Source organism: Electrona antarctica, assembly GCF_951216825.1.
Source record: "Electrona antarctica genome assembly, chromosome: 19".
NCBI lineage: Eukaryota > Metazoa > Chordata > Actinopteri > Myctophiformes > Myctophidae > Electrona > Electrona antarctica.
In genome coordinates this window covers 27,156,280-27,227,806 of record NC_136800.1, presented here as the reverse complement: position 1 = coordinate 27,227,806, position 71,527 = coordinate 27,156,280, and the positions used below count along the sequence as shown (strand labels likewise).

The 71,527-nt window shown below is 42.1% G+C and overlaps 5 protein-coding genes across 9 annotated transcripts in view; 1 reads left to right on the top strand and 4 right to left on the bottom strand.

Moving 5' to 3' along the window:
• Nucleotides 1-11,421: 11,421 nt before the first annotated feature.
• LOC306912464 (uncharacterized protein) lies at nt 11,422-23,016 on the bottom strand. 3 transcript variants are annotated; one of them, XR_013788384.1, is made up of 7 exons: nt 22,536-23,013; nt 21,027-21,282; nt 19,894-19,994; nt 18,249-18,339; nt 16,068-16,409; nt 14,500-15,612; nt 11,422-14,041 (listed from the first exon to the last, which is right to left on the bottom strand). XR_013788384.1 is itself a non-coding variant. In XM_079488710.1 (6 exons), the coding sequence occupies exons 1-6, from the start codon at nt 22,581-22,583 to the stop codon at nt 15,035-15,037; spliced, it is 1,395 nt and encodes a 464-aa protein (XP_079344836.1). In that variant the 5' UTR covers nt 22,584-23,016; the 3' UTR covers nt 11,422-15,034. The 3 variants fall into 3 exon arrangements, 2 of the variants coding, with proteins under 2 accessions (XP_079344836.1, XP_079344835.1); XM_079488710.1 differs by having other exon boundaries at nt 11,422-15,612; nt 21,048-21,282; nt 22,536-23,016; XM_079488709.1 differs by having other exon boundaries at nt 11,422-15,612.
• Nucleotides 23,017-23,793: 777 nt separating this feature from the next.
• On the bottom strand, nt 23,794-43,462 carry LOC306912467 (uncharacterized protein). 2 transcript variants are annotated; one of them, XR_013788385.1, is made up of 8 exons: nt 43,044-43,462; nt 40,094-40,351; nt 38,326-38,389; nt 33,619-33,846; nt 27,663-27,803; nt 26,978-27,293; nt 26,162-26,633; nt 23,794-25,425 (listed from the first exon to the last, which is right to left on the bottom strand). XR_013788385.1 is itself a non-coding variant. In XM_079488716.1 (7 exons), the coding sequence occupies exons 1-7, from the start codon at nt 43,140-43,142 to the stop codon at nt 26,345-26,347; spliced, it is 1,395 nt and encodes a 464-aa protein (XP_079344842.1). In that variant the 5' UTR covers nt 43,143-43,462; the 3' UTR covers nt 23,794-26,344. The 2 variants fall into 2 exon arrangements, 1 of the variants encoding a protein (XP_079344842.1); XM_079488716.1 differs by having other exon boundaries at nt 23,794-26,633.
• Nucleotides 43,463-44,523: 1,061 nt separating this feature from the next.
• On the top strand, nt 44,524-52,581 carry LOC306912466 (uncharacterized protein). 2 transcript variants are annotated; one of them, XM_079488715.1, is made up of 5 exons: nt 44,524-45,175; nt 45,988-46,082; nt 48,247-48,364; nt 48,767-49,158; nt 49,460-52,581. In XM_079488715.1, exons 1-5 carry the CDS (start codon nt 44,845-44,847, stop codon nt 49,919-49,921), a joined length of 1,398 nt encoding a protein of 465 aa, XP_079344841.1. In that variant the 5' UTR covers nt 44,524-44,844; the 3' UTR covers nt 49,922-52,581. The 2 variants fall into 2 exon arrangements, with proteins under 2 accessions (XP_079344841.1, XP_079344840.1); XM_079488714.1 differs by having other exon boundaries at nt 48,761-49,158.
• Nucleotides 52,582-60,156: 7,575 nt separating this feature from the next.
• LOC306912459 (tripartite motif-containing protein 16-like) lies at nt 60,157-62,846 on the bottom strand. Its single transcript, XM_079488704.1, has one exon. The coding sequence runs from the start codon at nt 62,486-62,488 to the stop codon at nt 60,647-60,649; it is 1,842 nt and encodes a 613-aa protein (XP_079344830.1). The 5' UTR covers nt 62,489-62,846; the 3' UTR covers nt 60,157-60,646.
• A 7,871-nt stretch (nt 62,847-70,717) lies between these two features.
• LOC306912460 (uncharacterized protein) overlaps nt 70,718-71,527 on the bottom strand; it is a 2,618-nt gene continuing 1,808 nt past the window's right edge. The window contains exon 1 of the mRNA XM_079488705.1: nt 70,718-71,527. This exon is cut by the window's right edge and continues 1,808 nt beyond it. Coding sequence (XP_079344831.1) covers nt 71,138-71,527 — 390 coding nt within the window. The 3' untranslated portion in view covers nt 70,718-71,137.

Here is a 71,527-nt window from a genome sequence, read left to right as displayed (position 1 = left end):
TTGAAAAAAAGATGAAAATCACTCCGAGACCATGGGCTATAGTCCATGGTCTCGGGGTGATTTTCTTCTTTTTTTCAAATCCTCAAAAATTATGAAAAAAGGCATGCTATAGTATGCCATCCAAGGCCATGGGCTATAGGCCTATAACCTACTGTGGGCCTATAACCTTCTGTGGCGACTTTGGCTCAAGAGGTAGAGCAGGTTATCCAATGATCCATGGGCCGGTGGTTTGAATCCCGGCTCCTCCTGTCTACATGATGAAGTGTCCTTTTTTAACTTAAACGCCCAATGCATTCTCAATGGCAATAGCACAAACTTTGGCATGCTACTAGTCCTACATACTTACACCTAGAAACCCCATTCAAACCTATTTAGGTTCATCTTATGGTGGACATATTTGCCTGAAAAGGAATCTTTGAAATGTTTCATAGTTTTAGAAATATAGTGCTTTCAAATTTGAGAAATTTACAATGGGGCTCAATGGCAGATATTGGCACGTCAAAAAAGGACTTTCACCTAGAAACTCCATTCACACTTTTTATAATTCAGCTTACTGTGGGCACACATGCTGGAACTTTTTACTTTGAAATGTTTTGTAGTTTCTGAGTTATTTAACTTAAACGCCCAATGCATTCTCAATGGCAATAGCACAAACTTTGGCATGCTACTAGTCCTACATACTTACACCTAGAAACCCCATTCAAACCTATTTAGGTTCATCTTACGGTGGACATGTTTGCCTGAAAAGGAATCTTTGAAATGTTTCATAGTTTTAGAAATAGAAAAGCTAGAGTCCATGGTCTCGGGGTGATTTTCGTCTTTTTTTCAAATCCTCAAAAATTATGAAAAACGGAAACGGCATGCTATAGTATGCCGTCCGAGACCATGGTCTATAGCCCATGGTCAAAAAGGATGAAAAACAAGGATTTGAAAAAAATATGAAAATCACTCCGAGACCATGGGCTATAGTCCATGGTCTCGGGGTGATTTTCGTCTTTTTTTCAAATCCTCAAAAATTATGAAAAACGGAAACGGCATGCTATAGTATGCCGTCCGAGACCATGGGCTATAGCCCATGGGCTATAGCCCATGGTCAAAAAGGATGAAAAACGAGGATTTGAAAAAAAGATGAAAATCACTCCGAGACCATGGGCTATAGTCCATGGTCTCGGGGTGATTTTCGTCTTTTTTTCAAATCCTCAAAAATTATGAAAAATGGAAACGGCATGCTATAGTATGCCATCCGAGACCATGGGCTATAGCCCATGGTCAAAAAGGATGAAAAACGAGGATTTGAAACAAATATGAAAATCACTCCGAGACCATGGACTATAGCCCATGGTCTCGGAGTGATTTTCATATTTTTTTCAAATCCTCAAAGATTATGAAAAAAGGCATGCTATAGTATGCCATCCAAGGCCATGGGCTATGGGCCTATAACCTACTGTGGGCCTATAACCTTCTGTGGCGACTGTGGCTCAAGAGGTAGAGCAGGTTATCCAATGATCCATGGGCCGGCGGTTTGAATCCCGGCTCCTCCTGTCTACATGATGAAGTGTCCTTTTTTAACTTAAACGCCCAATGCATTCTCAATGGCAATAGCACAAACTTTGGCATGCTACTAGTCCTACATACTTACACCTAGAAACCCCATTCAAACCTATTTAGGTTCATCTTACGGTGGACATGTTTGCCTGAAAAGGAATCTTTGAAATGTTTCATAGTTTTTGAAATATAGTGCTTTCAAATTTGAGAAATTTACAATGCGGCTCAATGGCAGATATTGGCACGTCAAAAAAGCACTTTCACCTAGAAACTCCATTCACACTTTTTATAATTCAGCTTACTGTGGGCACACATGCTGGAACTTTTTACTTTGAAATGTTTTGTAGTTTCTGAGTTATTTAACTTAAACGCCCAATGCATTCTCAATGGCAATAGCACAAACTTTGGCATGCTACTATCCTACATACCTACACCTAGAAACCCCATTCAAACCTATTTAGGTTCATCTTACGGTGGACATGTTTGCCTGGAAAGGAATCTTTGAAATGTTTCATAGTTTTAGAAATAGAAAAGCTATAGTCCATGGTCTCGGGGTGATTTTCGTCTTTTTTCCAAATCCTCAAAAATGATGAAAAACTGAAACGGCATGCTATAGTATGCCGTCCGAGACCATGGGCTATAGCCTTTGGTCAAAAAGGATGAAAAACGAGGATTTGAAAAAAAGATGAAAATCACTCCGAGACCATGGGCTATAGTCAATGGTCTCGGGGTGATTTTCGTCTTTTTTTCAAATCCTCAAAATTGATGAAAAACGGAAACGGCATGCTATAGTATGCCGTCCGAGATGGTCAAAAAGGATGAAAAACGAGGATTTGAAAAAAAGATGAAAATCACTCCGAGACCATGGGCTATAGTCCATGGTCTCGGGGTGATTTTCGTCTTTTTTTCAAATCCTCAAAAATTATGAAAAATGGAAACGGCATGCTATAGTATGCCGTCCGAGACCATGGGCTATAGCCCATGGTCAAAAAGGATGAAAAACGAGGATTTGAAACAAATATGAAAATCACTCCGAGACCATGGGCTATAGTCCATGGTCTCAGGGTGATTTTCGTCTTTTTTTCAAATCCTCAAAAATGATGAAAAACAGAAACGGCATGCTATAGTATGCCGTCCGAGACCATGGGCTATAGCCCTTGGTCAAAAAGGATGAAAAACGAGGATTTGAAAAAAAGATGAAAATCACTCCGAGACCATGGGCTATAGTCCATGGTCTCGGGGTGATTTTCTTCTTTTTTTCAAATCCTCAAAAATTATGAAAAAAGGCATGCTATAGTATGCCATCCAAGGCCATGGGCTATGGGCCTATAACCTACTGTGGGCCTATAACCTTCTGTGGCGACTTTGGCTCAAGAGGTAGAGCAGGTTATCCAATGATCCATGGGCCGGTGGTTTGAATCCCGGCTCCTCCTGTCTACATGATGAAGTGTCCTTTTTTAACTTAAACGCCCAATGCATTCTCAATGGCAATAGCACAAACTTTGGCATGCTACTAGTCCTACATACTTACACCTAGAAACCCCATTCAAACCTATTTAGGTTCATCTTACGGTGGACATGTTTGCCTGAAAAGGAATCTTTGAAATGTTTCATAGTTTTAGAAATAGAAAAGCTAGAGTCCATGGTCTCGGGGTGATTTTCGTCTTTTTTTCAAATCCTCAAAAATTATGAAAAACGGAAACGGCATGCTATAGTATGCCGTCCGAGACCATGGTCTATAGCCCATGGTCAAAAAGGATGAAAAACAAGGATTTGAAAAAAATATGAAAGTCACTCCGAGACCATGGGCTATAGTCCATGGTCTCGGGGTGATTTTCGTCTTTTTTTCAAATCCTCAAAAATTATGAAAAACGGAAACGGCATGCTATAGTATGCCGTCCGAGACCATGGGCTATAGCCCATGGGCTATAGCCCATGGTCAAAAAGGATGAAAAACAAGGATTTGAAAAAAATATGAAAATCACTCCGAGACCATGGGCTATAGTCCATGGTCTCGGGGTGATTTTCGTCTTTTTTTCAAATCCTCAAAAATTATGAAAAAAGGCATGCTATAGTATGCCATCCAAGGCCATGGGTTATGGGCCTATAACCTACTGTGGGCCTATAACCTTCTGTGGCGACTGTGGCTCAAGAGGTAGAGCAGGTTATCCAATGATCCATGGGCCGGTGGTTTGAATCCCGGCTCCTCCTGTCTACATGATGAAGTGTCCTTTTTTAACTTAAACGCCCAATGCATTCTCAATGGCAATAGCACAAACTTTGGCATGCTACTAGTCCTACATACTTACACCTAGAAACCCCATTCAAACCTATTTAGGTTCATCTTACGGTGGACATGTTTGCCTGAAAAGGAATCTTTGAAATGTTTCATAGTTTTAGAAATAGAAAAGCTAGAGTCCATGGTCTCGGGGTGATTTTCGTCTTTTTTTCAAATCCTCAAAAATGATGAAAAACAGAAACGGTATGCTATAGTATGCCGTCCGAGACCATGGGCTATAGCCCATGGGCTATAGCCTTTGGTCAAAAAGGATGAAAAACGAGGATTTGAAAAAAAGATGAAAATCACTCCGAGACCATGGGCTATAGTCAATGGTCTCGGGGTGATTTTCGTCTTTTTTTCAAATCCTCAAAATTGATGAAAAACGGAAACGGCATGCTATAGTATGCCGTCCGAGATGGTCAAAAAGGATGAAAAACGAGGATTTGAAAAAAAGATGAAAATCACTCCGAGACCATGGGCTATAGTCCATGGTCTCGGGGTGATTTTCGTCTTTTTTTCAAATCCTCAAAAATTATGAAAAATGGAAACGGCATGCTATAGTATGCCGTCCGAGACCATGGGCTATAGCCCATGGTCAAAAAGGATGAAAAACGAGGATTTGAAACAAATATGAAAATCACTCCGAGACCATGGGCTATAGTCCATGGTCTCAGGGTGATTTTCGTCTTTTTTTCAAATCCTCAAAAATGATGAAAAACAGAAACGGCATGCTATAGTATGCCGTCCGAGACCATGGGCTATAGCCCTTGGTCAAAAAGGATGAAAAACGAGGATTTGAAAAAAAGATGAAAATCACTCCGAGACCATGGGCTATAGTCCATGGTCTCGGGGTGATTTTCTTCTTTTTTTCAAATCCTCAAAAATTATGAAAAAAGGCATGCTATAGTATGCCATCCAAGGCCATGGGCTATGGGCCTATAACCTACTGTGGGCCTATAACCTTCTGTGGCGACTTTGGCTCAAGAGGTAGAGCAGGTTATCCAATGATCCATGGGCCGGTGGTTTGAATCCCGGCTCCTCCTGTCTACATGATGAAGTGTCCTTTTTTAACTTAAACGCCCAATGCATTCTCAATGGCAATAGCACAAACTTTGGCATGCTACTAGTCCTACATACTTACACCTAGAAACCCCATTCAAACCTATTTAGGTTCATCTTACGGTGGACATGTTTGCCTGAAAAGCAATCTTTGAAATGTTTCATAGTTTTAGAAATAGAAAAGCTAGAGTCCATGGTCTCGGGGTGATTTTCGTCTTTTTTTCAAATCCTCAAAAATGATGAAAAACAGAAACGGCATGCTATAGTATGCCGTCCGAGACCATGGGCTATAGCCCTTTTTTGACGTGCCAATATCTGCCATTGAGCCCCATTGTAAATTTCTCAAATTTGAAAGCACTATATTTCAAAAACTATGAAACATTTCAAAGATTCCTTTTCAGGCAAACATGTCCACCGTAAGATGAACCTAAATAGGTTTTAATGGGGTTTCTAGGTGTAAGTATGTAGGACTAGTAGCATGCCAAAGTTTGTGCTATTGCCATTGTGAATGCATTGGGCGTTTAAAGGTGGGGTCAAAAAGGATGAAAAACGAGGATTTGAAAAAAAGATGAAAATCACTCCGAGACCATGGGCTATAGTCCATGGTCTCGGGGTGATTTTCGTCTTTTTTTCCTCAAATCCTCAAAAATTATGAAAAATGGAAACGGCATGCTATAGTATGCCGTCCGAGACCATGGGCTATAGCCCATGGTCAAAAAGGATGAAAAACGAGGATTTGAAACAAATATGAAAATCACTCCGAGACCATGGGCTATAGTCCATGGTCTCAGGGTGATTTTCGTCTTTTTTTCAAATCCTCAAAAATGATGAAAAACAGAAACGGCATGCTATAGTATGCCGTCCGAGACCATGGGCTATAGCCCTTGGTCAAAAAGGATGAAAAACGAGGATTTGAAAAAAAGATGAAAATCACTCCGAGACCATGGGCTATAGTCCATGGTCTCGGGGTGATTTTCTTCTTTTTTTCAAATCCTCAAAAATTATGAAAAAAGGCATGCTATAGTATGCCATCCAAGGCCATGGGCTATGGGCCTATAACCTACTGTGGGCCTATAACCTTCTGTGGCGACTTTGGCTCAAGAGGTAGAGCAGGTTATCCAATGATCCATGGGCCGGTGGTTTGAATCCCGGCTCCTCCTGTCTACATGATGAAGTGTCCTTTTTTAACTTAAACGCCCAATGCATTCTCAATGGCAATAGCACAAACTTTGGCATGCTACTAGTCCTACATACTTACACCTAGAAACCCCATTCAAACCTATTTAGGTTCATCTTACGGTGGACATGTTTGCCTGAAAAGCAATCTTTGAAATGTTTCATAGTTTTAGAAATAGAAAAGCTAGAGTCCATGGTCTCGGGGTGATTTTCGTCTTTTTTTCAAATCCTCAAAAATGATGAAAAACAGAAACGGCATGCTATAGTATGCCGTCCGAGACCATGGGCTATAGCCCTTTTTTGACGTGCCAATATCTGCCATTGAGCCCCATTGTAAATTTCTCAAATTTGAAAGCACTATATTTCAAAAACTATGGGGTTTCTAGGTGTAAGTATGTAGGACTAGTAGCATGCCAAAGTTTGTGCTATTGCCATTGTGAATGCATTGGGCGTTTAAAGGTGGGGTCAAAAAGGATGAAAAACGAGGATTTGAAAAAAATATGAAAATCACTCCGAGACCATGGACTATAGCCCATGGTCTCGGAGTGATTTTCATATTTTTTTCAAATCCTCAAAGATTATGAAAAAAGGCATGCTATAGTATGCCATCCAAGGCCATGGGCTATGGGCCTATAACCTACTGTGGGCCTATAACCTTCTGTGGCGACTGTGGCTCAAGAGGTAGAGCAGGTTATCCAATGATCCATGGGCCGGCCGTTTGAATCCCGGCTCCTCCTGTCTACATGATGAAGTGTCCTTTTTTAACTTAAACGCCCAATGCATTCTCAATGGCAATAGCACAAACTTTGGCATGCTACTAGTCCTACATACTTACACCTAGAAACCCCATTCAAACCTATTTAGGTTCATCTTACGGTGGACATGTTTGCCTGAAAAGGAATCTTTTAAATGTTTCATAGTTTTTGAAATATAGTGCTTTCAAATTTGAGAAATTTACAATGCGGCTCAATGGCAGATATTGGCACGTCAAAAAAGCACTTTCACCTAGAAACTCCATTCACACTTTTTATAATTCAGCTTACTGTGGGCACACATGCTGGAACTTTTTACTTTGAAATGTTTTGTAGTTTCTGAGTTATTTAACTTAAACGCCCAATGCATTCTCAATGGCAATAGCACAAACTTTGGCATGCTACTAGTCCTACATACTTACACCTAGAAACCCCATTCAAACCTATTTAGGTTCATCTTACGGTGGACATGTTTGCCTGGAAAGGAATCTTTGAAATGTTTCATAGTTTTAGAAATAGAAAAGCTATAGTCCATGGTCTCGGGGTGATTTTCGTCTTTTTTCCAAATCCTCAAAAATGATGAAAAACTGAAACGGCATGCTATAGTATGCCGTCCGAGACCATGGGCTATAGCCTTTGGTCAAAAAGGATGACAAACGAGGATTTGAAAAAAAGATGAAAATCACTCCGAGACCATGGGCTATAGTCAATGGTCTCGGGGTGATTTTCGTCTTTTTTTCAAATCCTCAAAAATGATGAAAAACGGAAACGGCATGCTATAGTATGCCGTCCGAGATGGTCAAAAAGGATGAAAAACGAGGATTTGAAAAAAAGATGAAAATCACTCCGAGACCATGGGCTATAGTCCATGGTCTCGGGGTGATTTTCGTCTTTTTTTCAAATCCTCAAAAATTATGAAAAATGGAAACGGCATGCTATAGTATGCCGTCCGAGACCATGGGCTATAGCCCATGGTCAAAAAGGATGAAAAACGAGGATTTGAAACAAATATGAAAATCACTCCGAGACCATGGGCTATAGTCCATGGTCTCGGGGTGATTTTCGTCTTTTTTTCAAATCCTCAGAAATGATGAAAAACAGAAACGGCATGCTATAGTATGCCGTCCGAGACCATGGGCTATAGCCCTTGGTCAAAAAGGATGAAAAACGAGGATTTGAAAAAAAGATGAAAATCACTCCGAGACCATGGGCTATAGTCCATGGTCTCGGGGTGATTTTCGTCTTTTTTTCAAATCCTCAAAAATTATGAAAAAAGGCATGCTATAGTATGCCATCCAAGGCCATGGGCTATGGGCCTATAACCTACTGTGGGCCTATAACCTTCTGTGGCGACTTTGGCTCAAGAGGTAGAGCAGGTTATCCAATGATCCATGGGCCGGTGGTTTGAATCCCGGCTCCTCCTGTCTACATGATGAAGTGTCCTTTTTTAACTTAAACGCCCAATGCATTCTCAATGGCAATAGCACAAACTTTGGCATGCTACTAGTCCTACATACTTACACCTAGAAACCCCATTCAAACCTATTTAGGTTCATCTTATGGTGGACATGTTTGCCTGAAAAGGAATCTTTGAAATGTTTCATAGTTTTAGAAATATAGTGCTTTCAAATTTGAGAAATTTACAATGGGGCTCAATGGCAGATATTGGCACGTCAAAAAAGCACTTTCACCTAGAAACTCCATTCACACTTTTTATAATTCAGCTTACTGTGGGCACACATGCTGGAACTTTTTACTTTGAAATGTTTTGTAGTTTCTGAGTTATTTAACTTAAACGCCCAATGCATTCTCAATGGCAATAGCACAAACTTTGGCATGCTACTAGTCCTACATACTTACACCTAGAAACCCCATTCAAACCTATTTAGGTTCATCTTACGGTGGACATGTTTGCCTGAAAAGGAATCTTTGAAATGTTTCATAGTTTTAGAAATAGAAAAGCTAGAGTCCATGGTCTCGGGGTGATTTTCGTCTTTTTTTCAAATCCTCAAAAATTATGAAAAACGGAAACGGCATGCTATAGTATGCCGTCCGAGACCATGGTCTATAGCCCATGGTCAAAAAGGATGAAAAACAAGGATTTGAAAAAAATATGAAAATCACTCCGAGACCATGGGCTATAGTCCATGGTCTCGGGGTGATTTTCGTCTTTTTTTCAAATCCTCAAAAATGATGAAAAACAGAAACGGCATGCTATAGTATGCCGTCCGAGACCATGGGCTATAGCCCTTGGTCAAAAAGGATGAAAAACGAGGATTTGAAAAAAAGATGAAAATCACTCCGAGACCATGGGCTATAGTCCATGGTCTCGGGGTGATTTTCGTCTTTTTTTCAAATCCTCAAAAATTATGAAAAACGGAAACGGCATGCTATAGTATGCCGTCCGAGACCATGGGCTATAGCCCATGGGCTATAGCCCATGGTCAAAAAGGATGAAAAACAAGGATTTGAAAAAAATATGAAAATCACTCCGAGACCATGGGCTATAGTCCATGGTCTCGGGGTGATTTTCGTCTTTTTTTTCAATCCTCAAAAATTATGAAAAAAGGCATGCTATAGTATGCCATCCAAGGCCATGGGCTATGGGCCTATAACCTACTGTGGGCCTATAACCTTCTGTGGCGACTGTGGCTCAAGAGGTAGAGCAGGTTATCCAATGATCCATGGGCCGGTGGTTTGAATCCCGGCTCCTCCTGTCTACATGATGAAGTGTCCTTTTTTAACTTAAACGCCCAATGCATTCTCAATGGCAATAGCACAAACTTTGGCATGCTACTAGTCCTACATACTTACACCTAGAAACCCCATTCAAACCTATTTAGGTTCATCTTACGGTGGACATGTTTGCCTGAAAAGGAATCTTTGAAATGTTTCATAGTTTTAGAAATAGAAAAGCTAGAGTCCATGGTCTCGGGGTGATTTTCGTCTTTTTTTCAAATCCTCAAAAATGATGAAAAACAGAAACGGCATGCTATAGTATGCCGTCCGAGACCATGGGCTATAGCCCATGAGCTATAGCCCTTGGTCAAAAAGGATGAAAAACGAGGATTTGAAAAAAAGATGAAAATCACTCCGAGACCATGGGCTATAGTCCATGGTCTCGGGGTGATTTTCGTCTTTTTTTCAAATCCTCAAAAATTATGAAAAACGGAAACGGCATGCTATAGTATGCCGTCCGAGACCATGGGCTATAGCCCATGGGCTATAGCCCATGGTCAAAAAGGATGAAAAACAAGGATTTGAAAAAAATATGAAAATCACTCCGAGACCATGGGCTATAGTCCATGGTCTCGGGGTGATTTTCGTCTTTTTTTCAAATCCTCAAAAATTATGAAAAAAGGCATGCTATAGTATGCCATCCAAGGCCATGGGCTATGGGCCTATAACCTACTGTGGGCCTATAACCTTCTGTGGCGACTGTGGCTCAAGAGGTAGAGCAGGTTATCCAATGATCCATGGGCCGGTGGTTTGAATCCCGGCTCCTCCTGTCTACATGATGAAGTGTCCTTTTTTAACTTAAACGCCCAATGCATTCTCAATGGCAATAGCACAAACTTTGGCATGCTACTAGTCCTACATACTTACACCTAGAAACCCCATTCAAACCTATTTAGGTTCATCTTACGGTGGACATGTTTGCCTGAAAAGGAATCTTTGAAATGTTTCATAGTTTTAGAAATAGAAAAGCTAGAGTCCATGGTCTCGGGGTGATTTTCGTCTTTTTTTCAAATCCTCAAAAATGATGAAAAACAGAAACGGCATGCTATAGTATGCCGTCCGAGACCATGGGCTATAGCCCATGAGCTATAGCCCTAGGTCAAAAAGGAATGAAAAACGAGGATTTGAAAAAAAGATGAAAATCACTCCGAGACCATGGGCTATAGTCCATGGTCTCGGGGTGATTTTTGTCTTTTTTCAAATCCTCAAAAATTATGAAAAACGGAAACGGCATGCTATAGTATGCCGTCCGAGACCATGGGCTATAGCCCATGGTCAAAAAGGATGAAAAACAAGGATTTGAAAAAAAGATGAAAATCACTCCGAGACCATGGGCTATAGTCCATGGTCTCGGGGTGATTTTCGTCTTTTTTTCAAATCCTCAAAAATGATGAAAAACGGAAACGGCATGCTATAGTATGCCGTCCGAGATGGTCAAAAAGGATGAAAAACGAGGATTTGAAAAAAAGATGAAAATCACTCCGAGACCATGGGTTATAGTCCATGGTCTCGGGGTGATTTTCGTCTTCTTTTTAATCCTAAAAAATGATGAAAAAAGGCATGCTATAGTATGCCATCCAACGCCATGGGCTATTGGCCTATAACCTACTGTGGGCCTATAACCTTCTGTGGCCACTGTGGCTCAAGAGGTAGAGCAGGTTGTCCAATGATCCATGGGACGGCGGTTTGAATCCCGGCTCCTCCTGTCTACATCAAGTACAACGCAATAAAATGTCTAATATATAAAATGTTAGTTGCTTCACTAGAAATAAACAAAATTGTTCTCTCGGAGCAACTTAACCAAAAATAATGTGCATTTCATTAAAAGAAAAAAAGACAATGGGTACAAATAAAGAGTAATCATCCAAATCATTTGAGTACTATTTATTCAAAAAGTTACTTCAGTAAAGGTAACTGTGAAAATGTAACTAATTAATTACTACCCCATTATGGGATGGACACAGCTGAATGGATACAGACGGTCCCAGGTTCGATTCCCTAGCCTGCTGGGTTCCAGCCTGGATCGCTGCCTTCCGTGAATCTGTTGTCACTCGCTACAGATTCACAGAACACAGCAATGCAGGCTGGAACCCAGGCTATCGATTCCTGGCCCCAGTGATGAGCAAAACACTTAACCCCTAACTTCTTTTAACATCAAAGCTGCTGAAGTAAAATGTAGGAATTTTTGCAAAACAATGCTATGCGCTAGTAAATGGGCTATTTTCACTATTTTTGAACGAGGGCTGTAGTAGGAATTCAGTATTGTTGTAAGTATATATTTTTCTTTGGAATAGTCGAGTGAAATTCATAAATGTACACAGTACAGTAGTAAATGTATTTCACTACTGTCCAACACTGAATACGGCAAGAATTAAAAATGAAATGTTTCAATGATGCTATAACGATGTCAGAAATTGAAAATCACACATCGTATTCTGCACAGTCCCTCATAATAAAGTTTAATAGTACACATAACTTCCACCAGAGATAACAGGGGAAACGATACACTTACAAACTCACAAGACTTATTTCTCTCCAGTGCTACAATAGCCTGGGTTCTAGGCCAGCCTGATTCACTGTGTTCTGCGGATCTGAAATGTCACTTAACGCAGCGAATCAGGCTGGCCCCAGGCTAGTGCTACAAGGCTGTAGGCTACTGTAGCCTACCTATATGAAATTAAATGTAAAGGTGTTGTTGTAAGTGATATGTTTTGGTTAAAACAAGTTTTCTTTTGTTAAAATGTTAAAGCTCTATATTATGAAAGAAATCAGAGTATTTCCTTTATTCAATAAGAGGGGCTGCCCTTGTCTCTCCAGGTCTGTGCAGGGAACAGATTTCTTCTTTTTTGGGGGGATACCAATTTTATCCAATCAGGAGTGAGAACTCCTACCAGATACAGGATAAACAAGTGCAATGGGGAGTGATGAAACAAGAAAAATAGCTGGAACACTATACATTTGAAGTTTATGAATGGGTTCTCTCTTGTGATTGGATGAAATTGTTATCCCAAACTGAAAATGTATTAAGAACAGATTCCAAGCTGCATATAATGAAAAGGAAACTAACAGCAGAGGGCGCTGTTTTATCCCCATTTTACCGATGGGTTCTCAGATTGCTGAGGAGCGAGAGAGACGGGATATACCCAGGCATTTAACTGAACAAACACTCTAGAATAGAGGGTATGCGTGTGACATCATACAGGAGGTTATGCGGGAACGCCTACTGAGTGGCAAAAAAATACTTTCTGGCCTCGACAGCCCATACATCCCAACAGAAAAGTCCTATATCTGATTGCATTAAACATCACATTACCACTCACTTTGCCACTTTATGCATGCGCATACCCTCTATATACACACTATAATATAGCTATTTAACATTTCTTATTATAGCAAAAGAAATCACTTACTCCTATTTTGTTATTTACATCTTCCATTTGGTGGGTACAATACAAATGCAAAGTTCAATGAATGCAATGTAACGTTGGTGCCTGTACTCTACCCATTGAGGGCTGGGAATTGAATTAGGCTGAGGTCGCTTCTTGCCCTCAGGGCGTCTTACTGGTTTGAACATATATACCACAATACTTGTGGGTGGCGCAGGGGGTATAGTACCCACACACCACCGTGGAGTCTAGGGGTTTGAATCCACTGTAGTGCATCTGTTTGGCCTTGTGGCAGGCGTTATATCAGAGGCTCTCAATGTGGGGTCTTGGACTCGTGGGGGTCCTCCTAGTCATGTCGAGCTGGGGGTCCTTGAGGTGAAAAAGGTTGAGAACCACTGGTCTATAGTACAAACTGGCTGTGTTCAGGGGAGCGAAGCTGGGAGAGGGATATTTTTGTTGCTGCACCAGTGACTCCTTTATATCTTTTTCTGATTCATATTCAATGCAATTCCTTTTTTTTTGTTTCATCACTTGCATTTTCACTTTTTCTGAGTCCTGTATGATTGGATACATTTGGTACACCGACCATTTGTTTTTAATGCAATCATTATTATCATACAACTTAGTTTTAAAAAGTGGTACACATAATTGTCTACTCTAAATAAAAAAACAAAAACGAAAAATATATATTATATGCAGCCTTTTTTATACATCTCAAAATCAATTTTGGTATGATGTTGAGTATACATCAATCATGACCTTAACAATTCTGTACTCTGAAAAAATAATAAATAATAAATAGAGCTTTGTAGTTTTTGTCTGAGAAATAATAATCATAATTTGTCTGGAATCTCATTTTGTAAAAACAAATACACATTTATGTGTATATTTAACCCAGTATTGTGAATCCTATCAAGTTGAGTGAATCATTACATCCCTAATATCAATACATTCTAAAAGGTGCTGTAAGTGATTTTCTTTTGTTAAAATAAATGTTCAAAAGTGTATTCTGATAGTAATGATTATAGTGTGTTTGTTCAGCAATATTGATTATAGTGTTTGTTCAGTAACAGTAATATAGAGCTTAAACTTTAACAGTTCTACTGCGAAACACGCGTTCCCCGCTATTTAATCCAATATTCTACGCTGCCGAGATTGTTTTATTACCTTTAGAGCATACGCTGAAGTATTTGCAGTATTTACTTTCAACCACGAAAATCCGGCGAAAAATGGTCCGTTGGTTTGTTATGATCAGAAGCACCAGCGGCCATGCGAAACGAAACCACGTGCACAGCATGTTGTAGTCTAAACAAACGGCCTGTCCACTTGCATTGGGCTCAATTTCCCAGAAGCCCTAGCAGCCCAGAGGATGACTTGATTTCCGGTTTCGTCATCATAACGCGACGGCCTCGTCACCATGTCCGGGACAAATCCGTTGTTTCTTTTTAATTATTTTAAAACTGTGAATTAAACGCATTAAACAAATAGCGGGTTAAGCGTGTTACGTGCGGTGGAACCCTGGATTAAACAATTTAAAGCCCTGAAAGTGTTAATATAACACTTTTTGTTTTAACCAATAAATATTTTTACAGCACCTTTCATTTAGGTATATCAATTCCCATCCCTCAATCTTGTCAAAGCTATGGTTAGCTAGGATTTGAACAATTCCGGTTCATTAACTATTCCCTTTAACGATTCCGGTTCCTTAACGGTTCCCTTTCATGATTTCTATAGGTGGTTCTAAATGGACCCTTACAGGTCTGTAACTCTGGGAACATACAAATGGAACCAAATGCGGGTCCACTTTGCACCCATTTGTACACTCTCACAGTTATGATGGTTCTGGAAATTAAAAAATGTTGAGAACCACCGGTATTGTAATTAGACGTGAAGTCCACATACCAGCTCTGACAGTGTGATAAAAACGGTTCTGGAAACAGTTCCCAAATGTGATGGAACCCATTCAGGTTCCTCAATTTTGGATCCGGTTCCTCCGGATCCCAACCCTAGTCAAAGCATGCTGGTCGCATTTGAGCCACACAACATCAGACACGGAGAACTGGAAGAACGAGTTTGATCGAACGTGAACAGTAACGTCACTGAAACGTCCCAGGGAGCTGCTTGTCGCCCTCGTGCGAGCTGACGTGCCTCCGCAGGTGGTTGGCGGAGATGAACGTCTTCCCGCAGCGTGGACACTTGAACTGCTTGCAGCCTGTGTGCACGCTCATGTGCACCTTCAGCGAGCCCGACTGGGCGAAGCGCTTGCCGCAGTGCAGGCAGCCGTAGCGCTTCTCGCCCGTGTGGACGCTCTGGTGGCGCTTCAGGTTGCTGGAGTCGGAGAAGCGCTTGCCGCACAGCGGGCAGCTGAACGGTTTCTCCCCGGTGTGCACCCTCATGTGGGTCTTGAGGTTCTTCAGACACGCCAGGGTCTTCCCGCAGAAGCTGCAGATGTACGTCTTGTTCCCCCCAGAGTCAGAGTCCCTGTTGTAAGGGAGACTGTTGCCGAAATCGTCCTGGGGCGGCGAGACCCAGTCCTCCCCCCGCAGGACGAAGGGATTGGACACGGTCGGCAGGTCTTTCCTCGAGCTCATCTGACTTTCCGATGACTGCGTCCCCTGGGGGTGCTCGGCCACGGCACTGGTCACCTCGCTGATGACGAAAGGGAAGCCGGTCCCTGTGTCAGAAGGCAGGGTTATTATAGTTAACTTAAAGTTTAAACTAACAAAATAACTAAGACTGAACTGGCTTTACAAGAAAATGATAACTGAAACTGTAGTGTGGTTTAAAAACTAACCAAAACTAACTAAAAGCATGGAGAAAAGGTCCTTCGTTTTAGTGAATATCCAATATTTTCTTCCAAAATAGTGAACATAACAGATCTACAAGCTCACATGTCGCTGTGCATGCGTTGTAAGCTTGTAGATCTGCTATTTTCAGTTTTTCAGAGCATGTGGAATCTCACCACTGACCAACTCATAATACAATGGAAAACTGAAACACTAAAATGAATACAATCTAAACTAAAACTAAGCTTACTTCTTACTACTTAATCAAAACTAAACTAAATTTGAAAAGATAAAGTCAAACCAAACAAACAAAAAGAAAAGAAACATTAAAAACTGCAATAACCTTGGTCGGAGGCAGCCGGAACACCCGTGTTGATGGAGTACGAGCAGCTGGGATCATCGGCTGAGGGATTCTGGGTATTTCGGGCTGTGTGTTGCTGTATGGGAGGTTCGTACATCATGCAGTCGAAGCCAGCGCTCTCCGGCAGCGCAGCCCCGCTTTTGATGGAGTTGAGGTTTTTGGCAAGTGGCGGCGGGGGGCTGGCGCTGATGCCCCCGGCACTCACCCACGAACACACCCTGCTGCCGTCCCGCTCTGTCACTTCCTGTTTGGTCACTGGGGGCGGGGCTTCGGGGTCCATTCCGGGCTCCCCCAGACAACCGTCTGCGATATGATGGAAAACATCTGAGGATAAAAAACAAACGGCGTGCGTAAAAGTTACTGATGTCCCGATCACGTTTTTTTTGCTCCCGATCCGATCATTTGATTTTGCGCATCTGCCAGTGCCGATTTCTCCAGATCCCAGTGATAAATAGGTTTTCAATGTAGTGAGTCCCGGGATGCAGGGATGGAGTCCCAGGGACATTTTATGAGTGGAGGTAGGCTGTGCACACAGCCTCATCATTAGCAGATGACTTGGGTTTAGGTTTAGAAAATAGGGTTGCTAATATTTTCTGTTGCCCTGCAGTTGGCTTTGGCACTTTTTGGGGGGGCATTTCAATGTGTGTGTGTGTGGTGGCACCGGTCCACAACGCACAACAGTGTCGACGTTTGTTACACGATGTGTTTCCCATTCAATCGGTCTACTCTGCTTGTCATGCTCAAACATGTTTCCCAAAATCTTTCTGTCGGAGGCAGCACCGTTTAGATAAGAGAGTTGTGACAACTCTGTTCACTGTTTATTCATGGAGCTGCATGAGTCACTGACTGCTATGTTGTCGGGGCTCTATCTCTCTAAACAGCTCTGGTCTCGAGGCTGCGCTCCGCTCACCTTGCACTAGTGCTCGTCTCTGAGCAAGATGGCGGTGCCCCCGTGTTTATTATTAAACTAGTGGTTCCAGATCAGTGGCCTTGTGGTTGAGTGTCCGTCCTGGGAGGCTGGGGTTCAATCCCCATGCAGCCGGGTCATACCAAAGACTCTTAAAAAATGGGACCCAGTGCCTCCCTGCTTGGCACTCAACAGGTTGGATTGGGGGTAAATCCCTGCGACATACTAGCATCATGTCCAGGGGGTGTACTTGTACATCAAGCTGCCTCAAGCTACAGAAACAGGAGATAGGCTCCTGCCCTATGGGCCTCATGGCTCGGCAAGGCAATACTTACTTTTACTTACTTAGTGGTTCTACAACGATTCCTACGTGGATTTTATTGTTTATAACGTAGGATGAGGTCGGATGCAAAATGATCGTGTCCGTGGATTATTGTTTTCCCGCGATTTATTTATTATTTATTTTTTCACATGGATTATTACTGTACATGCGGAGTACAGATGTACAGTAGTGCCGTGTGTCCCGTGGATGCAGAGGTCGTTGGTTTATTGCATCCATTACCTATATACTGCGTTTTGGGACGCAAAATGCACCGTATTTTAATCTCTGCGATCCGATATTTATATTTTTATAGAACATATCACAATATCCAAAATCACAGACAATGTCCAGTCTAATATCATGATATGGATATAATATTGATACTAGGGATGTTCCGATCACGTTTTCTTGCTCCCAATCCAATTCTGATCATTAGAAAAGGATGGGATCGGCCCCGATTTCCTTTTACGTGATCGGATCGGGACAACCCTCGTAACTTTTTTTTTCAAGAAATGGAAAAAGATACTTGTGTTCAAATTATAATGGATCCAATGTAGTTATTAGTAAGTCACAAGCTACTTGTCATGGGTTTAATTATTCATAAAATATAATGATAATCAATATTTCACAAGGAGTATCTACACTGACTCAAGTACGTTGAGTATGTTATGAGAGAGAGAGACAGACAGACACAGAGTTACTGTAACCACAAGAATATAGTAAAATTTGAGAAATGGACATTGTGGGTAACATTTTCATGGTCCTCATAAGAGAAATGGTTTTGCTCACAATGTTGCAGTGCAAAACATTGTCAGCTTTTAGATCATTCATAAAATTGCCATGCTAAAATGTTGATGTCTTCACAAGTATAGTAACACAAATATATGCATGTGTGGCGCTGTGCGCACGCATGCGTAAACCGTAAAGGACTTACTGTCTTGCTTAGTGTCGGTCCAGGCCTGTTCATCAGCCTTCTCCACCTTAATGACCGGAGTCTTAACCTTCACCAGCTCACCTGATGTAGACTGACATACAGACAGACAACTTGAAATGTAAAATACAATAAAATAAAGAATAAACATGTCTTCTGAGGATAATCTGTAATTATTATTATTAGGCCATCATAATAATTTCTTTCTTTCTTTTTTTGGTGGGTGGGTGGGTATTTTCAATCCTTCATTTGTGACAGTGGAGACAGGAAATGGCAGAACAGAGAGATGAGGAAGGGCATGCAGCAAAGAGCCTCAGGTCCGATTTGAACCCGGATTGGCTGTGCAACAACTGAGTCTTAACAAGTTGCGTGCGGGAGAAGGATTTCTACGTGGTTCAAATCTCAAACGTCACGTGCGGGAAAGGGATTTCTACGTTTACCGCATGTTTTTATTGATTACTTTCAATCGTTTTTCTACACACCCGGGCACTTTATCAACTAGCATTGGATGATAGCACAACACTCCGATCACGTGATCCCAAAAAAAAAGAAAAAAATGCCTCTCCCCTTCCTTCCTGAAAACAGCACGAGACCCCGGCCCGTATTGTCACGTAAAGGCTGCTCGGAGACTCCCATGCATCTCGGGGCAAAAGAATGGTTTCATAACCAAGCCAATCGTGTCGCTGCAACAAGTCTTCTTGTTTCTCTTTGTTTCAGGGAGGGGAGGGCTCACTCCTCTCATGTGACTTTCAACGGAGGGGTTGTGTGTGTAATCTGATCCGAGTGTGACTTCAGTGTCTCTCCGTCAGATTTCTCTCCTTTTTTCTTCATATTCAAACAAAAAACGCACGGATTGTATCGCCTGTGCGAGCGGTTATTTCTTTATCATGATGATCAACGCCGGTCAGATAGAACATGGCAAATGTGTTGTGTTGTTTGGCAGTAATACTAACCGCCTCAAAACCACCTCGGAGGGAACTCACAGCGCGAGAACAGCTTTCCGAGTTGGAACGACACACAGTGTCTGACATAAAACCGCTTCTAATTAGGCTTTCTGTTCTAGAAGAGTACGCTACTACAAAAGCAGGTGTTACATAAAGGTGCATATCTCCAGAATGGAAGATGGTAAAATCACATTTTCTTTTTATTAGAGTGGACAAGTTACGCTTTCTTTTGAGGTATGCTGTGTGATTCTCGCTATAAGAGAACATTTACTGTGGGCCTCAGACAAGGTCCTTCGTTCAATGCATCACCTTTAGCACAGGCGGAATAGCTCTGCTCAAAATGGCCAGCATTCAAATTGTTAATGTCATGCAAAAGGTACACTTCTTTAAAAAAAAAAAAGAAAACCTTAAGACATAGTGAAAATAGCAGATCTACAAGCAATCTAATATGCAAAGTGTTTGTTTCATAAAAATCAACCGTCAATAAATTCCGCGCAGGTCATGATTTTAAAAGTGCTTGAGTTGGAAATCACTCAACGGTCCTACACAGTACATACCACCTGTTTCTAAATGGAGAAGGCAGCAAGAAAAGTAATTTAACAACTTTCAACCTGGTGTCCCTATTTTGGGAATGTCATACTCATTACGGTGAAAAAGGGAGAGATAAGAAGGTTGGGAACAACTTATGATATTAGCACGTATACCTTTCTCGGAGTAGCATCTTCTATAACCACAACGGTGGACTCGACAGCTTCACACCTGGCCGTGGGCACATGGGCAGTCACCCTGGGCAACGGCACCTCACCTGCAAATAATAACACATAACATAATTAAAAGCACAGTTATTAATACACAATAAGATCACAATCTGCTATTTTCACTACTTTTGGTCCCAGAGAGATATAACATTTCACTTTTGGGTCTCGAGCTAAAGAAATTTGGAACCAGTGCTATGTATAGTCGCATTTCCGTCTTTGATCGAGATCATTGCCCCTGATCTTTTCCCTTTCATTACCACCATCATATCCCTAATCTCAAGCTGTGTCCAATCTGCCTTCAAGTCAGCCAGAGACATTGAGAGTAGATATCGATACTGGTTTGACAATGTCCAAGTGGAACAGGTCAGGTTAAAGCTCAGTGTCCTTGTGGTTCGAGTGTCCCCCCCTACGCCTGCGAGGCAGGGTATTAAATCCCTGACCGGGTCATACCACAGACTATAAAAATGGGACCCAATGCCTCCCTGCTCGACACTCGGCATCAAGGGTTTGATTGGGGGTAAGTCCTTGCGACATACTAGAGTGTCCAGACTAGGGTGTATTTGTACTTGTGTTCCTTCGCTATGGGCCACATGGCTCTGGATATACTGGCTTACTTTTCAGGTCACAAATGTAGATATGACAGCCTGGTGTTGCCCTACGCCCGCCTGCAAGGGTTGCCAAACTTTTCAAGCCGCGATGCCCCAAAATAATTATATTTGAACTGGGGACCCCCCCACCCTGACAAGCACTTCACTTGGAATTGTAGGAGTTGAGGCATTCAATTTAGTTTGACTCGGTTCCACAGTTAAATATTGTGAAAATAGCCAAACTGCAAGCTCACAATGCCCAGATCGGCTATTTTCAGAATGTTTGCCTCTTTCTTACATAATATATATTAAAATGGTCTTAAATTGTATCTGTAGAAATGTGCAGATAGTACCCATTTACATTTACAGTATACTGTATGTCGGTTTGTTTACTGTTGAGTGAGAAAACACATTCAATTAAACACAATAAGCTGACATCTGGGGCCCACCGGAAAATAACCCCTCAGTTTGGGAACCACTGCCATGCCGTACCATGTGTCCTCCTCGGCTCACCAGTGGACAGGTGGGAGGCGGCTCGTGCGGCGGCGCGGCTGCTGGCGAACACTCCGCTCCCGTGGTGGTGGGCAACGCGCAGGGCGGACGTGCGCGCCACCTTCAGCTCCATGAGCCGCAGCTTGCGGCGCAGTGACTCGTTCTCCTTCTGGCTGCGAGAGATCTCCACATGCAGCACAGCGTAGCCGCTGTCCACCAGCTCGCAGATCTCTGCCACCGCCGCGTTGGCCAGCACCTGCAGCATAGCCACATTCATGGATTAAAGCAAAAACAAAATGTCACGACTCAAACCGTTTGCACGACCAACTCCTAATGTCAGGAAATCACAGATTGAGAGGCTTTAACCTTTGTAAATGGTAAATGGTAAATGGTGCATTTATATAGCGCCTTTATCCAAGGCGCTTTACATAGATTGTGCATTACATTCACCCATTCACACACACATTCATACACCGATTGCGGCGGAAGCCATGCAAGGTACCAACCAGCACATCGGGAGCAATTTGGGGTTCAGTGTCTTGCCCAAGGACACTTCGACATGTAGACAGGAGGAGCCGGGATTCGAACCGCCGACCCATGGATCATTGGACGACCTGCTCTACCTCCTGAGCCACAGCCGCCGAGGACTATTAAGATTTTTGTGGAAGATTCAACATATTTTTGGGGCTTTTCTGCCTTCATTGGGATAGTATTGAATACTTTATCAGTCCAAAATGTAAACAGCAAGTAGCACAGTCAGACATTAAGGCTAAAAGTAGTGGAGAGTGACCGAAAACAGGGAGATATATAGACAAGGACTGACACGCAGCGAAGCCCGTCAGGCTTTTGGATCTAACCTGCAATTTGCTGTCAGGCTGTGTCAGAGCCTATGTGGTATGTTAACATTAAACAACTACACTTTACTACTACTAATTGCAAGTAACTTTACAGAAGAAAAAAGTAACTTAGTAACTTATAATAAGCGCACATGGCAACACTAGCAGGGATTCAAGTAGAAACAAATCTCAGGACTAAATCATTTTGTTAGGCTGTCCCGATCTGTGATTTGTGAAACAATGTGAAAGGATTCCTCAACGCATTTCCTAAATAGTTTAGTACCAAGCACAGATTGAAGTTTTTAAACTTTGCTTTTATGAAATATCCAAGACCGTTGGATATGGGGTTTATGGAAGATGCTTCTGAACATTAATGTACATACTAACATATTATATTACTAGTTTGACCCATTCCATTACTCTAAATATATTAACCATGTTTATATTATAAACATGACTGAAATCAGTTGTGGTGACTGCATGAGAACGGTCACAATTATGACATTTTATTTGACTATTATCTGTCATAAAATTATCTCCGTTTGCCATTTAACATGAGCCCACCGACCCACAGTGATTAGCTCTATGCATAATTACGACCAGGTGATAATAGTTATCACGACAGTTATCACGATAATAATAATGTAATACCAATAACCATAACAGGCCTTACCTCCATGATGGAGGCGAGCTGCGTGTGGAACGCGACGGCTCCGGACATTGTTGCGAGTGCGTTTGTGTTGGCCTTAGCGTGCTCGCGTGTCGTGCGTGTATGTAGACACACAAGCAGACGCTTCCACTCAGAAGAAGAGCTATTTGAGCTATAAACGGTTTCAGACGATATTAAACGTCAGTTTTATCCTTGGTGTTGTGGGGTAACATCTTTTCCCCGGTACCGTTTTGTAAACACTGGCGAGCAACCCGGAAGTGTTGAGGAAACGTCACGACGTCAGGCATCCTAGCCCTAGCTTCAGTTCAGACTCAAATGAGATACAAATATTTATATTGTTTTATTTATTTTTGCACTTAATGGCAAATATAGCCAGGTTAAAAGTGTACTAAAATAAATAATGCTAAAGAATGGTGTGTAAATAATGATCCGAATGATATATAGGCCTACCGCCTACCAGTAGAAGTAGATGCATGGTGGAAGCATTATTTTGGAAATTGCGAGGCAACAGTCTGGTAAAAACCGTACAAGCATAGGGGGTAAAAGCCTGGGTTTCCGAGGCTAACAGCCTGGTAACGCGAGACTAGTTTCTATTTGCTGCTCAGTAACTGACATCCGGGCTACATGGTCCGGTCATTTCCGCGCGCACATATAATGCAGTTTCCGTGTCCGTTCTAGACCGGATCTGCAAACTGCAAAATGAATTAATTCTGGCCAGCCCAAAGGTTTTGACCTAAGGTTTTGACTGCTTGAAATGAATGATAGGCCTAGATAGGTCAGAATAGCCTTCTTATAAGATGAAAAGCAAATGGTAAAAAAGGAAATAATAAATACACACCTACATCAATTAAAAGTATAGAAAATCAGACACTATATTGAAAAATTAATTGATTACAGTAAGATCGCAGTAATATACATTTGCTTTAGAAATGTGCAAACTCCGTATACGCTTATGGTTTGTTTACTGTTGAGTGAGAAAACAATGTTGCACATTAAGATATTAATCATCTATTCTGGAGACCCACCAAAATAATTTGGGGACCTCCAAATCATTACAGAATACTAAAGCAATGAAAACAGCAAATTTAATTCAATGTGCTTTTTGGGTGATACCATTATGCACCATAATAATTGCGTCTTATAGATAAACAGTCAGACAGGCAGACAGACTGACTGCTGCTCCAAAAACAACCAAGTGGGAATTAAAAAATATTGAATGTTATAGGCTACTACTAGTAATATTTCCAAAAATGGAAGCAAATCAACGTAATTATTTTATTAAAATAGAACAAAAGAGCATGTCAACAAATATTCACTGAAAAGTATCACTGTCAGACAGGGCCTTCTATAGGACAGAGGTATCAAGGGTACATCTGCTTCCATTTGTAAAACAAACAATGGAGAGGGTGCATTTTGTTTACCATTTAAGCACTATATAATTAGTTGTAAAATACATCACAAAAAATTATACCGATTTACACACACTGGCAAAGCTTCACTCCAAACTGAGGCACCAGGAGAATCTAAAGTCGAAGGCAGTGGATTCCACAAACATTTTCCTGTCAAGGACTGCCAAATCCATTTGAAAATGGAAGAGAAAATGTTACCTTTTTTTACTTTTCAATTTTTGTCAAAAACAGATGGTAGTACAAAAATGAATGTTTAAAGGGAAATTTCACTTAAAAAAAAACTTTTGGTAATTTCATCATCTACTCAGGCTTACCCCAGACAGTTCTTAAATTGCTTGATTCCGTATACAGATATTGGATATTAATTTTCGCTGCCCCACCTCCTTCCTATACAAACCCATTTTAACTTCAACCTCCATTTTAACCATGTTAGATTCATGGAAAACACCTGTCCTTTTTATCTGGTGACTCACAGGCACCTAATACGTGAGGTGCCCATGTTTGATTTATTTATTACTCTTTTAATTTATTTTTTATGGAACCTTCTTTCCCTGATGCTTTAAAAATAAACGGACGGGTGTTTTCGATTAATCCATCATGGTTAAAATAGAGTTTGAAGTTACAAGGCGTTGTATAGGAAGGAGGCAGGGCAGCACAATTAATCAAGTATCTTAATACTGAATCGAGCAACTTAAAAACTGTCCGGGGTGTTCACATACGTCTGAATAAAATAACGATAATGACCAAAAGTGAATTATCCCTTTAAGCTGGAACTAATGTTCTTGGGGGGGTAGCCTGAGAGTTGTTTTATTAGAGAATATAATATAATAATATAAATTCATTTTTCATGTCAGAGTAAGCCGTTTGAATAAGATGGACCGACAACAGTTTTTTGGTCAAATTTAACCAGTGATGGTTAAAGACCAAAACGTGTGTTTTTAGGCAATTCGTATGGACAATTATTTAGCCATTGATCCATTATTTTACCATCAATTTTGTACATGCCCATGTGGGGGAAGAAAGGGTCCAGTGGTTTGTGGAATTCTGTGGACACCGGACAGCCACATTTCTAGAAAGCTGGACGCTTACAGAAGCACAGCACATGAAAAATGTATTATCCTAGAAGGGCTGGAAACGCAGCTGTAGTCTGATTCTACTTAGATCAGAGCTGTCCTATGGAGAAGGATTAGGAAGAGATGGGTAGGCACCCAACCCACCAGGGATGAGGGAGAGGAGGGGGTAGACAAATTCAATGACCGTAAGGTTCTTTTTGCCGTTTGGGAAGGTATTCTGTCTCTTTACCTTGCACTGCCCGAGGAAGGATCCCTTCTCTAACGCCGAAGACTTCTACACACTGGCTGAGGAGAAGTTGCATTTTGACGTTTCACTGTCACCTGCTAGTTCCAGAGAAGATGAAGAAGGTGATGATGAAGTATTTGTGGGTCCAGTCACCAAGATTCTTGAATTAGAATCCTGAAAAGCAACTGTTTTGGACATATGAGGTTTTCAACAGACAGAGACAATATACTGTATACTTTGACTCAAATACTGTACTCAAGTACTGAGTACTTTGTCCACCACTATGGGTGAGATGTAAGAATAAATAAAAACAAATGTTCGCTATGTGGATATTGGTCAACGTAGTCTTCAGGTCATATGAATCATAACTCATCAGTGATTTATGACGGCCCCAAAGAAATGTCTGTAGGCCTATTTAAATACAATCATTAACTAGTCCTTGTTTTTAAAGTTTAAAACATTAAATGTTGAAGCATATTTAGACTAGATCTAGTGTGTTCTTGCACCATCTATCAACGTTCCTCACATTAGACTATCTGCTTTGGAAACTGGATTTAGAAGCAATAAACAGTCATTTAACACGTTTCATTCTAAATGTGCACGCACACACACGCACACACACACACACACACAGCATTGAATTTAACCCCACAAAACATTTCTATTTTGAGACCCTTTTCCTACAAAGCAGTTGCTTCTCCTTATAATTATATTTCTGGCAGTGGGTTCATGCCCCCAGTGCCCACAGCGTCCCCAGCAGGAATTGAACCCAGGACCTTCTAGCTGTGCGGCGACAGCGCTACAGACTGCATCATTCATATTGTAAAGAAAACCTGGAGACTTGACATTCAGTAAATGGGTCTCATGATCAAAATAAGAACATTATAATGGTGTGTAAAAAATAAAATAAGTGCCACTGACAAGACTGCGTCTTTGCCACAGACATTGATGGACCCTTTTCTGAAGCCTGACAGAGCTTCACCAGTGTGATTCCTGGGCTCGGCGGACCATTGCTTAAATGTTTCCTGTCCGTCTTCACTGTGACTGTCAACCAAGGCAAGAAAAGACAGAAAAAAGAAGTACATTGTCTTTTGTTCACTTTGACTAAAGCGGACTGGGGCTCATGTCGTCGCAGGACATGCCGGCGCCGTGGCATTTCTTCATGTGCAGCTTGAGGCTGTATTTCACTATGAAGCTCTTGGAGCAGAGCGCGCACGTGAACGGGCGCTCTCCCGTGTGCACGCTCAAGTGGGACTTGAGGTGGGCCGACTGGGTGAACTTCTTCCCACACTGCGAGCAGCAGAAGGGTCTCTCTCCCGTGTGGATGCGCATGTGGACGTCCAGGTTCTGAGATGTGGCATAGTATTTACTGCAGATGCCACACACAAAACGCCTGCCTGTGGAGAGAGATATAAAGAGTGACCACAGAGTAATCATTCCAAATCATTGTGCTGCAAGAGTGCTTGTTAACCACAAAAGATCCATTCTGTCTCCTGTCTCACCTTACAAAAATACTTGTGAATGAATCATCTAAGCTCAATTTCAGAAACAGTGAAAATAGATTGAACAGATCCATTATGAGCTTGCATAAAGAAATATTAGTTTTCTTTTTTTTTTACATTTCTCAAACCAACCAACCAAACAAACCAAAGATATTTCCGCAGGCAGGATATTTAGTTGCGAAAAACAGGTCTGCGCCCCAAAAGTGGGTCACAAGCCTACGTGTGGGGAAACAACATGCCTTTAGAGGCCGATTGATCGCCATGCAGGCCCGACGGGTCGCGGTAAAGGCCAAAGTTCATCGCGTCCGAGTCATCGTACTCAAAGACGGAGTTGCTGTTCTCGGAGAGTTGACAGTCGGTAGAGGTGGAGCCCGTCATGCTGAGGATCTTCAGGCCGAACGGCTCGCTGTCCGATGTCTCGCTCGGGTGGAACGCGGGAGGAGGGAATGCCATCTGAGATTTGGACGGCTTGGTCCAAGACAAACTCAAGTCCAGTTCTGCTTTGTTCACCGGGGTCTGACACGACTCCATCAATGCCTTGTTACTGTGACCTGCAAGAGGGGAGGGGAGGAGAGGAGAGGAGAGGAGAGGAGAGGAGAGGAGAGGAGGACCAAAAAGATAGAACCATTGATATGGTAACCGGGACCTCAAATTAATGTTTTATTAAGCTCCCAACATCATACTTTATCCCAATAAAAAGGTAAAAATATTATTAATTCTAGATTAATGCTATTTTTTTATCAAATCTCATGTTCTCGTGAATGACGTAGGAGGGTTTAATAGCTTTCCACAAGATATCTCGAGAATGGCATGGATTGTGTTAAAAACCACAGCTCCTCTCACCAGCAAATCACAACGACACACAGAGAGACTTGGTGCATTTATAGATAGATGTAAATTAACAAAATTACAAACTGTACCTCCAAAATACGTTGTGACGTGTCTGCTGCTACTCGACATGGTGGGAACCAGGGTCCGTTCTTGGAGCACCAGGTGAACATCTGGGTCCATCTGTGTACCGTAGGAGCAAACCACGTCCTCTGCGTCCTTGTCCAGGACTCCTAGTAGGGTTGTCACAATCATGTAATTTTAGCTGATGGCTCGCTCGCTCGCACGCACGCACGCACGCACGCACGCACGCACGCATTTTGGGCATTGCACATTGGAACATATAAATAGAAATTACATGTATGTTTGCCTTGTAAACAAAACACACAGGCCAGATATGACCAAGTAACACAAATATTCCCAAACAGTGGGTCGGGACTATTTGTAGGTCACGGACCAATTATTATGGGTCATGACTAGAGTAAAAAAATCCTACATTTAAATTTTTCTTTTTGTAAATAAACACATTTAGAATAAATATTTTTTTATTATAATTGTTAGCCCACGATTTTGCAACCCATTTCAGGGCTTGCCATTAAGGCTTGTCCGGGACAAGTATTAAATCTTCCCGGACAATTGCATTAAAATTGTACTTGTCCATTGGACAAGTGACGCTTGGTTTCGCTTTTTCTGTGACGCTCATACCAGCCAACAATATTGTCTGGCATTATTGTCTGGCTTTCATAATCATCACCTTTCCAATATTGTTAATAGCCCTAGAATGTCTGTAATCTTACATACATTTCATGTATTCCAAATACCAAATACAGCCATATATCAGTCCTATCAGAGCAGTTAGCAGACTGAACACAGCCATATATCAGTCCTATCAGAGCAGTTAGCAGACTGACCACAGCCATATATCAGTCCTATCAGAGCAGTTAGCAGACTGACCACACCCAGTAATTAATCTCTCCCTTTGTTTGTATTGTGTTTTAGGATCCAAGATGGCCACAGCACCAGAGGGAGTGGGGTGGAGGTGAGCAGGTGGGGTCAACATATGCCCTTACTGGGCTGCGTTCACACATTCAAGACACCTGTCTTGTGTCTGTGTATAATGGCCGCTCCAATGCATTTCCAATGGAAGCCCATATGGTTTGACCAAACATTTTGTTTGATGGGCGGAGGGGGGCAGAACACATCCATCAAAGTTGGTTCAGACACAAGTCAGGTGTCAGACACAAGGCAAGTGTCTTGAATGCAGCCGATCAAAAGAGTAAACCAGAGGACAAGATTCTTGGGCAGAATCTCCTCCTTTATTAACAAAAGGGCCCTCAGGACCTTAGCTGGAGCCCTCATACTGCCCATTTTTTACTATGCTTGTACGTCCTGGTTCTCTAACATCTCAATGGCACAGAAAACCAAGCTTCAAACTTCCCAAAACAAACTAATCCGACTTCTTATTCACCTAGGGCCCATGACCCACCTATATGCGGAGCATTTTGACAGCATAGGCTGGCTCAGGGTGGAAGACAGAGTCAAGCAGTTGAAAATGAGCCTGACATTCAAAATTGTAAATGCAACTTTACCCTCCATGCCCTCAGTACCCACTTACTTGACTAATTACTTTAAAAAAGTGAGCAATACCCACAGCCATAATACTAGAGGGAGCGTGAACAACGATCTGGTGCCACCCATTTATAAAACAAATATGGGCAAATTTACCTTTCAAAGCACTGCTACCCAGGTGTGGAATGCCCTCCCCCCCATCTCTCAAAACAAACAAATCTCTGGCTTCCTTCAAGACAGGCCTAAAAATTCACCTATCAGCAGGTCAAAGGGAGAGGAGGTGATCGCCCCAGCCTCTTTATACTAATAATCCCCTTCCGATTAACTTCAGCCCCAACCTATGCATACTGTATATTTCATGTTTAGAGGAAATTGATATGCTGTTATATCAACTGTTGTTACTGTGTTAAATTATTATTCATGTCATGTGTGAGTGGATGGGACCCGAATGGAAACAAGGCCGCAAGGTCTTTCTTCGGTGTAATCCTTTTTCGGACAAAAAAATTGCCTGACTGTACATTGTGCTGTTTGCATTTATATGTTGCCTAATAAAATATTCAATCAATCAATCAAAGCCCAGTAAGGTCATATGTTGACCACACCCGCTAACCTCCGCCCCACCCCCTCCTGGTGCTGCGGCCATCTTGGATCCTAAAACACAATATAAACAAAGAAAGAGAGGTGGGGCCGAGAAAGGCCCTTATTCCTAAGACTTTGGCTGCGTTCGAATTGCTAGGGTTGTTCCCTACTCCCTACTCCCCATACGGGGACCCAGACTCAGTGGACTCAAATAGTGATGAATTCGGACAATACTCCCTGTATGGGGAGCACCGACTCTGACGTCAATATCGGTAGAGGGCGCTATAGGTCCACGGGTTCATGTACTTTTTATTTGCATTGTAATCCCCATAGGGTTTTTTCAGATCGCCTCATAAAGAACTGTATGAAAAATAAACAAATCATCCCGCCGTTTCACTCATTTGGATATGAAGAATCAACTGACACCAGTCAAAACGCTGCTGCTGAAATGATGATAAAAAGGTTATTCTTTTAAAATAACATAGGCCTATGATTATTATCAATAAATTAATATTATATCCATTATCCAGCAATATGAAAACAGTGCACCAATATGAAAATATCAGCAGCATGATTATGAACCCCGCTAATCCTGGGGGGAGGGAGGGGGGGGGTACAGCAAAAATACCCGATCTATAAGCAACGCGACGTCCATGTTGTGAGCTTGTAGATCGGGTACTTTTGGTAAAGAATTACCAAAAGTAGCCGATCTACAAGCTCTGCTCACAATACGGACGTTAACAGAAACAGCAGTCCAATAAATTGCTGCCTACATAATGAAGTTTTAATGTATTTAGCGCAATTCAATGAAATAATGTTAGATAACATATATGTTTTAATGGCAGGAATTAATTAATATTAATAAAACATATGTTCGGAGACACAATTAATATGTCTCACATGCATGTACAAAATATATATTTGACTTTAGCACATAAATGACAACCTCACCAACCTTAATCCAAAAACTATTAAAAAAGTCCGCGGTTGTAAAAATAGTGTCGGCAGCAGGGCGCGAAACCGTGAACCGATGAACGATAGTTTGAAGGCGGCGTAACAGCCCACTAGACTAACGAGGGAGCTGATAGAATAGGGTTCTGAGGCAGTATAGGACTCAAATAGGCCAGCAGGGCAGCTGTCAGAAAGGGGTTCAGATTAGTAATACTATTGCAAATGAATTGTTTTATTATAAATAAATAAAATAAAACAATTGCAAATAAATGCACAGATCATTTGTCTCGAGATCTGTAGCTTCGAGATCCGCCAGGGAAGAAAAGAGAGGGGAAACGAAAGTTTTAAAAGTACATTTGTGTTGATTTCTTTCGCTGGTTCAACTTCTGCCTCTTCTGAGTTGGAGCGCAATGAGCGCATGCATGCAGAAGCAGCGCACGTGCGCGCAAACGCGTGCATGTGCGCTCAAGGGCGAGCTTGCGCAATGCATTATGGGGCAGATTTGCTTCGCTGTGTTTTTGTAGTGACCATCGGATGGTCCCTACAATTCCCGGTGCATTGTGGGATACTTCAGTCCACTACATTAGGGTGCAATAATGCTCACTACATATTCGGACACTATAACAAAATGGCGGAACCCCAAAGTAGTGCACTATATGGGGCATAGGGAATGAATTCGAACGCAGCCTTTGAGTCAGATATTGTCCTCTAGTTTCATATCCATGTACACGTTTTGGCAGAAAACATATGTTAAATAAAATATTGCCACTTTTACATGAGGAAAATATAAAAACTTCCTTTGGGAACAGTCGATGTTTGGGAAGCACAAACATTATGGCGCACACTGACACAATTGACAGGTGTGTTGCGATTGGTGTTGGGTAATTGAAGCCCCATACATTTGTGCTTCCTAAAGTTTTGATATGTTCAGTCCTGCACTCATTCCGGGCCCCTCGCCAGAGAGAATGTCGTCCGTGTGCAGCTCGTGGAAAAGTGGAGATATTTGACTAAACATTTTCTGACTTTCAAATTAATATGATGCCGCAGATTAACCGATTTTCCGATTAATCGTCGGAGTCTCCGAAATCGATTTTAATATTTCATAATCGAAAATCGAAAAAAGTTTTTTTTTCTTTTTAATAGCCAGAATATAGGCTAAGTAAGGCTACATGATATATCGAACATGTACCTTCATCAGAGTGGAGAATATAAGTATAAATCAAGTTGAGCAAAGCCACTCTTCTCTGCCCCTCTCTCTAACAGACACAGTTAACGATCGCTTGTTAAGTGCCTGCCAGACAGACAATCAGATGAAATTAAGGCAGTTGTAGAGTGTAGACTAGTGAACTGAACATTTTCTGTTTATATCAAGTACTTCATACCAGCCCCTTATGAAACTACTTCTCCCCAAATCCAAATGGATTTAATTTTCCATCCTGAATGGCAGTAACTAGCATATGAGAACTGAGAAGATCTCCACAAAGGTTTCTCATCAACAAGTCGATTAGGCTGATGGTCACTTTCTGGCATCCCTAGAAACTAGTCCCCAAAACGACTCCAAGTCTTAGGAATTCATTATTGGGTGGGTGCACAGGCAGTTTATAAGTATAAATGCCGACAAGGTCAGTCTGGTAACCGTGCGCGGATAGGACCGATCTATTCGTTTGTAAACTGCAGAGGAGCTCCACTCAACATGCATTTTCTGTAGCTCCGCCTCCACTGGAATGGAATGGTTGTCAAAACAAATTGAAGTTGAATGTTTTTGTTTCGTTTACTACTTTTAAGAGACTCTTAACTGACCTCACACTAGAGGAAGGCATATGCACCTGCTTTCTGTAACATTTGGTTACAAGGTTTTGTTTCTGTGTGTATGTGCTTGTGTATTATATTTGTTGTACTGTGTGTCCATGTCATGTATGTAAAATGTAAATGTTCTTATTTGTATACAGGGCGCCATTGAAAAAGAGACCCTGGTCTCAATTGGATTCCCCTGAAATAAAAGGTTACAAACAAACTGATCTACAAGTCCACAACGCGTCGCGGATGCAATGCGCTGTGGGCTTGTAGGTCAGCTGCTTTCCCTGCTGTGTTGTGAAGCGAGAAACAGCACCAGAACACAGAGACATACAGCTGTGTTTTCAAAGCACTACAATGTTCAGATGAGAGCTAGCCGCATACACAGCATTTAACATTAAAACGTCAAATGTAAATGCAAAACATCCAGCCGCAATCGTTCATTAGTTCACCGAGATGACATGTCGTTGTGTTGAAACCTTCACGTGAAAACACAAGTGCTATTGCTACTGCTAATCACAAAGATGTGTAGCTCTATGCTGCTCTATGCTGCCCGGTCCCATCAAACATTACCACTCAACGTAACGCAACAGAGGCTGTACAAGATCTCCACAAAAGTTTCCTCGTTTCCTTATGCAGATCGGCTACTGTCGCCGTTTGATCAATTTGATTTGTCCTAATATTGGTCGTTGGTCCTAATAACACTTCTCACTGCTAGACCAGGGCAGGCTGACTGAGGCGGGGAAGCCGGGCTGCTTGAGCCCTGTAGTGGACATGCACACACGGGCGCCGGGTCGTTAATAAGCGGTGGAGCCGCAGAGAAAATATGAGGATCGGCTTGTCATATTTTGTTGCCCCCCTTCAGATCACTTTACTATCATAGCAAGCCTGCTGCGTTGTGACTGCTTTGGTCATGTCATTCACACCACGGCCACCCCTCCACCCCCCTTAATATATTTTTTTGCGGATCTACACTGATCTCATAAATGGTCCATATGAAATCCTCAGGACAGAAATCCGTCCTGGGGAAGGAAAACTATAAGCCCTGAGATCTGCCATGTTCAAGTTTGGGTCCCGAGCAGCAAACTCTGGGCAGGTAATCTCTTTTGGGTCTTGACCTGAGAAGTTTGGGAACCACTACCCTATTGCCCTTACCTCCTAGCTGGCTGGAGCAGCCAGGGTTGTGCGAAGGCGAGTCCAGCGTGTACTGTGGAAAGCCCTTCTTCCGTTTCCCCATGCTCAGTGTTTTGAAGGCGTCCATCTTGCTCTCAGGTGGACAGGTGCTCTCGTCGCTGCTTGGCCAGACCCTCTTCTTGCTCCTGGCTGTGTCCCTGTCCCCCGGCACTCCGCCCACGCCCCCTCCCTCTGAAGAAATCATAGCACCTGAGAATGAGACGGAGAGAGGTCAGTGTCTCCGAGTCCCAAAAGACAAAGCACTAGCATGTCATATTGTCCAGCAGAAACCAGTTAACTCCATTTTTCTTTGACCAAACAGCAGTTCAAACAGCCTCCTCTTGTGTGTTGGCTGGTGAGACACAGAGACGCACCCTAGTGAGAAAGATATATACTCCACCCCGCCAACAGTGTTGCGTTCCGAGAACAGCTGACATACAAGCTCACAGTGCGCCACGGATGCGGCCGCTGTGAGCTTGGAGGACTGCTGTTCTCGGCCAATGCACACAACATCTTCGAACGGCGCCTAAATTAGGTTTGAGGGGCTACAGCTGCGTGGTTAAGCAGCCGTGATCATAGGAAGTGCTCCCTCTGCGACTGGAGGTGGAGTTTGGGGGTCAAATGCTTTGAGAATCGCTATAATTGTTTACACACAACAAGTTGACACAACATAAACCAAGGTATATATTTCAAGAGAGCGAGAGATCACAGTAAACATCCACCCTAAACCACCTGAGCGATCGGTTTCTTTTGCCCCTGATCTGCGTGCACATACAGGTTCTGGAAATGAGTCTATTGGATCCTCAAACTGTCTGCCAAACCAGCTAACTCCACCAGAGGGGGTGGAGTTAGCTGGTTTAGGCCTCTCCCCCTGCATGGCAAAGCAGCTGCAGAGGCAGGAATTAGCTTGGAGATGTTAGCTGTTCTTATCAATGATGGACAAAACCTCCTAACACCACTTGAGCTGGATGGATTTTCTTTCATTTCCTGAAAGTTTTAAAATTTGGAGATAGCTGGTAACAGCTGAGATACTGTAAATGATTTAGTATAATTTACACCGTAAATTATTCAATATTAAGTCAGTGTCAAGATGCAATATTCAAAGTGATATTTCCCTTCTACACCTGAAGTGACGTGAAGCGCACAGAGTAACTTTGAGAATCCCTGCATTAGACCATTTGACCACAATGGAAACAAGTCCCCAGGACATTGTGTTATTTACCCATGTCTGACTGTACCTCAAGCTGTTTACATTTCTGACTAATCAAGTCCGATTCCTGAACTGTTCCCTTTAACAAATCATATATTTTATTATAGATAGATAGAATACTTTATTGGCAGTTTAAGAGAAATTACAGAAAATGACATCATTTAAAAAAAACGCCAAATGGATTTAGTCACAAAAAAGCCTTCGCTTGTTTCCATTGTGGTCCACTTTGTAACATGAAACTATACACAAACATACTGTACAAACAAAACAACCATGGAACATATAATAAATAATCCTTATATATAAGGCTGGGAGCTATATACATAGGACAAGAGGTACCCTGAGAGAATAGTCCAGAGCATGGGAGATGGGCTATCCAGGGTCGGAAGCTAACTATGACCAGTTAGTGTGTAGATGGAGCCATGATTTCAGGTCTTTCCTAAATCTTGCAATAGAATTTAGTGATTTCAGGGCTGGAGGTTGTGCATTCCACAGAGTAGTGGCTGCGTAGTAAAAAGCATTTTTTCCCTCGAGTGTCCTGAAACTGGGGGGAACTAGATCATATGGACTTCCTCTGGTTGAGTACCTGTGAGCATCCCTCACTCTGGGCAGGTAGCCCAGCAGGTACTTAGGAACAGAGGCATATAGGATCTTGAAGACCAGACACAATGAGAGCTGAGATACTCTCTCCTCCACTCTTAGCCATCCCAGGCTACTAAAGTGGGCAGAGGTAAGATGAGACCTGGGGTTCAATTTTAGTAGTAACCTCACAAGCTTGTTTTGGGAGGTCTGCAGCTTTGTTTTCAATAGCTTGGAGATACCTCTGTACCATGAAGTACAAGCATAGTCAAAGTGGCACTGGATGAGGGCACCGGCCAAGGTCCTCATAGCACTGCTGTTGACATAAGGGGATATCCTGCCCAAGAAACGAGTTCTCTGGTTGACCTTCGAGATCACTTTCATTGCCATTTTTTCACCCGTGAGTTTGTTATCTAGTATAAAACCCAAGTAAGTGACCTCTTCCCTATTTGTGACCACACTGTCACCCACTCTAACTGTGAAGCCCGGGGACTTGTTGAGGTTATGACTTGAACCAAACAGAATAGACTCAGTTTTCCCAAGGTGCAGTGACAATTTGTTGTCGGAGAGCCAAAGACAGATGCTGCTGAGTACTCTCTCGACCTGCGACTTATCTTTGTCCGAGACCAGGAGAGCTGAGTCGTCTGCGAACAAGAACAGATTGCATTTACATGCCGAGTTCATGTCGTTTACATAAATTAGAAACAGTAGAGGCCCTAGGATGCTCCCTTGGGGGACCCCACACTCTACTGGGAGGGAAGTAGACAGGGTACCATTCACATCGACCACCTGTTTCCTTCCCACAAGGTAAGATCTCACCCAGTTTAACGATGTGCCATCAAAACCGATTGCCTTCAGCTTGTTTAGCAGTATGGAGTGGTTCACAGTGTCAAACGCCTTTTGAAGGTCCAGCATGACCATGCCGCAGTACTTGCCTGAGTCCACCTCACGTCTGATGTTATCAGTCAAGTATAACAGACATGTATCAGTAGAGTGAGATTTTCTGAAGCCTGACTGGAATTCAAAAAGAAGTTTGTTATTAAGCAGATATAAATGTATCTGTTCATAAACTAGTCTCTCTATGACCTTTGAGATGGAACAAAGGATGGACACAGGGCGGTAGTTCCCAGGGTCCAACTTGCTACCCTTTTTATAGAGCGGAACTACTCTTGCAAGTTTGAATTCCTGTGGTACATGGCCCTGCCTGATGGACAGGTTCGTAATGTGAGCCACAACGGGGGCAATAGAAACCGCTGCATCTCTGAGGAACCTAGTGGGGATACCATCATGGCCAGTAGCCTTAGTTGGCTGTAAGGCGCTGAGTTTTAAGAACACGTCCTCTGTTGATACGAACGAGATTTTGAAGCTGTCCTCAACAGCACCAAGACTTTTGTAGAAAGATTTTATATGCTGCTCTCCATAAAGGCCTGAATGGGAGGGCAACTTGTCCACCAGTGTGGAAGCTATGGTTGTGAAGAAACCATTTAGGCAGTTAGCCACGTTCAGCTTATCAGAGATGAGCGAGCCATTTATTTTAATGTTTAGATTCGTGATCTTGGTTTTGAGCCTGTTGTTACAGCCCAGTTCCTTAAGGGACTTCCAAAGTTTTTGTTTTACAAAACACATTTATCATTTTGGGCTTCATTACAATTTTTGATGAACACAAATGCATCATACATACAGCATTGCATACATATTATTGTACGCTTGCGTTGTCGTGCCATTCATGAACAGACCTACTGTCGTTGATCCAGGCGACAACGTTTGCGTTAATCTCTGCCCGTTTGAAAGAACCTTTACAGGTTTGAAACTTTTGAGTGGTCCTAGTGGTCCTTTAACCCATTGTGTCAGTCGTTCTTCGATTTTTCAAAAATAGCAGACCTACAAGCTCGTAGCACGCCACTCGGTGGCGCGCTATGAGCTTGGAGATCTGCTATTTTTCAATAGCTAAAGCATAACGTAATGCTAACACCAAAAGGGGTTCCTGCCCAAAATGGGTTAAAAGGATCCCTGGCTAATACGACAAATATGTCTTAAAACATTATAATTGCCCTCTATTACTAAAAAATCACACCCGTGTGAACTGAGTGGTGTAAGGTTTTATATAGCATGATCAGCTGTGGTCTGACGTAATGTCTGACGTAATGAAATAAGGTAAGGTATTATGTAGCCTGATCAGCTCTGATCTGACGTAATGAAATCACACCCGGATGTGATTTCACAACTGGCTTTTTCTGTGCAGAGAAAATGACCATGGTTGCTACGGTCATCCAGTTCACCCGGGTGTGATTTAATTACGTCAGAAATTATTTTGAACATAGCAACCATGCTCATTTTTTTCTGCACACAAAAGCCAGTTGTAGGAGTGGTTTACACCACTCAAAAAGTGGTGCAGTGACGTCACACACTAACCATAGCAACCGTGCTCATCTGTACGTTTTTCTCATATTAACTTTAGGAAGTATTAAGTTGTTTTTTATTAGCTTATGCATTCCATAATTCCATAGGGCTAGACCACACATGGGCATATGACATCATCAACTTGTGACGGGAGCAGTCCCTATTGAGTGAAAGATTCTCTATTTATGAAAGAAATAAGATATTGATGGTGTTATCTTGTCATTTTAGTTATAGAGGGCAAGTATAATGTTTTAAGACATATTTGTCTTATTAGCCAGGGATCCTTTTAAAAAAAAGTTTGAGAACCACCGTTATTGAAATTGTATAGCAGACATGAAGTCCACATACAAGCTCAGGCAATGGGACAAAACCGGTTCTGGGAAATGGTTTCGGAAATGTATGGAATCAATGTTGGATCCGGTTCCGGACCCAAACCCTATAGAACACTCACTTTGAAGGAATAATTGTCGGTACTTGATATAGTCTATTGCTGTACTCACCTTCCCCACAGCTATCATCATTGGAGTCTGAATCCTCATCTTTGATCAACACCACATCTGGAAACTGAATGAAACAAAGAAAGTTTGCCAAACAATACCAATTGTACAACCGATGCTGCATACGTTAAGTTAATAAACCACATCATGTTTGGATTAGGAACGGGTTTAAAAAGCAAACAGAAAGGAATAGAATCAAATTCTATATACAGATCGAATCATCATCACACATCACCACAACCAAAACTTTGTCTGGGTAGATTATGTCAGGAAAAAAAAGAAAGGAAAAAACAATAACCGATAGATAGGTCTTGATTCATCAATAGATAAATCGCCTAGAACAGTGGTTCTCAACCTTTACAGGCCACGGACCCCTCAAAATAATCACATTTGAACTGGGGACCCCCACCCTGATAAGCACTTGGAATTTTAGGAGTTGAGTTGAGGCATTAACTTTAGGTAAGCCTGAGCTAACGTGTTAGGTTTTGCGCACACCCTGATTGGATCTCACCGATCTGTCCGTCAGCCCCGGCCCCTTCTTCCCCCCCCTAGTGCAGCGCTACGTCACATAATTTGGAGCGACGCCCACCCGGAAGGGTTGACTCCCACTTCCTCCAGGCTTTCCTTTTTTTGCGCCGACGAAAATGAAAGCCTGGGTATCGAGGCTAACTTTAGGTTGACTCTAAATATTGTGAAAATAGCAGATCTACAACTGCAAGGCGTTGTGAGCTTGTAGATCGGCTATTTTCAAAGGTAATGCCTCTTTCTTATTATTTGACAATTTTGTCAATGCTTGACCAGTTTTTGAGTGGTGTAAACCACTCCTACAACTGGCTTTGTTAGTCTGTCTGTCTGTCTCTGTGCAGACAAAATGAGCATCGTTGCTACGGTCACCCAGTTCAACCGGGTGTGATTTCATTACGTCAGACATTACGTCAGACCACAGCTGATCAGGCTATATAAGACCTTACACCACTCAGTTTACACGGGTGTGATTTTTATAGTATAGTTTGATGACTTAGAGAGTACACTGGGTTCCCCCCTCCTGCTCCCATCTGGGAACTCTCAGGCAGACTTGATGCTCCGGCCACCAAACGGCCTGGCCAATCAGCGGCAGCTAGAGGCGGGATCAAGGCATACACAGTGCTGCCTTGACCCCCCCCCCCCCCCCCCCCCCCCCCATAATAATAAATTATTATTATTAAAAATAATAATAATGTGGGGATTCCACAGGTTGAGAACCACTGGACTAGGATACGCTTGCAGCAACCTGAATTTTGGATGGCGGTACCCTAGATTCAAAATACTTAACGGCAACGCAGATTAGCTCCGCTTCGCACACGTTCCCGCTGTCTCCTGTTGCTGTTGTATGCATCTTTGAAACATCTCATCAACACTCAAGCGACCCTGCGGGTCTCCGTGAACAGACAGTAGGTAAAGCTGCGTCCTATGGAGAGTGGAATAACTAAGGAGGGACCCTAGGGTACCGCCGTCCAACTTGTGGCAGCGGTGGCCGAACGGATAGCGGAGCGGTCTTGATACCGGAAGGTCGCCAGTTCGAATCAGCGGTCCGACACGTTAAAATTACCACCGCTGAAGTGCCCTTGAACAAGGCATTGAACCACTACGATGAAATGTGTTCTATGAGCAGGGCCTGGCTGGAAACAAGTTCTTGAGCTTAGCCCAGATACCCTGGGTAAATATAGTAATCATTTAATTTCATTTCAGAAAAGGTAACCGAGGGTTACCTTTTGGGCATCGTTATTATTACCTCTTCTTGTCTTGCCGCATTGCTGTCCTCTCCAGCAGTGCTCCCCTCATCACCGACTCGTGGCGGTACGTCCACAGTGTCACCACCACCACCACCCGCCGGATCGCTGGCGCATATCAGCGCCTTGAGCCCGCTGCCGTTGCCCCCACCCACATTAATGATGGACTCGATGAGGTGCAGCTTCTTACGGAGGTCCTCGTTCTCCTGCCGACTACGAGTGATCTCCAACTGCAAGACCAAATATCCCTCATCCACCACCTATGGATAGACAGACAGATATTATGTTTGCATAATCGTCACAAACGTTTCCATTCATCTGTATGAATTAATCTGTTGAAAGTAAAAATATACAGGTATACACAAAAATAGCGGAAATAGTGCAGGCAAGCTCACGAGTCACAACACCTTGCGAAGAGAGACTTTGTCAGCTTGTAGCTCAGCTAGTGTCACTATTTTAAAACGTGTTTAATGTACAACATTAAATACCGGTAGGCTATGGCTACTTATTTGGGCCATAGCACATGATTTTCTTTTTTTGAGTCCAACAATGCATCCTGCATCCTAAAGCCCCAACCACACCAAAGGGTCGAAACGGTTTTAGCGTTAACTCCTTGCAACCGTTTGGACCCAAGGAGTTGCATGGTGGTGACCCTTTGGTGTGGTTAGGACTTTAGACTCACTAAATTGAGAAAAGATGCAATCATGTCACCCTCCAGGGGTCCTGGGATGCAATACTGTACTCAGTACTGTACTCCAACGTCGTTGAAGTAAGACTCATAAAATGTCCCAGGGAGTCTGGGACCCATCTAAAAGACCACCCCTGGGTCAGTGGGTCCCGTGACCCATTACATTGAAAACCTATTTAGCCTGCTGGCTGCCGAGTAAAAGTGTATTTAAGAAGAAGATGATCAGGTAATACAATTGTGAAAATAATAATAAAATGATTGAAAGAAAGAACTAGCGTATTGTCTGCTAGCGTGCTGCTTGCTTATATTATGGATACATACTGTTGAGTTTTACAACTTTGTCATCAGTAATTCAACAAAAAATACTTATAACACGCACAAATAAATTGCATTAAATAGTCAGGCCTTCAGGTATGCGGTTAGGCGCAAGCTTGGCTCTGCCATGCAGAGTCCAAGGCACTTTGGATAATAACATCATATCCTGTGTTTGTAAAACTGCTGGGCGGGTTTTTGCGCAACCCAATTTGAATATAGGCGGTCCTCACTTTGAGAACCCCTGCTTTACATGATTATTGGACTGCTGTGTCCTATATTGAGTGGTCTCAAAGTTCAAATCAGCCTCCATGATATAGAGCGTCGCAGTCCCGCCTCCTACCCTGGACCAGGAAATAAAACCCAATGCATTATTCTCATAGACATTTCTTAAAGTATTTATTTAAAGACGGTTACGCCGCGGACAAAGCCAACTCGAGTCGTGACAACTCATGACAACACAAACAATATTTTGGACCAAACAAATAATTACAAAGAAGAAAAACAACAAAAAAAGTGTTGTAACCTGCCGTTTTTTTCTTCTTTCTAATTATTTGTTTGGTCCAAAATATTGTTTGTGTTGTCATGAGTTGTCACGACTCGAGTTGGCTTTGTCCGCGGCGTAACCGTCTTTAAATAAATACTTTAAGAAATGTCTATGAGAATAATGCATTGGGTTTCATTTCCTGGTCCAGGGTAGGAGGCGGGACTGCGACGCTCTATAGTTCTCATGAACAAATTAGTGCAATATCACTTATACTCACACAGTGATGTGAATAGGTTTTCTTTTTTTAAGATTCGTTTTTTTTATGGGCCCGGGAGTGGCCATTGAGAGAGATATTTTTTAGGCTGATTTGAACTTTGAGATGACTCAATAAGTAGGACACACAGTCCAATAATCATGTAAAGCAATGGTTATCCAAGTGAGGTCCAGGGGTCCCTCCCAGTCAATGGTCGTTGAGGGGGTTTCGGCAAAATCTGTTTACCGTAACTTTAACCCTATGGCTGACATAACGTTAGCCCTAGAATGTCTCTGTTGTTACATACAGATATTACAGTATTTCACATACCAGAGCCATAGAACACCCTGGTTCACTTCTGGTTGTGGCGCAACATGCGCAGCATTAAATGTGATAAAAGCTCAGTTTGTACTCACCCATTAAATAATTCCAAAGACGTGGAGTGAGATATTGTCCTCTACTTTCATATCCATGTTCAAGTTCTGGCACAAAACGTGCATTTAGTCAAAAATCTCCACTTTTCCACCGCATTCGCACAGACACCTTTCACTCCGGGCAAAGGGGTCCGGAATGACAGCTGGACTGAATTTACCAAAACGTCCTCTGATCACCACAAACATCACGAATTGACCAGAGAAGCACTTAATGTTTTGGAGGTTGGCAGGTGCGTTGCGATAGGTGCTGGGTAATTAATCACACCACCTGCCAATTGTGTGCCCCAAACTTTTGTGTTTCCCTGATGACGTTTGTGATGATCAAAGGAAGTTTTGATAAATGAAGTCCAGCTGTCAGTCGTTCCCCTTTGACCGGAGAGAAAGCTGTCCGGGTGCACCTCGTGAAAAAGTGGAGATATTCGAGTAAACAAACATTTTATGACAGAACTGTCAGTCTTTCACATGGATATGAAAGTTGAGGACCATATCTGGTCTTTGGAAGTCTTTGGAATTATTTATTGAGCGAGTACATCAGTACACAGAGTGTAGACCACATTTATGCCACCGTTCTGCCGCTGCAACCGCAAGTCTATGGAAGTGTTCTATGGCTCTGGTATGTGAAATACTGTAACAACTGTATACCAACAGAGACATTCTAGGGCTAACATAACGTGTGATCACAACTGATGTAAAGGGACAGCAATGAATGAATGTACAGTATGAAATATGAATACAGTATATTAACACACACACACACACACAAGTATCTCAAACACACCTCGCATATCTCTGCCACTGCCGCTTTGGTCAGCGCTCCCAGGATGATGTTGAGCTGCTCCTGGAGCACCTTGGGGTTCAGGACGTGAACGGCGGCCATCTTTTCACTTGTGACTGACTTGTTCACACCACCGAAGAGAATTTGCTCAACGCGAACAGAGGAGAGCGCACCACCTGGTGCGAATTTCACGTAATGACGCGCAGAAGGAAGAAGCCCAGTAGGAAATTCGCTCTAATGCGGATCGACTCCCGTGTGTTGAACTGAACACACAGTTTCGATGTATAAATATTTTTCAGTTCGGATATTCAAAAGCATTAACTTATTTCCCCCCCTCTGTTTAAAAACAAAATCACCCATACGGTGTAAAACCGTTGGTTATCGCCAGACATGCCTGCCTGTCACCATATACTAGGGCTATGGTGGTCTTCACCACAACAAAGGATCAGCAGGAAGAGCACTGTTTTACGCACACTGCTGTTTTCAAAATAAGAGTGCAGCTGCATCCTAGCCTTGCGGGCTTGGCTGGCTTGTTTACAATCTTGCCAGATTTTGCGAGAGAAGAATTAAGTGACTGATTTATTGAAGTATTTATTAACAGTTTGCAGAATGGGTACATTTCACTGCCTATATATTTATTATCTCTGTTTATATTTTGTACATTGTGGTGATTGTGCCCTGCCACTAAAGATTAGCGCTTTGGTGATTTGGTTAAATAAAGGTTTAAAAAAATACAAAGACTGTTACTGCATGTGGATGGAGGACACACTGAATCATTACACACTACACACACTTACACAGCATTATACAGCAGCACTCCCATACAATACAAGATTTGAAAGATGTCCAGATCTTTTCTTCTTTTTTTGCCTAGCTGCCCTAGCAGATCAGCTCCTTTCAAATATTGATTGATTGGTTGATTGGATTGATTGATTGATTGATCAAAAAGTGAGAACACAAAAGTTTGTCATACAATGGTGACGTCCCACTGAAAATGCCTATAGGCTATAAACTTAATTTGTACTTTTGTAGATCTGATATTTGTATTAATTTGAAAATGTATTATTTTATTAAAATAGATTTTTATACCTGGGGTCCTGGACCAACCGAGCGGTCCAGGCACCTCGGCTGGTAATCCTGACAGTGTGTCGTGAGTTAGAGTTCCGATCCCGACGAACTTTGCTGCGCATGTCTTCTCCCCCATCTCTCTCCACTCCCCCTTTCCTGTCAAACTACTATCTATCAATAAAAGGCAAAAAGCCACAAAAAATATATAAAAAAAGATTTTTAGATAGATAGATAGATAATTTATTAAATCAATTAGTTTGATTATCATACATTACATCTTATGTGTTTGTTATTAGAAAGATGAGTATCTCGGTCGGAAATCTACAGTTGTAAAAGAGAGAGTGACAGTGTACAACTGGAACCAAAAAATCCCTTCATCCTGGAGTTTTGGTGGGATTCCAAATCACTTCTCAACCAAATGGAGAAGAAGGAACACGTTTATTTTGAAAGGTGCTTCTGAAACGGACGTTGCGTGGCGGCAAGGAAGAGGAGGAGATCTAACCATCAACAAACAGCATCCATCAATTCCATCTATCCATCTAACAGGCCACCCATCCATCAGCCGGGCCGGGGATGAAAAACAACCAACAACAACGATCCAAAAGTGCCGTCACACAGCCTCCACCGAGTCCGCCCTCACACTTTTCACACATCTAAACAGATCGACAAACGCCTATCTCGATGCCTGCTGTGTGATCGCTTTATCGTCTCATCTTGGAGAGAGAGAGGGATCACCATGGCGACCTACACGGCGTTCCACTCGCAGCTCGCCTCCATCATGGAGGCGTTGACCAAGGCTGCGGTAGCAGAGATCTGCGAGCTGGTGGACGACAGCTACGCCGTGCTGCAGCTGGAGCTGTCCCGCAGCCACAAGGAGAACGACGCGCTGCGGAGCAAGCTGGAGCTCATCGAGACCATCATAGCCCGGGGGGGACACGTCGTACCGGGCGGCGGCAGACACCACCACCTCCACCACCAGCAGCAGCACCGGGGGCCGGCGGACATCCAAGACGATTACCCCGGACAGGAGGCCGGGGCCGGCCTGCTCCACCTGGACTTCACCCTGGGTGAGGGAGAGCTTTACACCAATCTGTCTATACCTTGTTGAACTACTTGAAATTAATTTGCTGTTAGAAGTAGTATTTGTGTGCTAGTTTGTGCAAGCTAGTTTTTCCAAGTTGCAATGTGGCCGATCTGTTTATATTATGAATTTACTAAAGTATAGCCTACATTGCTTTACCGAAGTAGAAATTAGTAATAGTAATACCACAACCACAATACACATGCTGTGTTACAAGTAACATGAGTAAAAGTACTAAAATATTCCCATCAAATTACATTACCAAAGTAAAAGTAGCCTACTCAATACTCTGTTGTCTATACAACTCTTTCAAAAGATAGCTGATCTACAAGCTCACAATATGCACGTGACAGGATTGTGAGCTTGTAGATTAAAGAGGGCTTATAACGTATACATGTTAGCAGTGTTGTGTGTTTTTAATGAGTCTAAAATATGGTTAGGTAGGAGTAGTAGGTGTTAAATAAAATGACCCCAAAATTGGTTGAAGGTGAAATACCCCCCTTTAAAGGAAAACTTCACCTAACAATTACTCACCCCGTGAATCCTTGAATTCATGGATATTTGTTTTTTTGTCATTTTGTTTGAGGTGTTTGTTTTGCTGATTTTTACATGTGATTTGTAGTTCCTATTCCTCATTGTCCTTACTTCATTTAATATACAGAAAACCCAAAGGCACATTTCAGCATAAGAAGTTTCCTATTGTACTGTCTTCTATTCTATTCTACCCTATTTTATTCTATTCAGTCTATGTGCTTGGTGTAAGGAAGTCTAACAACCATTTATCGTGTGTTTTCCCAGAACGTGCCTTGCCAAGTGGAGCGAAGCAACATAAAGTCAGTAACACAAGAAGTGGCAGAGTTTTGCCCGTGAAACCGGCAGCTGGAACCAAAGAGGTAACGCATCTCTAAATCATCGATCCATCTTCAACTGCTTATCCGGAATCGGGTCGCGGGGGCAACAGTTTCGTCACAGAGCTCCAGACTTCCCTTTCCCAAGCAACATGTGTCTTCCTGGGGGATCCCAAGGCGTTCCCAGGCCAGTGTGGAGATATAATCCCCCCCATCTGGTCCTTGGTCTGCTAGGGCGTCTCCTCCGATTGGGACGTGCAGCGAGGACCTCGATTTGATTTAGTAAATAATTATACAACTACTGTCTATCGCTGTAGGTAGAAAGAGAGAAACCTATGATTTGAAAGGTTATTCTTATACAGTACATAGATTCAAATATTGAATGTATAGTACTGTACTGTATGTACCCCATGAAATACTCAATTCTCTGTGGTGGTCTCTGTTCTGTGCTCACTCTGCCCTTTTAGGTTCTCCAACATCCGTGCTGGGTCTCTCCAAAAGTTATAGTTGCATGCCCTGATTGCTGTTGTACTGTAGATGTGTTCTTTCTTGACCTCAAATGTGCTGAATGAGACAGATGCTAGATTCATCGTTTACCTGGTATCTTTTCTATAGTTTTTAATGTACAGAAACAGAATGTTGTTTAGACAGATACTGCTACGTTCACTGTTTACCTGGTATCCTAGTTTATTTGATGCACTATTGCTCTCTCTACACTCTACTTATGTGATTATTTACCTGTTTATTGAGTTCATGTTTACTCTGCTTACTTTGAATTCTCACATGTAAGTCACTCTGTATAAGAGTGTCTGCTAAATGCCTACATTATACTGTATATTTTAAGAGGTTCACATCCAGTTGTGCCTTGGGGATGTTGTAACAGCCACACTTTAGTAAGCAAGGCATGTTTTTATTTGTATAGCACACTTGGACAACAAGGCAAATCAATGTGCTTTACATAAATCATTAACCATTAAGACAACAAGACGCAGAACATTTAGAGTGCAAATGAAACGCATGAAAATACTTTTGACTACAATCAAAGTTTATTACTACTTATTATTGTAAAATATATTATACAACTATACAAAACTGTTATGTTTGTAATTTACTGTATCAGTATTGTGCACACTCAAACAGAGTCAAATTCTATATATTTTAACCACCGCCATCATTGCATCACTATTTTGGGCATGTTACTATATTGCAAAATGTTTTTAAAAAACATGTCACAGTGTGACACATTGTGAGCTTGTAGATCTGAGAGTGAGAGGAGATGAAGTCAGCACACCGGTCTTGAGCTCCAAACTTTTATTTGGATCTGAGAGTGAACATATGGAACCAAATGGACACTCTCAGAGTTATGGTGGTCCTTGAAATAATGAAAAGAATATGGATATGCAAAAAATACCTTGAGAATCACTGGTATTGTCAAAGTCCATCAAACCGGTTCTGGAAACAGTTCCTAATGTGTGAGAACCGATTCCGGTTCCCCAATGCTGGATCCAGTTCCTTCAATTCCGGATCCCAAACCTATACAGGTTTTTTGGTGTGCATTGGGCACAAAACATTTTAAAACCACTGCTTTAACTGTGGTTGTTTGAGCCCTGGTATTGCTAGTAATCCACCATAGTAGCGGCATTGTACTGTAACTAGTGGCGGGCCGGCCATTCCCAGTCTAACTACTAACACCGTAGAGTGTTATGAATAGTGTATGCAGTGTGGCAATGTGTGCACATAATTTTAGTGATGTGCGTCTTCGCCATACAATGTGAAAGCATTTCCGTTGCAGGATACGCCTTTGGTAACAGACACTGCATTGTGTGGCAGGGCCCTAAAGATGGCTTCTGTCGCTCACACTGGCATTTAAAACAGCCAGTTATTGAAGCAAACTGTGTGTGTGTGTGTGTGTGTGTGTGTGTGTGTGTGTGTGTGTGTGTGTGTGTGTGTGTGTGTGTGTGTGTGTGTGTGTGTGTGTGTGTGTGTGTGTGTGTGTGTGTGTGTGTGTGTGTGTGTGTGTGTCCGTCCACTTGGTGATTTGGCGGCCCTTCTGTAGTAACTCTGCAGACCCCCTAGGGTCCTGGACCCCCCTGTTGAAGACCTCTGGTAGAGCTTTCCACATTTTGGTGGCCGCATAATAGAAGAATCATGTCCCCGTTTGAGCCAAATTTGGGGGAAATTATCAGCGTGTGTTGTGTTCTCTCGTCAGGTGAATGTGGTGGCAGACGATCTAAATAAGTCTGACGTGGTTTTAATCAAGGAAGAGACGTCAGTAGAGGATCTCAACGATGACCATCCCACTGATGAGCTGCTCATCAATGATGACGGTACGTGAAGAGTCGGCATGGTGGGATGTATCTTTACACTAGGTTTTTAAATAAGTCCCGGATTGCAGCTTAACGTGCCATTTTAGTTGTTTAGTGGATGCTTTTATGATCCGTGACTTTAGAATAAGCACGTCGGAACCGTGTGTTTTACTCCAATGAGATCATAATTGTGGGGATTGAGGACATTGGGTCCATTGTCTAATGAACAGCATCAATATCAAAGTAACTCAACCGCAACGTTGCACATCATAAAAAATACTCACTGCGAAAAATCCGTAGCGAGAATGGCGGGAATGCGTTGGCTACAACAGTGTGACTGTACTACTGTCCAGACAGCCGATGACTCTCTGTGAGCGTGACTTGTTTATTGACCTTAGTTTGTGTTCCATTCGAAAGGTACAGAGATTCAGAAAGTGGACCGTGACGACTGTGAAGAGGGGCCTTCAGGACTTCTACTGGGCGCCACCGCCAGCCTGTTGCCGTGGGAACGGGGCGGCGAGGACCTGTGTGACGACAAGCACAGCAAGCTGGGGTCTCCCGGGCCGTCGGTGCAGGGGCTGAACGACAACTCGTCGGACGGTGTTTTCGACTTGGCCTCCGAGTCCGACTCGGACACCCCCGCGGGCTCGATGGTGGCAGCGACACAGAAGCCCTTTCTCCTCGGACCCTCTGCCGGTGGCAGCCCCGGGGGCGACTCCCTCCCGCCGACCTTCGACCTGAAACGGGGCGTGTCCCTGCTCAGCTCTCTGCCGTACGACATGGAGCTGGAGATGTGCTCGTCATGGAACAACCAGGTTAATCTATTAATTGGTTATGTAATATTTCAAACATTAATATAGGGACGGAATTATGGATTGTTTTTTTACAGTATATACAGTAGCAACATAATGTACATTTATATTGTTTCAGAAAACTTAGGTCAGGATTTAGAAGGTATTTTTAGAATCCTTTTTTAGAACTAATAATCTACTAAATCAATTGGTGTGATAACCCACTTAAGTCGATACTTTGTCGTACAAGTGTTGCACAAAAATAGCAGATCCTCTTATTAAAATCAATTAGCAATAATTTGTTAACCGTTTCATTAACAACCAGGGCCTGTCCGCCATGGTGTCCGCCACTGCCTCGACGAATCACCGACCGACGTACCTCAAGCCCGACCACAAGACCTTGGATTCGCTGGGGGGCGGGGCAGGGGCGGGGCCGGCCTTCTCCCTAGCCCTGGGCCTCTCCTCCTCCTCTGCCTCATCCTCGTCCAAGTTGGACGCCGCCCTGGACCTCAACCGCTTCTGCCGGGACCGACGCTTCGCTTGCAACTACTGCGGCAAGTGTTTCACGTCGACGCGCAGCCTCGAGACGCACCTGCGCGTGCACACAGGCGAGCGGCCATACAGCTGCGCTCAGTGCGGCAAGCGCTTCACGCAGTCGGGCCACCTGAAGACGCACCAGAGCGTGCACACAGGTGAGCGGCCATTCGCCTGCGAACACTGCGGCAAGAGGTTCGCCGGCAAACAGAACCTAAGGATCCACCAGCAGAAACACCATCTGGCCACGTGAAGATATGCCAGTATCTTACAGTAGTGTGCAGACTGAGGTTGGGATCCGGAACCCGGAGGAGCCGGCTCCAACATTGAGGAACCGGAATCGTTCCAATCACATTTTGGAACCATTTATCATCACACTGTCGGAGCTTGGATGTCGACCTCAAGTCTGCTAGACAATTACAATACCGGTGATTCTCAAACTTTTTCATTTCAAGGACCATCATAGAGTGTACAAATGTAACCAAATAGACCCATAAGAGGTCCATTTGGTTCCATTTGTACACTCTCAGAGTTACAGACCTGTAAGGGTTCATTTGGTTCCATCTGTACACTCTCAGAGTTACAGTTGGGTAAGGATCCATTTTGGAACCCCTTCAAGTAACCCAGAGGGTCCCTGGACCTCACTTTGAGAACCACCACAATAATATGTATGCAATACTGTATGTATGATTGAATTTGTTGTGTTGATCAAAAACTTTAATGAAGATCAAAATGATATATATTTAAAATGAATATACAGTATATAGGAATCGTTAAAGGGAACCAGTGAGGAACCGGAATCGTTAAAATCCCAATCCCAATCCTAGTGGACATAGTAAACCGAATCAATGGTGAAATTACACGCACCGTGCCATAGCGGACACACTATGGACCAGAGCTACTCGCACTACGCGAGGAGGCACCAGCATGGAGTCCTGCAGTATTTACGGACTCGTTTTGATAAGAGAACGCTCGTTTTGATAAGAGTAGGGATTTGTTTTTCCTTACCGTTCTCATATATTTTTGGGAGCTTTTCTGCCTTTTATTGCGATAGTACAGTGGAGACTGACGGGAAAAGGGAGAGAGAGTCGAGGAGTTGCATGCAGCAAAGGTCTGCAGAGCTCGGGAATTGAACCCAGGACTCTCTGCCAGGCTTCAGGCATCACGGTTAAACTATTGTTTTCAATAATTTGGGCTACAAACAAAGGGTGAGTGTAAAAGTAATAGATTTGTTTGCCTCCGGACGTTTAGTGTCAGTCCGGTGAGGTAAACTGCTAATTCAAATGATGCCTTTTTTGTATTATTATTTAATATAGGCTTATAGCCTATTGTATCTGAGTATGGAAACATTAGTCCAGTGATCTCTGGAGATAAAGAAAAAAACTGCAAAAAAAGAACCCAGCATAATTTGAATTACTAGCTTGCTCCTCTGAAAGGACGCAAAACGTATGGGTGGGACCAAATGGACCAATTACAATATATTTACACACATCCTTTATGTTCCAAATTACCAAAAATAGGGCCCAGGTATGGGGGAAAAAGTCTCCTTAAAACATCACGTGAACTCTAAGATCCCTAACATTCAGCGGAAATAGCAGATCTACAAGCTCACAACACATTGCAGAGCTTGTACGTTCGCTGTTTCTGGCAAAGATATTAGTGTAGAGGGTCTTTGGGAATACGCTCAACTAAGTATAGAGTTTCAGCTCTTTTACATTTTCAACCTGGCTTCCCTATGTTGGGCACGTTAATATAAGCAACATTGTTTAAAAATGTTTTTTTTTTATTCAACAAGCAGTACTTGTAGATCAGCTATTTTGCCTTGCGACAAACTAAATCAGACTTAGACTTAGAGAGTAACTTTTTCATTTTAAATGTTTTTTGTTATATTGTTACTGTCGGGTCGAAACCTCATATGTCCAAAACTGTTTTCAGCACTCAAATTCAATAGCAGATCTTTTGTGTGGCACTGTAGTATAAGACGTTTTAGCCTGATATACTGCAATCTTTCACTGGTATATTTTTCACAATAACTATTCCGCACATTTTTTGTATTTTTATTTTTTGTTCTCAAACACAATATTTATTTGCAAAATATTTTTTGTTTTAAAGTTAATACAGTTTCTGACAATGCTGTTGTTTCTTTCCAAAATACTCTCGATACTATGAACAAACAACATTTGTTTTGGGGTGCTACTTCTGAATTCTGAGAATCACAATTCTAACAGATCATACACAGACGCCAAAAACACTTCTAAAGGTGTAATAATCATGCAGTATGCTTTTCACCCCCAAAATGACCTTTTCTATCAGTCAATGTGAGAATTTGTATTCATCGTTTTAAATAAGGGAATGTTTTTTCTCAGCAATCACTCATTTTCTTCTCATGGACTCACGGCAAATGTTACAAGTATGCTTCCCGCTTAGCTTCAGTTAGTTAACTTGGCAGGCCTAAACATTTAGGACAAATGGAACTGAATTGATGATGATCATTAATGAGAGCTACACATTGTATTGTTTGATTTAAAAAAGAAAAAGAAGCTTCAGTTACAAGTAGGAGAGACTGTGAAGGGTTAATGGACGATACCGTCTCCAGTACTGTATGGTATATTAAAAGACAATTCCAGCTGGCAGATTCGTCGCACCGGGAGGCAGCCAGAAGTTGGATGGAATGCATTGCAGTCAATGAGAGCCGGCTGGACCAGATTATGAATACACACTATTTTAGGAACGAATGGAAGCTTAGTAAAATACTGGGAAATACACACATTGTTTTTTGCTTTTCAGTAATTGTATTAATGTATCAAATGAGCATGAAGTACATTTCTGAACACGTCAAAAGTATGGGCTGTTAAAAGACTTTACAAGACGTTCACTGACAGCCTGACAATCAATTCTCGCAATACTGCCGAGCCAAAATCAACAATCAACAAAATTCTGTGGCGTTCACATCGAAAAACACGTGATTAGAAAACAACCTGTTGTATGCCTTCTTTTATATTGCTGAACCAAGCGGTCTCCAGACCCCACTGTCTAGCATCAGGGTCTTGAGTTCTGCAGTGTTGTTAGCCCCGCTGTCATGCCACAGTGCATCTACGTAGGTGGTGCTCTTCTAGCCTTTCCTGACAACTTTGCAGTCATTCAGTAATGGTGTTTGTTCAGAAGCTCATTGACTACAATGCATTCCATCCAACTTCCAGTTTGCCTCCAATGCCTCCCATGTGTCGAACGCTGCCGACTTGGTGACTGTTCCTTCTCAATATTTTGTCTTGGCTGAACTCAGGATGTGAAAGACTTCCTCTTAGTATATTCTACATGCTTAAATGAGCACTTGTCACAGTGGTGTGCACAGACCTTTTGAGGGGCAGGTGCTGAAGTGAAAAAATGGCACCTTGTGCGGTGAGTAGAACCGCCGGCTGCCTTAATAGTGTGTGAGATTTATAGATTTTTGGGCATAAATAATATATTAGACGCTTTTAATCCAGAATTGAGCGATGTTGCTATGGGCCACATACTGTACACTGTACAAAACAAAAATATAATGAACTAACTCAACAAAAAAACAAACAAAAGGGCACCCCTTGGTGTCCATCTGTGCACGCCCCTGGAACTTGACCCATTTTCAACCGATCTTCATTGGTCCTAACTAATGCTTCCTATAACATTTCTGTCTGGTCACTGTCTCAGAGGGATTTAAAACTTTATTTTTCTTAACCCTTTTCTTGATGCAAGAATAATGGCTTCTATTTCAGATGCTAACTTTCCAGGATGAGAAAGGCTTTAGAGTTTATTAGCTTGGAAATCCCCATCAATGATGTCACTGGTAGGCAGGTTTCTGAACTGCCCACAGCCCCCCAATGAGACACAGACTCAGTAGATGTACCATCTTTAGCATTAGTGAGGACCAATTAGTGAAAATATGGTTGAACTGCTCCTTTAAGTTTACTTTATAAGCTACAATAGACCGGAAACCTACTACTGTCACTGTTAAACTGTACTGGTAATCTCAGCTTTTGTTTTTTTAGAAGCATTTTGTTTTAATCATGGGCGAAAATATACAAAACCAAGACCTCTCAGTTGTTTTTATGTTTATGTTTTTGTTTTGTCTTTTTTTTTTACTCGTTTTAAACTGCCTTGGTAGAAAATCCTGGATGGATTTTCCTTTTGAGACGAAAGCGAAGCTGACAAACTGAGCGATCCTTCTCCTTACCTCAAAAAGCCTTGTGGGTGTTTGGTTTTGTTCATGCCTGCAAGGGCTCCGTGGAGACACTGGGCTGGACACAAGGCCTCCGTGGAGACACTGACAGACAGTTAGGGCTCCGTGGAGACACTGACAGACAGTTAGGGTTAACCTAACCCAAGGGCTCCGTGGAGACACTGACAGACAGTTCCGTAGCAGAACGAACATAGGCTACACCTATATGAGAAGCATGTGAATGTCTATTGGTATTCATAGTTGGCAGTGTCTAACATTAAAAGTGTGCAATTTGAATTAATTGATTTTTCATGTCTTTGCTTTACCAGTGCTGCGTAGGCCTATGAATCTTAGTTTGAATCTTGGTTTTATTTGTGGATGAGCCTAGAATGGAACAGAAATTATTAACAATGTCAACATAGCGTCCCTATTTTGGACATGTTTTTATACAGTAGGGCAACATTCTATGAAAATACCGTAGCCGATCTACAAGCTCACAACGAGCTTGATGATTTGCAGCAAAGTGATTTGCAGCAAAAAGACAGGGGGGCCAAGTGTAAACCTGGGGGACACCGGTCAACTTAATGTTCTAAATCAAACTCAGTGTTTACCTGCCTGAACACCTGATGATTTAGATGTATTACATTCTATCTTATCACTTGCCTTGCCACCTATAGTAAAGGGGGGTGAGTAAGAAATAATCCAACCTAGTTTTAATTAATACTTAGCTATACGTGCTGAATCAAATATGCAGTTCTATTTATAAAACTTAGAGGAATGAGAGGCTGACATCATTGTGAATATTATTGCATATTATTTTGATAGTAATCATGGCTATATTGTTTGTTCAGTAACAGGGCAGGGGTCTCCCTGTCTCTCCACAATCCATAAATAAAACAGAAAACTAATTTGCTATTTCCTACACAGTAGGCTACAGCATAGTGTTGTTTTACAAAATCTGCACAGACTTGATATACAGGTATATGTTGAAATTGAAGTTAAAGTTCTGTAATGTGAGCTCAGCTGACTGTACTATACCAAATATGCATATATATCATATATCAAAAACATATATATTTTTTCAGTCCCTCAAAATAATAGAAAACTACATAAGATTTAAATGTTATGATCTTGAAAAGCATGTTCATTTATGCACTTAAGTCAATTCTTGTTAGGCTTCTTTTACATAAATTACTACATCAATGTGGCATGGCAGAGAGGCGATCAGCTCTGCTGAGGTGTTATGGAAACACAGCTTGCTTTGATGGCGGCCTTCAGGTTGTCTGTATTTCTGGATCTGATTTCTCAATCTTTTTGACATAGGTCAGGAGAGTTGGCTCAACTTGACTGCCCAATCAAGCACAGTAATACGATGGTCAAGGACTTGATCATGGTGCCAAGTCCTGCTGGAAAAGAAAACCAGCATCTAAAGCTCGTCAGCAGACAGAAGCATGCTCTAAAACAAGGGTTCTCAACCCGTGAGCCGCGGCTTTTTGAATTAAATTATAGGAAAAAATACGTTTTGTAATGCACCTGTGTCCACCCCATTGGCCCATGTAACACATTGTGGTAGTGGACCCTTACAGAAAAGGATGGTTGCAGGATCTAGGTGCAAGCGTGATGTAGAATAGTTGGGTGGTTTCAAAGTTGGGCAGTGTAAACCAACACCATAATTTACAAAACCTCATTACAAGCACAAAAAACTAACCACACCCTTTCACCTCACCTGGTACTTATAGCACCCCGACTCTACCATCACCTCCACAGTGCAGGTCCCTGTGGTACTGTATTACACCACTAACATGCACCGTCTAACAGCAACAACACTTACAGTACACACCATACCAATTATTACTTAGTTAATACAGGTCAAAACAAATGTATAATAAACTAAATAAATGCCTAACACAAACACAAACTGACAAAAAAAACTCCAACCACACCCTCTCTCTTCCCTGGCCCCTTGGTACAGCCGGACAAGGTAATTGCCAGGCTTAACAAGATGATGGACATCAGCTGGAGTACAACATCATCAAATAACCACAGTAAACTTCCTATATTAGGATGACAATCACAAGCATGTCTGTTTTCACCATAGTGAAGGGGGTTCTTCAGCTCCCTCGTGTTTTCACCATAGTGAAGGGGGTGTTCTTCAGCTTCCTCATGTTTTCACCATAGTGAAGGGGGTGTTCTTCAGCTCCCTCATGTTTTCACCATAGTGAAGGGGGTGTTCTTCAGCTCCCTCATGTTTTCACCATAGTGAAGGGGGTGTTCTTCAGCTCCCTCATGCACAGCTGCATTTTAACTGTTGCTTTTTCTCCCAAACACTGGTCTTAGAATCCTCTCCAGTCCAGCGATTCCCAACTTGTGGGTCGGACTCGGGCCCACAGGTGGGCCATGAGAATATTATTGCATATTATTTTGATAGTAATCATGGCTATATTGTTTGTTCAGTTCAACAGGGCAGGGGTCTCCCTGTCTCTCCACAATCCATAAATAAAACAGAAAATTAATTTGCTATTTCCAATTTCAATTGTTGTTTGAACTGTGTCCCATATGAGTTCTCACACCTGATTGGATAGAATTGGTATACCGACCTGATGATTTATTTAGAGACAGGGAGACCCCTGTTACTTAACAAATGTTCTGTCTTAATAGCAGTGAGAGAAAGATAGAGACCATACTTAGTTTAACAAACAAACAAAACATAGGCCTATCATGTAATCCATGGTATGCACCTTTTGTAAATGTTGTTTATGGCAATAGTAATATTAGTGATGTAAAAGGAATAATAATCACGGAATCAAATGTTTTGTAGTCATGATTCACCAGAATCCTAGATGGCCTGATTCTAGGCTCATACATATTTGTTGAAATCTCTTTGGGAAAAATGAATGGTGTCTGGAACGATGGAACCAAAAAATGGCCGCCACTGCTATGCCTTAGGCTTAGGGCATAGGCCTATAGAAGCATAAGGAAATGCACAGGAGGAACACAAAACTATGCAGTCTGCACAATAGATGCACACAGAAAATGCTACTCTCCATGAACACAATAGATGCATACAAACCATTGACAATAACACATCGCACAACCTCGCACAAATTCTATTGACGGAATGCACAATAGACACATACAAAGTTCACAAACACTAGCTGGCTGAAACTCGCATGCAAATTACATCCACACTTAAATAGTGGCATAGACAGTAAAATTCTCTTATGTTAATTTATCCATTTGTGACTCCAAGAGTGTGCAAATGGATGGAACATTTGGTTACATTTGTACAGTCCTGGAGTAAATGTTAGTAATCATTCCTAGAACCTTTATTTGTCTCAGGGCACGCCTTCAAATAACTTTTTCATCCACAGCACCCCTGAATTACACTGAATACTTTACAGCACCTTAGATTTATTTCAGGCTGTGACCCCCCATAAAAAATAATATTCTAAATGGGGAGTGGAATATTCTAAACTGGGGACCCCCAAAATAAGCCTAATTTGAACAGGGGACTCCCCAAAATAATCACATTTGATTTCCACAGATAAATATTGTGAAAACATCCGAAGTTTGACCAGTTTTTAGTTCATTGATTACTTTTGATGCCGCAATGGTCTTTTATCATTTATTTTCTTTTTTCCTTTTTTCATGTATTAAAAATGTTACTTTAGGACACGGTCACACAGCACTTCTATTCTACCTATGAGGGAGGATTCTGCCAATGCATTTCAATGGGAATTAATGGAGCGTTTTGCTGCCATTTCCGGATTTCTGCATAAACACACTCCATTCCCATTGACATACAATGGCAGAATCTGTCCTAAACGTGCCCTTACTGTCATCTAGGACATGGGGGGGCGCAGCGGTCGCTGGTGTATGGTCAGCACTGGTTTCCTGCACCTGGCCGGCACTGCCAGCAGGATGCAGACTTCCCTGTTGGCCATGTGTCGCCATTGCTATAGCTGGTGCTGGTTGCACCTCTGTGACCTCTCTTCCAGGCCAAGGCTTCATCCATTAGAAATGGATTATAATCACATCTTTGATGTATTTACATCAACATCATAGGTTTACAGTGGTAGCTCAGTGGTCTCAGTTTGTTTTTGTGCAAACTCCAACATGTTGTTTTCCAGGAAAGACAGGATATTTTGTATACATTTTAAGATTTATTTAATTACATTCTAACTACTTGTAGCTGGTGAGAGATGTGTTTTAAGTTTGCAGGCATTGGCACCCCCATGTGGGCAAGACAGGATACAGCACATTGAAACTCATCCTATATCTCTGTCTCTCTCTCTGTGTGTGTGTGTGTGTGTGTGTGTGTGTGTGTGTGTGTGTGTGTGTGTGTGTGTGTGTGTGTGTGTGTGTGTGTGTGTGTGTGTGTGTGTGTGTGTGTGTGTGTGTGTGTGTGTGTGTGTGTGTGTGTGTGTGTGTGTGTGTGCGCGTGTGCGTGTGCGTGCGTGTGTGTGCGTGTGTCGCTCTCTCATAGTACAAGGCTAAAACATAATAGAGGGGGGTTTCCCATGTTAATCCCTACTTAAATTGTGGTTAAGGAGTTAATCTATGAAATAAATGGATCCCAGGTTCTGTAGAAGTTTATTACTAACCGTATATTAGATTTTTATTTTCAAGCGTAGAAAGGTTGACAAATCCTTTATCCATGATGACACACAGGGAGGGTTGGGGCTCTTAAAGTGGAGCAATAAAAAAGCAAAAGCAACTGTGTCAGCCTGGAGCCTATTAAATCTTCCTCCTACAGGAGACACACCGAAGATGTCTATTAGAGGACAGTCTCCCTGTGCTCTAATATAGCCATCTTCGGTGTGTCTCCTGTCACAGGCACAGCTCTTGCCAGAACCAAACCTGATTGTGTCGAAAAAATATTTCCAAAAGCTTTGAACAGGAGTAGAAAGTGTGTGTGTGTGTGTGTGTGTGTGTGTGTGTGTGTGTGTGTGTGTGTGTGTGTGTGTGTGACTGTGACTGTGACTGTGTGTGTGTGTGTGTGTGTGTGTGTGTGTGTGTGTGTGTGTGTGTGTGTGTGTGTGTGTGTGTGTGTGTGTGTGTGTGTGCGTGCGTGCGTGCATGCGTGCATGGTTTCGGGGATTGGAGGCACCTGTTACATGAGTCGTTTGTTTCTGGACCTTGGCTTTAGTCGTTTATTGTAATGAATGCTATGAACCACTTTCATTTGAATAAGGCACGAGCACAGGCACAAGAGTAGACTTTGATCCTAGACAGCACATCAGTCCAATATTCCTCACTCAGCTCAGTCTCAAGTTCCTCCCAATGATGTGACCCTCAACCCGAGGAGAGAAGTTGTTCTTCATTATAGATTTTAAACATGGAATCTGCTGCGGACATTATGTTCTCCAATAGGTTTTTCCCAGGTAGACTGGGGATGGGTTTGAAATGGGTGCTTGCAAAATTGCATATTTGACAAAATCTGAAAAAATTAATGTTTTGATTATTCAGTTTGGTGGTGAGACCTCAGAGAAAACTAAATAGCCTGTCACTGTATAGATCCCTAAAATAGACAAGCTGGCCCTTCACGTTCCACTTATTGTAGGTTGAATCCAAAGCAGAGGATAAAAACAAATGGTTATTGCAAATACAGGCATAAGGACTGATGGGGATTTTAACTCAAAATGTTGTCTAAACTGATTCAAAATTTTCAATGAAGACTACTGGGTTGTTGGTATACTGGGAATAACGTGTTGGTAGAGGGGCAGAGTTATAGTAGTTCTAATTCTTCTCACCAAATGTTAAATGAATTGTGCTAAATGTATTTGTAATGCTTAAAATCTTGAAATCAATGTTTGTCCCTATATATCTTTAGGCCTACTGTCACCCCAGTTATGCTGATGCACCTGTAAATGTCCCCCGACAATTTCTCTAGCCACATCACTTCAGAAAGTAGCATATATATTTTTATGTGAGAACCTATACAAGAAGAAGTATACAATTTACAATTTATAATTTAGGCATTTAGCAGACGCTCTTAATCCAGAGCGATCCAGTATAAACTTATCACTGTTAATTTGCCTTTTTATCAATGTATTAGGTTGCATTACTGATATGGTAAAGCATAACTTATCCCCCCTGTTATGCTTAAATATCGAGGCAATTGGTACATTTTCATCATTCTGAAAATATGGTTGATAAATAAATTATATTAAAATGATTAATCTGTGTTCACAATGTGTTACCATATTCTTCATTACATGAGGAGTAATGGCCATATTTAGCATAAAATGTCCTAAATGTGTCCCCCCTGTTACAGTGTAAACAATGGATATGGAAATAATAATGGACACATGTTTTTCTGACAGCTGAACATGCCCTCTTTCAGAAAAAGAAAAGAAAAATCCTGTAAAAATAACATTTTGTTTTGAAAAAGGTACGAGAATGCAATAGCACAGAATAGTAGGAATGACCCTTTATTTAATTTTGTTTTGTTTTTCTAGAAAGTTCTAGTTTCATACAAGACACAATTAAAATGGTGCAGAAAAATACAGTGAAAGCCCTAATTCCGAGATATATAAATAGTAAAAACAGCAAATTAAGAAATTATCTGAAAGTAAGACAGCAGATTAACGTAGCCTACAGTATACCTTCTCAATAGGCAACTAAAATCAGGAACATTACTGGGCAGTGGTTTCTGAGGCAAAACAAATTTATTTACATTGTTTACAGAACAATTCGTTTTTTGGATTCTGAGAATGTTGATCTTGAGAGAAAAGAAAACCAAAACAATTATGAATGAACTATTGTGGAATGTGGAGTCATTCATGACACATGATCAGGGACCGTGTCAAAGTGCGACCCACATGAGGTCACACAAAACTGCAGTGTCCCCCAGACCTCAAAACCAAAGTCCATCATAGAGGGTTTGGCTGGATCTACATTGTACATGGTACTGGTACCTGCAATGGGATCCAAATACACGCCTGCCCTGGACGATACATGGCCTCTGTAAAACTTAGTAGGTGCAACATGATCAAAATAACACATTTTGTTCTCACAACGTAAAGACCAATTTTCATTTATCCCGGGATCATTTATCCCGTTCCACCACCTGGGGATATCTTTATATGAGACTGCTATACCAACATCGGATCCACTCCACTCTACCTCCCAGTAACAGCGTTCAGGCACATCAATACTCATACCCTGAGGCCAAGCAGCAAAATCAAGTTCCTGTTCTTCAGTCACTGGACATGAATATCGTAAGAGCTCAGATCTGGTCTTGGGTTCTGGTGGTGTTGGCCACCAGTACTCAAGCCAACTCAACTCAAGCAAAGGATTTGTGTTGAAGGATTTGTGTACCAGAACAGCTGCAAACTGAACCCCAGACTGCTCCCTGTGTGTACACTGGGGCTGAACACTGCTACTTATAAGATGTGTCAACATAATTACAAAGAAAAGGGCCACTACAAGTAACCCCTTTATTTGTTTTATTTTAAGAAAGTCCTCTTTGACTTTTTGTAAGAACTTGGCTCTTGTTTTGGGTTCTGGTGATGCTGACAGTAAAACATCCACTCTATTCACTGACTCTGAGATATTTGTCCCACCCTCTTTAAAAAGGTCCTCAAGTTTGTCCCTCATATTTGACACAGCCACAGGCACATCTTCAAAGTATCTCAGAGGACGGATATTGCTGCTGACTCGGTGTGTAGATTCACTGATCATTGAGAGGGAGGTAGAACTGTTTAGAAAATGGATGTGATCCTTTGTGTGTGAGAGCTGCTGTAGCTCAGCATGTCTCCTCCTCAGTTCAGTGACCTCCTGCTCCACACACTTCCTCTGTTCTTCAGCACGACTCACTTCACGTTTCTGCTGGTCTCTGATCAACTTTCTCACCTCAGATCGTCTTCCCTTAATGGAAGTGGTGAGCTCAGTAAAGATGGTGTCACTGTCCTCCACTGCTCTATCAGCAGAGTGATTGATGGACTTTAACTCCTGGTGAATCACCTTCACCTCTTTCTCTCTCTCCTGGATTGTCTGCTGGATGTTCTGCTGATTTGTATCAAGCTCTTTCTGTCTCTCAATCCTTTTTGCTGCAGCTGAGATTATATTGTGACCTTTGTGTTCTTCCACAGAGCACAGATAACAGATACACTGCTGATCGGTACAACAGAAAAGCTTCTTCATCTCGTCGTGGCGAGAGCAGATGCTCTCCTTAAGCCTGGTGGATGTGTTGACCAGCTTGTGTTTCTTAAAGGCAGGAGATTGATAGTGAGGCTGGAGGTGAGTGTCACAGTAAGAGACCAGACACTGAAGACAAGTCTTCACAGCTTTCAGTTTTCTCCCAGTGCAGAAATCACAGGCCACATCTCCAGGTCCAGCATAGCAGTGCTCAGGAACAACAACTGGGACTTGTGTCTTCTTAAGTATATCCATCATTTCAACCATCATTATGTTTTTCTTTAGATCCGGTCTTTGGATGAACGTCTCTCTGCATTGTGGACAGCTGAATTTCCCCCTTTGATTACGCTGATTCCAGTGTCTCTCAATACACTTACTGCAGTAGTTGTGTCCACAGGGAACACTCACTGGATCTTTCAGTAAATCTAGACAGATAGAACAGCAGAACTTGTCCTCGTCAAGTTGAACTTCTTGCTGTGGCATTTTAGCTGAATGTCTCAAAAACAGTTGTTGTGGTTCCTTTAAAACTGGAGTGGTTTGGTCCCTCAGACCTGCATGTGGTAGGCTACTCACTCAGGTCTTTGTTGGTTTGAGTATCTGTTTAGTTACTCAAGCAGTCCTTGGTTTTGTGTTTTCCGGTAAAGTATTAACTCCGATTTTTACTGGTGAATGGTGAAAGGTTGTTTTCTTGGTCCTTGTAAAAAGTGTAAAAAACTATCCAACAAGTTCAAGTCTTCAGGAGAGCAGCTCAACAACAGACAGTGACACAACCTCCTCTAGACTGTTGAACACAACTGCGTCTGCTACTGCTGCTCACTCACCTGGTGTCCTCTAGACCTCCACTTGCACCTTAGCCCCGCCCCCAGCAAGGAGGAGGAGGGGATCGCAGATGTGAGGACGGAGGCGGAGCTCCCGTTTCTCCGCCTAAAAACGACCATAGCCATCGTCACAAAAATGTGAGGTCATCCCATTTGAGCAAGTGGCTATGGCCGAATTTAGCCCAAGGAGTGTTTTTCGTCTTTTGAAATTTGAAAATGTTGCCTTATAGGTTTGTAATGGTATACCCCAACTTTCAACCCCTGAATTTACCATGATTCATAATTTATATAATACTTTTATTACTGTTATTTGGATGACCCTAAGGATCATAAATGATTACGATTACTATCGCAATTTCTTTTTGGGTCAAATCTTAGATTGACTGGCCTATTCTGACTACACAATCACATCAGTGGTGGAAATAGTACTCAATTGTTTTACTTAAGTAAAACAAAAGTAACAATACTGCAATGTAGTAACTACTACGTTAATACGTAAGTAAATTAAAGTCCGGAAATCAAAATGTACTTGAGTAAAAGTACCAAACTATTGGCATCAAAATGTACCAAAAGTAGAAATTACTCTGTATGCAGAATTTCCCATTTCAAGATTTAAAATGTATACAAATATTTTGAAAATATCAGATCTACAAGCTACAATGCTTCGCGATGTGACGCATTGTAAGCTTCTAGATCTGCTATTTTCAAATGGCTGAAATGTATATAGAGTTGAAGTGTTTAATGTATGTTTTGTACGATTAATCAAAGTAACTATAGTAACTAAAGTTTTAAATGAAAGTAGTGGAGTAAAAGTGGAAATACCCAATAAAGTAGTAAATACCTCAAAATTGTACAAGTACAGTACTTAACTAAATGTACTTAGCTACACATACATCATGTCATAGATAGAATGAGCGAATAGGGGAAGGGGATCAACATCATGTGATTCTTTGTTTGACCCCACAACAACTCTGGATCAAACACATATTATGATTATTGGCAGAATCGCGGAAAGTTTACCAACATTGCAGCTGTATGAAAAGCTTGAATTATCTGTGTTTGTTTCATAAAATCCACCGTAGACATGTTATGAGTTATTATTGACATCCATGCAGGTATAGTCTGGTGACCATCCGAGAGATGGTTGGCAGCCGGAATGTAGACGGCACCCGGGAGCAGTATGGGTTGGCGCCCCAGACTGTGCCCAACAGCCCACAGTAAGGCCTTTAGGAGGGCCATTCAAGCTGCAAGCGGAGCCTGCAGCACCACCGTTTCCCTGCCGGTGGAGCCTGCGGAACCATTGCGGCTCAATAATCCGCCACTCCTGAATGAAGTGTCTGGTGCTGGGTGCAACGCACAGGTCCTGCGCTGCACCTGGTGAGAGCAGGAGTGGACCTGGTGAGATGTAGGGGCCCGGACAGGAGTCAACCCACAGAGCCTATAGTCCTTCCACACGCCAGACCTCCCAGTCCCGGCAGAGTAGTTCGGGAGCGGGGGACTGTGTGACCCTGTCTTTCCCTAATGGGACTGATCGTGGGTAGCTACTGGGACGTAAGTCGGGACTTGATCACCCCGGCTGGGTCACCTGAGTGAGGGGTATGATGTTGCGAGACCCGAATCCCCGATGACCTTGGGATACATCACTGAGGATACGTCCCAGGTGCATCCATGCAATGTTTTTTAGTTCTATGAGCTACTTTCTGTCAAGAAATTCCTTGCAGGTGATTTATTACCTGTTGCAGGTGATTTTTTACCTGTTTCTCACTGGCCTTGGAACGTCTTGGGATCCCCCAGGAGGAAGTCACTAATGTTGCTCTGGAGAGGGAAGTCTGGAGCTCTCTGGTGGATCTGTTGATCCCGCGACCCAACTACGGATAAGCGGTTGAGGATGGATGGATGGACATAATGCAGGATCGAGGCAGCAGGACGTTGCTTTACTGAAAAAACACAGCCCCTCACGCACTAGGCTAAAATGGAGTTGAAATAAAAATGCATTGGAAGGGGGCGTGTCTGATTAAATGAATAGCAAATACAACTTAAAAACTGTCTGGGGTGAAACTAGCGTGAAACTAGCCCTAGAATGTCTGTGATCTTACATACATTTCATGTATTCCAATATACACAGTTATAGATCGGTCCCCTCCACTCGCGGTTAGCAGCAGGACTTACACAGCATAAATCTGCTCATGCTGTGTCACCCAATAAATAATTCAATAAAGTCAGATATTGTCCTCTTTCATATCTATTTGAAAGTTCTGGCCGGAAATGTGTTTAGTCAAATATATCCACTTTTCCACAAGTTGCACACGGTGACACGGACGACATTCTGTCAGCTAGTGTGAGGAGCCCTGAATGATCGCAGGACTGAACACAAGCACAAACGTATGGGGCACACAATTGGCGGGTGGTGTGATTAATTACCCTGCACCGATCGCAACGCACATGTCAACTGTGTGCCCCATACATTTGTGCTTCAGTGGTCAATTTGTGATGATGTTTGGGGTGATCAGAGGGCCCCACTCGGAGTGAAGAGTGGAGATATTTGACTAAATCAGAATGGTGACCTTCAGAGAGAGATTGAGAGAAAATGAATATTGTTCTGGAGTCATGACAAAACAATTATGACAACACCAAAGTATTTATCTACTTGAGAGGTGACACAATTCAGCACTGTCTTCATCATCAAACCAAAACCCAAATCCAGCATAGGGGCTGGGTGTGTAGGCTAGTGGAGGGAGGTGTGAAGTCGTTCATCTGTATAGTAGGCTATAGGGCTATAGACCTATTGCTTGTAGCCTATTGTTCCATGCTGTTCTCTCTGGTGGCATGTGGCTGAGGTGTAAGAAATAGCACCTTGGCCTGAAGGCCTGTCTTGATTCAATCAACCTTTTGATCAAGCTTTTATGTACAAGTCCATGTCACACACTATAGACTAGGGTATGAGCATGCATAAAGTGAATGGCAGATCGAGTGGCAAAGTGAGTGACAAAGTGAATGTAATGTTGTTTAAAGCCATTTATACAATCAAATAGGACTTTTCTGTTTGGATGTATGGGCTGTCAATGCCAGAAAGTAGTTTTTTGCCACTCAGTAGGCATAACTTCTGGGTATGATGTCACGCCCATGCCCTCTATTGTTTGTCATGGGACCCCGTCACCCCGCTGGCCTTGGAAGAGAGAGCTAAGCTGGGCGGAGACAGCCAGGCCGTCTGAGTTGTATTGTTCTCATTATGTAGATCTGTGGTCCTCTTTGTGTTGTTCTCATTATGTAGATCTGTGGTCCTCCTTCTGGAGTATTAGGGCAGACAGAGGTTCTCAATCTGTTGGCCACGATCCCTCAGGGGGTCGCCATATTATTTGGGGGGGTCGCTAGATTATTTTCTGAATGTGTAAAAAAGAATATAAAAAAGTAATGTTTCACTCGGTTAAATAGGCCTGGGGTCGCCAAATTATCTGGGGGGTCGCCAGATTATTTTCTGAATGTGTACAAAAGTAATGTTAAATAGGTCTAATTCATAGAAGCACAATATATCTTTTTTTCCCTTCATAAGTTTACTGACTCATATTTAAACAGGGTGAATAGACACTGCCTCTTTAAACATATTCCTCCTGCTTGTACAGTCAGTGTGGATGTTTTAGGCCTCGATTACACCTATACAACACTCGACACGCGAGTACCTGAGACACACGCAAGACACACTTGTGTCCTGTGTGTCGTGGCCGCCTCAATGCAGTTCCAATGGGAGTCACATGGTTTGAAGACCTTGTTGCATAGAAACTAGAGGATATTTGAAGAAGAAGTTATTTGTAGTGATCCTTTTCTTTGTAATTATGTTGACACATTAGTAGAAGCAGTGTTCAGCCCCAGTGGACACCCAGTGAGCCGTTATGGGTTCGTTGTCTTTTTCAGGGACACCAGAAAACAAATCCTGGTTGGCTTGGGTCCTGGTGGTCAGAACCACCAGAACCCAAGACCAGAACTGAATTCTTACAGTATTCATGTCCAATCACACTGGATCCAAACACAGCATACTGTCTCTGTCTGAAGGGAACAGAAAAGCAACATTGACTGAACCAAAATCCTATTCCTTTTAATCCAGAGAGAAGCATTCAGGTTCTGAGTAGAGAGGGTCTGACTGGACGCTGTAAATAAGGAGGTAGAGTGGAGTGGACACAGTGTTGGTATAATAGTCGCATATAAAGATGACAATATAATTCATGATGAATATAAATCTTATAGGCTTGTCATGTTGTGTAAGCATGACTGTGTGTGCTTTCAATAACACCTACGAAGACATAAAAGTATGTACGGTTTACATACTTTTATGTCAGTGGAAGTTGCAGTGGCGTTTTGAAGCATCCGCCTTTTTTCGATTTGGGCACCAAAATTTGGTGCCCAAAATGCGGAAGTGCAAACGCGCTCAACGTTAAAGCCCAGCTGCACGGGGTTTCCTCATCATACTTCCACGGGTCCGCCTGCAGTCCCTCCTCTTACCGCTAGGGCCCAGTGCTTCAACGTTGGAAAGCCTCACTGGCCCCTTGAGTTCAGACCACATTTGCCCTGAAAAACACCTATCCTGGATTTACTTTTTATCTTGATGGAGGAGACACTATTGAGTTGTATGACTTCTATTCATGTAGAACAGACTTTGAGTTTATCTCTCATGACATTAATTCATATATTTTTTTAATTCTTAGAATTCAACAAGTAAATTATTCTGTTGATTTGTTTGGCCTCAGAAACCAGTAATGTTGTTCCTAAGCTTTGTCACACAAATCATTTTATTATGTTATTCTGCTCTTTCTTACAAATAATTTGTTAATTATCATTTTTTGACATTTTTTGACAATTTGTTCTCCTCTTTATCATATTTTTGTTGTTGTTATTATCTATTCTACAAAATAAGTTTTACTCTTTTTTAAGATATTTGTTGGGGGCTTTTTGCCTTTACTGATAGATGACAGTAGACTAACAGGAAACGGGGAGAGAGATGGGGGGAAAGACATGCAGCAAATGTCGTCGCGATCGGGACTCGAACCTGCAAATCGCTGTCAGGCTGGATAGGTGCCTGGACCGCTAGGCCAGCCCAGGCCAAGTTTTACTCTCATGAGATAAAACTAAATAGAAATTAAATAGTAGTAAACATAGTAGGAGAGAGAAAAACATGGCTAAAAGGCTAAAAAATAGTACAAGGCTAAAAAAGGGGGGTTTCCAATGTTAATCTCTACTTAAATTGTGGTTAAGGAGTTAATCTATGAAATAAATGGATCCCAGGTTCTGTAGAAGTTTATTACTAACCGTATATTAGATTTTTTTTTTCAAGCGTAGAAAGGTTGACAAATCCTTTATCCATGATGACACACAGGGAGGGTTGGGGCTCTTAAAGTGGAGCAATAAAAAAGCAAAAGCAACTGTGTCAGCCTGGAGCCTATTAAATCTTCCTCCTACAGGAGACACACCGAAGATGTCTATTAGTGGACAGGCAGGCGTTCTTGCCAGAACCAAACTGATTGTGTCGAAAAAATATTTCCATAAGCTTTGAGTAGAAAGTGTGTCTATGTGTGTGTGTGTGTGTGTGTGTGTGTGTGTGTGTGTGTGTGTGTGTGTGTGTGTGTGTGTGCGCGTGCGTGCGTGCATGGTTTCGGGGATTGGAGGCACCTGTTACATGAGTCGTTTGTTTCTGGAAATAATCGTTTATTGTAATGAATGCTATGAACCACTTTCATTTGAATAAGGCACGAGCACAGGCACAAGAGTAGACTTTGATCCTAGACAGCACATCAGTCCAATATTCCTCACTCAGCTCAGTCTCAAGTTCCTCCCAATGATGTGACCCTCAACCCGAGGAGAGAAGTTGTTCTTCATTAGGCTATAGATTTTAAACATGGAATCTGCTGCGGACATTATGGTCTCCAATAGGTTTTCCCCAGGTAGACTGGGGATGGGTTTGAAATGGGTGCTTGCAAAATTGCATATTTGAAAAAATCTGAAGAAACTAATGTTTTGATTATTCAGTTTGGTGGTGAGACCTCAGAGAAAACTAAATAGCCTGTCACTGTATAGAAGATCCCTAAAAGAGACAAGCTGGCCCTTCACGTTCCACTTATTGTCTCCACCAGGCCGAAGGCATGGGGAGAGAGTATGTTTTGCACTCTGTCCGTGTGTGTGTCCGTGTGTGTGTGTGTGTGTGTGTGTGTGTGTGTCCGTCCGTCCTTCCGTCCGTCTGTTACCAGCTAATCTCCGGCACCGTTAACCCGGTCGATGCCAAACTTTGCACACACACTCCCTGGATGCCAACGATGAACCTCTGCCCCACATTTTCCAGAACGGCCTGTTATAGCGCCACCATGAGGCAGCTTTTCACATGTTTTACCTAAAACTGCACCGATCTGCATGAAACGTTGCATGCACACTCCCTAGAGGCCAAGGACAAACCTTTGACCTGCATTTTCCGCATCTGCCTTTTATAGCGCCACCAGGAGTCCGACTTTTGTAAAAAAGAAAATGTGATATTACTCCTCCAGATTCTGTCCAAAAATCTCACAAATCGTTACACAGTATCTCTATGGTCATGTGCTCAAGTCGGATCTGTCCGATATTTCATATTCCATCCTAATTGGCTATAATTGGCTTTAACAGTTTGCAAGATTGCCCCGTTTTGAACAAAAGCCTCAAATCATGAACGCAGCGTGCAATTTACGTGAAATCTTTCACACCTTTTCTTACTAGGCTGAGGAATATATCCCACCCTTTTCACATTGGCCTGTTATAGCGCCACCAACAGGTTGATTTTTGCAAAACACATTTTTACAATTTACAATTTACAATTTAGGCATTTAGCAGACGCTCTTAATCCAGAGCGACTTACATTAAGCAAGAACAAAAAGCATGGGAATACATCACATATGTAAAAATGCATTTATCGCGAAACATGCGTAAGCTTTTTTTTGGAACAAAATGCCTCAAATCATCCAATTGCCATCAAAGGCAAACATGTTTATATTACTCCTAAACATTTTGCCAAACATCTCACACAGTCCTATCCTCCTGGTGGAGACCTGTGCCCAGAAGGGCACTTTTTCTAGTTGTAGGTTGAATCCAAAGCAGAGGATAAAAACAAATGGTTATTGCAAATACAGGCATAAGGACTGATGGGGATTTTAACTCAAAATGTTGTCTAAACTGATTCAAAGTTTCAATGAAGAGAGAACTACTGGGTTGTTGGTATACTGGGAATAACGTGTTGGTAGAGGGGCAGAGTTATAGTAGTTCTAATTCTTCTCACCAAATGTTAAATGAATTGTGCTAAATGTATTTTTAATGCTTAAAATCTTGAAATCAATGTTTGTCCCTATATATCTTTAGGCCTACTGTCACCCCAGTTATGCTGATGCACCTGTAAATGTACCCCGGAAATTTCTCTAGCCACATGACTTCAGAAAGTAGCATATATATTTTTATGTGAGACCCTATACAAGAAGAAGTATACAATTTACAATTTACAATTTAGGCATTTAGCAGACGCTCTTAATCCAGAGCGATCCAGTATACACTTATCACTGTTAATTTGCCTTTTTATCAATGTATTAGGTTGCATTACTGATATGGTAAAGCATAACTTATCCCCCCTGTTATGCTTAAATATCGAGGCAATTGGTACATTTTCATCATTCTGAAAATATGGTTGATAAATAAATTATATTAAAATGATTAATCTGTGTTCACAATGTGTTACCATATTCTTCATTACATGAGGAGTAATGGCCATATTTAGCATAAAATGTCGAAAATGTGTCCCCCCTGTTACAGTGTAAACAATGGATATGGAAATAATAATGAACACGTGTTTTTCTGACAGCTGAACATGCCCTCTTTCAGAAAAAGAAAAGAAAATCCTGTAAAAATAACATTTTGTTTTGAAAAAGGTACTAGAATGCAATAGCACAGAATAGTAGGAATGACCCTTTATTTAATTTTGTTTTGTTTTTCTAGAAAGTTCTAGTTTCATACAAGACACAATTAAAATGGTGCAGAAAAATACAGTGAAAGCCCTAATTCCGAGATATATAAATAGTAAAAACAGCAAATTAAGAAATTATCTGAAAGTAAGACAGCAGATTAACGTAGCCTACAGTATACCTTCTCAATAGGCAACTAAAATCAGGAACATTACTGGGCAGTGGTTTCTGAGGCAAAACAAATTTATTTACATTGTTTACAGAACAATTCGTTTTTTGGATTCTGAGAATGTTGATCTTGAGAGAAAAGAAAACCAAAACAATTATGAATGAACTATTGTGGAATGTGGAGTCATTCATGACACATGATCAGGGACCGTGTCAAAGTGCGACCCACATGAGGTCACACAAAACACCAGTGTCGCCCAGACCTCAAAACCAAAGTCCATCATAGAGGGTTTGGCTGGATCTACATTGTAGATGGTTATAGTACCTGCAATGGGATCCAGATACATGCCTGCCCTGGACGATACATGGCCTCTGTAAAACTTAGTAGGTGCAACATGATCAAAATAACACATTTTGTTCTCACAACGTAAAGTCCAATTTTTACGTCTGTCATCATTTATCCCGTTCCACCACCTGGGGATATCTTTATATGAGACTGCTATACCAACATCGGATCCACTCCACTCTACCTCCCAGTAACAGCGTTGATGCACATCAATAATCTTATCCTGAGGCAA

Excerpts from the sequence above, each read along its gene's own strand:
- LOC306912459 (XM_079488704.1), bottom strand. The coding sequence starts at position 62,488 with ATGCCACAGCAAGAAGTTCAACTTGACGAGGACAAGTTCTGCTGTTCT.
- LOC306912464 (XM_079488709.1), bottom strand. The coding sequence starts at position 22,583 with ATGTCCGGAGCCGTCGCGTTCCACACGCAGCTCGCCTCCATCATGGAG. Across the intron at positions 18,340-19,893 it reads AAGATGCTACTCCGAGAAAG|TCTACATCAGGTGAGCTGGT; the intron begins GTATACGTGCTA and ends TCTGTATGTCAG. Across the intron at positions 16,410-18,248 it reads GACCGACACTAAGCAAGACA|ATGTTTTCCATCATATCGCA; the intron begins GTAAGTCCTTTA and ends TTTTATCCTCAG.
- LOC306912467 (XM_079488716.1), bottom strand. The coding sequence starts at position 43,142 with ATGGCCGCCGTTCACGTCCTGAACCCCAAGGTGCTCCAGGAGCAGCTC. Across the intron at positions 40,352-43,043 it reads CAGTGGCAGAGATATGCGAG|GTGGTGGATGAGGGATATTT; the intron begins GTGTGTTTGAGA and ends GTCTATCCATAG. Across the intron at positions 27,804-33,618 it reads CTGCTCCAGCCAGCTAGGAG|GAGTCCTGGACAAGGACGCA; the intron begins GTAAGGGCAATA and ends CAACCCTACTAG.
- LOC306912466 (XM_079488714.1), top strand. The coding sequence starts at position 44,845 with ATGGCGACCTACACGGCGTTCCACTCGCAGCTCGCCTCCATCATGGAG. Across the intron at positions 46,083-48,246 it reads CGGCAGCTGGAACCAAAGAG|GTGAATGTGGTGGCAGACGA; the intron begins GTAACGCATCTC and ends TTCTCTCGTCAG. Across the intron at positions 48,365-48,760 it reads GCTGCTCATCAATGATGACG|GTACAGAGATTCAGAAAGTG; the intron begins GTACGTGAAGAG and ends TCCATTCGAAAG.